The following is a 72089-nucleotide window of genomic DNA, read 5'->3' on the forward strand; positions in this document are numbered from 1 at the left end:
ACTCCCAGTGTGTCACGCTTTTGAAAACACGCTTTATTGAACACGTTTTAGATTTATTAAGCCATCCATTGGCCTCTATATTGCCACAATGGATTTTTGCGTGACACTCCTATATTTTCTATAGTTATGAGGTCCGCTGTCTTTTGCTAATGAAACTTGAGGTATGCTTGGTTAATGTTTCCAGAAATAAAAGTTGTAAATTCATGGCTGTAGACACAGTTTTATTGAAAGGGCCTATACTTTCTTTAGCTTATAGTATACCAACTGTGTAATTCATGCACATTCTTCATTGTGAGATGCTTTGTTTGGCGTTCATTTTCACGAGTTGGCTCAAAACCAGTCACAGGGGAAAAAAGAATTCCAATAGCACCACAGCTGTTTGACTGTCATCCACAATGCAGCACTCTTTATATCCGTTTTTGTAATTAATTTACATCACTATTATATGACTAATGTGAACGAGTTAGTGATTTTTTTTATTGTAAAAGGATATTTAATGTAACCTTTCACTGGATGGAAATGTATTTAATCACGACCGGTCAGAGTTTTTCTTGTTGTTCGTATGTTCATCCCACTTTTTTGCACGCTTTCTGTTGTTTCGATTCCTGCCCCCTAATAGCTTTCCACTAATGACAAATTGTATTTTAAATAAATTATGTAAATATACTTTGGCAGGACGAACATTTTCTATTCCTACAAGGCTATATTAGGCATTGGAAATGAACGGTGATGTTCTAGATTTTTGATTGATAAGATGCATTAAATCCAGGCTACACAAAGGTCATTAGAAACAACTAGGTTGCACGTGCTATAATGAAACTGCTGCCAGCATGTAACAACATTACTAACAAACAATTCCAAATGTGTATTGAATTACAACAACGAAAAATAAAACGTGATTTAATATATGAATACTAATGCGTGGTTTACTTTAACATGCATTACTATATTTTACGTGGTAAGTATCGTATTGCAATGCATTTCACAGTACGTATTAGGCCACACAAAACAACATCTTAATGGCCTCATTCTGAGCGTAATGTTTTGAAACCGAAATATATATTCCATCCGTTTTGTATGGACACAGCAGAGCATCAATACATAAATACATATTTTTTCAAAAACGACGAAGAATTGCCTTAAATCAAAAACGTTCCACCAAAATTGTGAAGCAACGCATCACGTGGGAGGCTCTTTGCTTCATTCGACATACCGATGCGAATAATGACATCTTCTGGTGACATCCGTACACCGCTCTGCTCTTCAGCCAGTGTAAATGTCACATGCTGTGACCGCACAGAACTCTAGGAGTCATTCACCCGCACGGGACTGAACTTAAAGCACACTGTCTCTGGTTGTGGAGGTGTCAGAAAAGCTCAACCAATTTGTATGTGCACGGGTGAATTGAGCATCACGCACACATTTGTACAAATATGCGTACGCTGTAAATCTGCATGCATGTCATGCCAACACACATGCCATGCGATAATTAATGATAACGTGAGATTTGCAGCATCACTGCATAGATAATATAGTATGCATTTACAGGTATTCGTGGACACATTCAGCCAATGTATTATTCATATTTGTAGTGAATATTTTTTATTATGTTTTTGAGGTTTTCGTTGATACACTTGAGGTCTATATTATAATCCGGTCAGGTGGCTCAGTAGGAGAGTGAGCAGATCGCGAATTGGGAAAGTTGCAAGTTCAGATCATCCCTCTGGGATCAATATAATAAGGACCACTTTGTGGGGAAGTCGAAAGTGGTTCTCCTATGGATAGACTCGCCCCCACCATAGGAACGTGGAACTTGCACCACTGGCTCTGCAGGGCTGTAAAGAGAAGATGAGTACACCTCAATGCTAATTTGAGCAAGAAATCACTTCGTTTTACTTGATGTACGTTGATTTAAGAAATGCAGAAACATTATCTTTATTTAAAGTGGACGAATCTTGGGAGCTATGAAGCTCTATTTCACAGATGACACGTTTAACTATGTTCATGTGTTACGTTATTTTAGCTACCATATAACCTTCAGAAGGAAATCCAATCTGTATACAATATTAAGATTGTCTCTTGGGGTGTGTTTTACGTTTCGATTTAAAGCTTTCGTGACTGCAGGGATTCATCTTCTTGGTTACTTTCGGTAAAGTCACGTAGAAGGGAAATAATAAAATAATGAAAATAAAACATAATAAAAAATAATTCTCACGACGTTTCGGCGTCCCAATGAACTTTGGGACGCTGTCTTTCCGACAGCTCTGTTTCTTCACCTGAGGACGGCTGCTTGTGTTGTGGCCGAAACGTCGTGAGATTATTGTTTTATTTTTATTATTTCATTATTTCCCTTCTACGTGACTTTATCGAAAGAATGAAGAAGACGTGTTTAACGTTTCATAATCACACGCAATAAGTTGCAGTGAAGTAGCACATACATACAATTAAACGTGCAGCGTTGGAATTTTTTGGGGGAAATATAAATGCAGTACACGAGTGCTGACTAGCACACTGATGTACACCAGCACACACGAGCACATTAGTGCTGCTGTACTGCCGTGTTGGTGTACTGCAGTGGTAGTGCACTGACGTGCTGGTGTTCTGTGACCTAGTAGCAAAGTGGCATAACATGTGGCATAGTCCAGAGGTGTGCACTCGAGTCATGTGACTTGGACTCGAGTCAGACTCGAGTCATGAATTTGATGACTTCAGACTCGACTTGGACTTGCATAACAATGACTTTGTCCCACCTCTGAGCTGGTGTGGACTCGAGTCATGTGACTTGGACTCGAGTCAGACTCGAGTCATGAATTTGATGACTTCAGACTCGACTTGGACTTGCATAACAATGACTTTGTCCCACCTCTGAGCTGGTGTGGACTCGAGTCATGTGACTTGGACTCGAGTCAGACTCGAGTCATGAATTTGATGACTTCAGACTCGACTTGGACTTGCATAACAATGACTTTGTCCCACCTCTGAGCTGGTGTGGACTCGAGTCATGTGACTTGGACTCGAGTCAGACTCGAGTCATGAATTTGATGACTTCAGACTCGACTTGGACTTGCATAACAATGACTTTGTCCCACCTCTGAGGTGTGGACTCGAGTCATGTGACTTGGACTCGAGTCAGACTCGAGTCATGAATTTGATGACTTCAGACTCGACTTGGACTTGCATAACAATGACTTTGTCCCACCTCTGTGGCATACTATTTATTTAGAGCAGGTACCGTAACTTGACACATAAGAGGAGTGGTACTTCACCTCTCTCTCTGGTCGGGATTGCGTGTCTGTGCAGGCATCTGCGTGGCTGTGTCTTTCTTGAGGCAGCTCTGGGAGTCTGATCCCCATTCACTCGTGGACATGTGTTCAAAGCACAGCGCTGCCTCCTCATTTGCACATTTTAGAAATTGGTTCAGTTTGGCAAATGTCAAGTGCTCTTTGCATGGGCTCATTTTTCTTTCGCGTGCCGAGGGGGTTTCTTACCTGAAGAGAGTCAGAAGCGATGCTTCTTGGCCTTCGCAATGTTTGGATTGTGTAAACACGTGCTTGTTGTAAGCATGGCTAAGCATGCGGCCAGGCCTTTATTACTCGACACGGTCGGATTTTTTAAGCCAAGTAGGATTGAGCGTGTGCTGTACTTGGGGGCCGTCCATAAATGACGTCACGCGATTTCGGACGATTTTTGACCCCCCCCCTCCCTAGTCATACGGCGTCACAAAAAGTCAGCCCCCCCCCCTCAAATATGACGTCACAAAGCTCTGCCCCCCCCCCCCTCAAAAAAATATAAAACATGCTTCAAATCGCTTTAAACTATTGTCATTGTAGCGCGTATTTAATGTGGCGCTGCACTCTGATGTTATAGGAGGAAACATTTATTAAAAAGTCGATTTAATTAAGTAGAAAGTGTTGTCTATATTTATTTAAAGTTGCGCATTTTGATGTGACGTCACATTTCTCAAACCCCCCCCCTCCCCTTCGTCACACATCGTCACAAATGTCTGACCCCCCCCCCCCCCCTAGGTGCGTGACGTCATTTATGGACGGCCCCTTGGTTGGGTGTGAAGAAGAGCTTCTTAGCTCATCGGATTCCTCCTCCTGCAGCCTAAATCAAGATTCTGATTCTGTTGTAGTGGTGGGTCTGTGGGTCAGCCAGGAGATGGCAAGGCTCAATGTTAACTTCTCGTATGAGTGATTTTTTTTTAATGCTTTTCGCTTTCTGGCATAAATACAGGAGGTGTTAAGATGTTCAAACATCGAAAGAGACATTAGAAGGTATGAAGTCTGCTTTAACCACACGTACTTTTGGTAAAAAAAAATGCAAATATGCAAACGACTACGTGTGTTCATATTCTTAGTTTTTTTCGGTAAAGTCACATAGGTAAAAATAAAAATTAATAAAAGTAAAATAAAAAAAATCACGACGTTTCGGAGGCAACACAAGCTTCCGTCTTCAGGTGGAACTGGTGTTGCCTCCGAAACGTCGTGCTTTTAATTTTTATTTTACTTTTATTAATTTAAATTTTTACCTACGTGACTTTACCAAAAAAACCTAATAATATGAATCCTAGCAGTCACGAAAGCTTCAAATCTAGAATCAACTACGTGTGGTTAGTGCAGACTTGACGCAAAGCTCATTGACTTTGGTTCACAGTTTTTTTTTAATGTCTTTAACTTGCGTATGTAATTTTGTGTGTAATGCCATTCTTGCATCTCTCCACATTTTCAGTAATTTGACACTTACCATTTCGCACTTGCCATTTTTTGCAGAAGTTAAATTTTCATCACTAAAGTCCATGTTTTTGATCCATATCACAGCATGTACAGTAAGAGCTCACGTAAAAAAAAATCTAAAACTTCTGAGGCCATATATCGACGAGTATGTATTTGTATCCTTGTTATTGTAAATGGAATTCATATTCTTCATAATATATAATTACAGAATATGCAGTATACAGGGTCTTTCAAAATCATAGACCCAATTTGAAAACAGTATATTTCACGATGGCAACCTGTTACAATTACACAAAAAGTTACAAACGGTTTAATGAGTTATCAAGTTTTACTAACCATTTTATAAATGCTCTATGTGCCCTCTACCTGCTGTACGGACAACATCGAGACGATAGTTGAATTCGTCCCAAACGCCTCTTAAAGTCTCTTCTTCCATTGAAGTCACCGCCGCCGTGATTCTGTTTTTGAGGTCATCCAGATTAGTCACTAATGTTGGAACAAAAACACGGTCTTTGACGCATCCCCACAAGAAAAAGTCGCAGGGTGTGATGATGTCTGGGGATCTTGGGGGCCAAGAGCGTAGCTACAAGTCTTGGGGTCCCGTACGGCCTATCCAACATTGAGGCTGTGCGTCATTTAGAAAACGTCGAACCTGCAGGTGCCAATGTGACGGTGCTCCATCTTGCTGAAAAATGAAGTCATTGGAATCTTCATCAAGTTGTGGAAAGAGCCATTTCTGCAGCATTTCGAGATTCGCTTGCCCCGTAATTGTGTTTCCCTCGAAAAAGAAAGGGCCATAAACCTTTCTTTGAGAAACAGCACAAAACACGTTCACTTTCGGGGAATTACGCTCATGCGCTACAGTTTCGTGTGGATTCTCTAATCCCCATATGCGCACATTGTAACGGTTAACTTTTCCGCTTAGATGAAACGTTGCTTCATCACTAAAAATCAAAAGCAGTAAGAAGCTGTCGTCCTCCATGTTCTGTAACATCGCATCACAAAATTCCACACGCTTTCCTTTGTCACCTGCCCGAAGAGCCTGTACCGTTTGCAACCGGTATGGCCTCATAATTAAACGTCGCCTTAACAGACGCCAGACAGTCGTATGAGGGATCGCAAGTTCTCGGCTGGCACGACGAGTGGCTACGCAGAAAACTCTCTTGAATTCTTCTCACGTTTTCCTCTGAGGTGCGTCGCCCTGTGCTCTTCCCCTTACATAAACAGCCTGTTTCTTCATTGTCGGTTCCAACGACGAATGCTCTTTTACATTGGCGGATCAATGCCAAAACGCAATTGCAACACACACTGCAACGCAATTACGGATTCAGTCTTGCTGAACTGCAGAACGCAAAACGCCCCTTGTGTTGCGGGGTGACCATCTTGCGAATGACTGAGGCTAGGGGCTGTTTGTGCGCTGGGAGAGGCGTCTAGCGGTAATCATTTGAAACTCTATGCCCCGCCCTCTCTATGCCACGCCCTTTCAAGTGGTAAGAGTTTCATTCATGGGCGGTTCGTGGTTGCAAAGATATAGCAATTTCAAATCGGGAGCATTTTTTTTAACGCCCTGTATATTAATTGTTCGGCAAATATATTTTTATATATGGACCCATCTATTCTGAGTGTCGTGTTGTCACATTCGTGGATAGAGAACATCAGTGGTATGTGAATTATTAATTTTCCTCGGGCAGCCTTGCATTGTGCTGGGATTAACTGGAGATGTGAGGATGAAATGCTCTTTAATTAGGCTGCCACTTGCCAACTGCGAGACATATGAGTTCAGACGAGCGTAGTTGTCTGTACACGCGCCATCATATGCAAGAATGGAGATGCACCTTGTGTTCATAATATATTCTGAAGGTTCGTACAACCGATAAAACTGTGCAAGGCATATTGCACCATCGCGTTTAAAATATGTGATCCTTGGGAACTACAGTCTTTGACTGTACGGTATTTAATATGTTTTCGTTAAAAAAAGGCAATAACTTCATTCCGATCGTGGTGTGCTGTAATCAAACACGAATTCACCTATTGATGCGAAAACATGTAAATTCGCACACATATTTGGAGGAAAATGGCCAAAACCGTTAAAGTCTATATTAGTGCTTTTTCACGTAAAATTAAATTACAATTTCAGCCCTTTCTTACTCTGCTGAGGGATAAAGGCTTCCTCACGTCGCCCAATTAATGGGAGGGGTTGACCATACTTCACCACTCTGGCTAGTGAAGAGAGGGGGGGTGCCTAGGACCAGTTCAGATACCACTGTTATTAACCACAGCCAGGAATCAATCCCAGGCTACCGGGTTCACAGCGCAGCGCACTAACCCCAAACTCCTCTGGTGATAATTTGCACACTCACTGCCATCTGCTGAACGACATTAGTTATTACACTTATAGACTTCTGAAGGGCGCTACCATATCGGGCTTTCAAATATCCTAGGCACTTGCCGTGTCACCTTGTATCACGGGCAAGAAGCCCTTGTCATGAGATAAAGCGACTCAGCATTCGAAAGCTCGTAGACGCTGTATGGCCAGGTCGAAAAATATTCCCGTCTATTACCCGATTAGGGGCCGTCCATAAATGACGTCACGAACCTAGGGGGGGGGGGGGTCAGACATTTGTGACGATGTGTGACGAGGGGGGGCGGGTTAAGAAATGTGACGTCCTGTCAAAATGCGCAACTTATATAGACAACACGTTCTACTCAATTAAGTTGACTTTTCAACAAATGTTTTCTCCTACAACATCAGAGTGCAGCGCCACATTAAATACGCACTACAATGACAATAGTTTAAAGCTATTTGAAGCATGTTTTATTTGGGGGGGGGGGCAGAGCTTTGTGACGTCATATTTGAGAGCGGGTATGACTTTTTGTGACGCCGTGTGACGATGGGGGGGGGGGGGGTAAAAATCGTCCAAAATCGCGTGACGTCATTTATGGACGGCCCCAAAGCCGCAGGCCGTCTAAAATGAAATCGCGGTTCAGTCATCTGCCCACGGCTCATCCGTATCCCACAGATCCTCGTCGGTACAAATGGCATAAGGTAAAAATGTGCACATGTAATAATCGGCGCAAGTTAAAAAGTGTGTCGTCTATTATGTGGCCAGAAGATGGCAGTACAGCAGTGGAGTTGGAATGCATCTGTGCAGAGGTTGCTTTGTTAGCCCCGTGATGGCTGGCTTTATAATGAAATCCCCAAAATAAGATCCTCCTAAATTTAGTCTTGTGGCTTGACAAAGATTTTGTGGCTAAATAAAGTGCATTTCAGTATTGTCATATTCTAGGTAATATATCCTCCATGCAAAGCAACCCAGTGGGCGTTTATACCACGAAGGCTAACAACTCCCTGAAACTACACTGTAAAAACCGAGACAGGGGTTAATTAATGTTTAGTAAATATATAAGAGTAGCCTATACATACAAATAATCACTATGTGTAGTTTGGAATCACATTGAGCTGAATTCAACACATTTATATTAGTTATTGTATTTTACTCAGTTTTGTTCGAATAAAATCAGCCATCAATAACTAAGTAGAATTTAATTGTATTTTATCAGGAAAGTCAAAAATGCAAAAAATTGATTAATTTTACTAATCGGGAGGTTTTGGAATTTAATAACGTTACACTTCCGCCCCAACTCGAGGCATTTTTTCGCGCCACGTGCATGAATGAGGGTATACCCTCATTCATATGAGGGTATACCCTCATTCATATATTTTGACCATCACTCCGATGTAATAGTTTATATGAAACGAAATGAGACCAATGCAAATGGGAAGCCATTGGCAGATGTATTTAATTTCTCAGAGCATGGTCTGACCAACAATTCTCAATGTGCCATTAAGATATCATTGACTCCTCATTAACATTAACATATTGAACATTATAATGTATCATATGTGAATCTAGATTTGAAGTTTTCGTAACTGCAGGGATCCATAATCCCCTGTGGGCTGGTGTAACCAGGTTCTTTCGGTAAAGTCACGTAGGTATAAAATGACATAAATTAAATCACGACGTTTCGATTGCAACACAAGTGTCCATCATCAGGTGGGAAACCCACAGCAATAATTTTTTTTGCTGAAGTGGGAGAGTAGAATGTGTCTTCTTGGTTCTTTTGGTAAAGTCACGTAGAAGGGAAATAATAAAAATAAAACATATAATACAATTCTCACGATGTTTCGGCCACAACGCAAGCAGCCGTCCTCAGGTGAAGAACAGGGCTGTCGGAAAGACGTCGTCTGAATGAACACCACCAAGCTTGGCAGCAAATTCCTTTGTCAAGGCTCTCTCCTCTAACCCAGCTTAAATATACGCTGCCAAGCTTGGTGGTGTTCATTCAGACGCTGTCTTTCCGACAGCCCTGTTCTTCATCTGAGGACGGCTGCTTGCGTTGTGGCCGAAACGTCGTAAAAAATTGTATTTTATTATGTTTTATTTTTATTATTTTATTATTTCCCTTTTACGTGACTTTACCGAAAGAACCAAGAAGATGAATCCCTGCAGTCACGAAAGCTTTCAATCGAAATATAATATGTGTTTTACAAACAAGGCAAGGATCCCAATAGTCTCATGCAGGTGGTTTATGAGCTACGGAGAGATACTTCTTTTCGATCCGGTACACAATGAGTTATTAAACTTTTACCTCGTACACAAAAAACGAGCAGCTTGGAATGGGAAAACGGGAAGATGTTTAAATTCCATTTGTGAAGGTCAAGGCAAACACTCGCAGAGCGGATAAGGAATGAAGTGTGTCGATGGCAAAAATGCTTAGAAAATGTAAGTCATTAAATGTAATCTAAAAAATGTTAACGCCTCCTAAATGACGGAGTGCATCTTATTAGCAAACTGGTCCGGTTTAGGAAAACATGCTCCCAGAAGGCTGTGTGCATAGCCAATGCAATCTGTCAAACTACTTTAATTTATTTGGTTTATGTGAAGAGACAAAACATGTGAAGGAGGCGTTATATTTTGTTACTTATCATTTTCCGCATCAACGTTCAGTGATGATTTTGTGTTACAGTATCACAATAAGTGTGAGCGTCTCTATTTCAGCACGAAGGTCACGTGTCAATTTAAACAATCGATACTCGTAAATGATATATGCATGTATACAATGTCCATGCAGGTATCATTCGTAAATTTAAAACAATATAATTAGATGGGTGACGAGCTCGGCCAATAGAACTACGTACATCTACAGGTGGTCGTGTGAAGGTTTCATCTTGTGAATAAAACACATTCCTGTGGAGGGTGCTGGTAAGAACGTTGGGTTTCTCGGTCAATGGCCAGGGTCAACGGCGGCGTGGTGTATTCCGCAAATATGCCCGACTGTGAGGGCGGGCACAAGCCGGCGTGAGTAGGTTAAACGTTGAGTTTTATAAGGGCACCACGGGGTGACCAGCCCCTCCCCACCCAGCCCCACCCCTCCCACCCCCCACCCAGCCCCACCCTCCCCACCCAGCCCCTCCCTGCACGACGGACGGACACAATAATCCCCTGTGGGCTGGTGTAACCAGGAGGTTCCTACCAATATAAACATCTACGACGGCGTTAGCTGTCGACTTATGGACATCACGCATAATGAATACATGCATATTAACAACGCTCACGTAACAATCTCTTGGAAATAATGTCGTTCAAGTATTATCATCGTCGTGATATTCCGACACGACGTATGACTGTGGTTTGGCAAAGATCCATGGATGTGACTGCCAAAGCTTCGCAGAAGCGTGAAGTTTCACACGGGCGATGCCCAATTAGTGTGGTGCGAGGCATCCAGCATCGTCCGTTGTTGTTGGTAGGACGTGGAAAACAACATTGCATGCGATGCATTCATTCACTCTCTCCGCTTTGTAAACCACATTCATCATATTTGACCTCATATGGTCTTTAGCTCCATTTGACGGTAATTGTGTCTCGCCGATGCTCACTCGGCATAGCTAATCCTGTAACATTAATGATACAATTAAACTAATGTGTCACTGTCTGTTCAAATTAAGCTTATTGTGAATCGTTTTTTTACTGCACATAGCGTTTTGCGTAGTGAGTAAAAGTACACTTTTTTTAACGTAACCTTATTGGAACTAATTCAGTGGTGTCTGCAGTAATTAAATATAATTGGAATTAAAGCCGGACGCCATCATATACTTCCGCTGGAATGTAAGGAACAAGACATGTTCCCTAAATAATTCACTATGTAACACGATTTTTGTCCCTGGGTAGTATTATTTTTTCATTGTTTATGCCTAAAAAGTCTAGAAAATGGCTATTATTCCCCACAAACTTTGCTTTTGTGACCAGGACTTTACGTGAAGGAATGACACAAATGCACACCGGGTTTTGTCATTGAAAATAGGTACATTTCAAAATATAATTGTCCTGGTCACAAAAGCAAAGTTTGTGGGGAATGATAGACATTTTTTACGTACTTTTGAGGCATAAGCAATCAAAAAATAACACTTACTACCCAGGGACAAAAATGTGTTTTGTAACACAGTGTAATGTGACAACGCGTGCAAGACGTTGTATATATACACACATACGTGTCGAGAGAGAGAGAGCGGTATTGTGTTGTGGCGTGTTTGAACATTCAAGCCGGTTAGACCAGGATCAGGAATCGCTGTGACCTTAACCAAAGCAAAGTTTAGCCTCATATTGGGCGACTAAGGAAATTTAATATTTTTCATCAAATAAGACTCGAGAATGAAGAAGAAAATGCCACCTCAAGGCATTTCTTCTCTGCCTCATTCCAAACTGAGATGGATGGTGTACCTGCTGTCCAAATAAAATTATATTCTCTTTTTTTTGCAGCACTTTGGAAAGATATGGTGTTGTGCAGCATCGCACACGGAAGATTCATTGTGGCAATTTTATTCCATGGAATAAAATCACGCAGTTGCTGTATTGGAAATTTTTACTTTTTCTTCAAGCAAACTATTGCACGTGTTTCTTTTGGAAATGTTTTTTGTTGTGAGCAATCTTTTATATGAGCATTATAGTCTGCAGATGTACTGAAACAGGTCATTTTTTTTTATTAAGGCAATATATTATATGGTTAAGTATGAGCAGCCGATGTTTAATCACGAAACGCTTAGTCATTCCTTTATATCTGCTTTTTGTGTTTAGTTTGTTGTCCTTCCCCGCACCTCCGATTCACACGGCTACATACGGTGAGAAAGAAGTACAACACACATATGCACAAAATCTATAAGACCGTTCACGTAACATGAATACACGCGAGATGAACATTGTATTGTGCTTGCAAGTTTGTAACTAGATACGTTTCTATATTATTAATCGCTGATAAAAAAAAAGTAATAACACATTTGGCATCAAGACAAACGGTGCTGTTAAATGAAGATGTTGCACCATGGAACACACATTGGAAGAGTTTCTGTTTGAAGCAAGTGAAAATCATTGCACTAAGCTAGAACAGGATCCTCACTTTTGATTCAAAGTTATCAATTAATTATTAAATCATCTAATACTTCAATACAAATGATTCTGGAATGGTTATAATTGCCCACGTGATCTGTTTGTAATACATACCAGTAAATGTCATGAATGTGCACATTATATTCATGTGTATGGCAATATGTTCAGAATCGAAATGGCAATGTTGAGGTCTGCTCGGCACGAGAGGGTTTGAGAGTGTGGCTTTGCTCTTCCTCCATTAAAGGAGCACAGACTGCAGTGGTTTACTATATGGTCTATCGTTTAAAATGCATTGATGTTCATACAATACTGGATGCAGGTGATTCACACTGCCATTTAGTTTGATACGTAGCATATCCTTCAGATTATAAGACACTCTGGAAAATAATACGCAGCCTGACATGTCGCCTTAAAATACAGGGGGGGGGGGGGGGGCGGTAAGGGCATCTTAGAGAATTCAGCGAATGTTTTAATAATTTCAGCAATAACAGCATGCACAGGTGCACATTACCTGTTTGACAGGGGCCCTCTTGCGATTAATAGAAGATATGTTTGGGAATATTTTAGTCAAAAAATGTGTTATGTAATTTAGCAAAATACATTTGCATGCACACAGGAGTATTTGTAAAAAGAAAACGACGTCTATTATATTACTGAACGTCCCATTAAGGTATGATATATTATAACCAGGGGAAACATTTACTGTACTCAATGTTATTTAAATCAATGTCTTATATCTGGATACTTCTACAAAAAAAATATTGTATAGCAGAACAAATTTGCAAATTACCCAGGCTGTTAAATGCTTATGTATAAATGAATGGGATTTTAGGAGTAGAATTTCCCCAATAAATTCTGAGACTAAATGTGTTTTAAAATATCTCCTGTTCAAGCGTGAAGAATAATTTAAACTTCAATACGGCAACTCATTTGACATATATTAATCATTACAAATAAATCCTTATTTTATTTTTCGAATGGGTCTGTTTATCTGGTATAGCACTGCAGTTAATTAAATTTAAAATGTTCTCGCTTATTGATGACACTATGTTAAATTCATATTAGCGTCAGGGGCTTCGCTATTATGGCACGTAATCCGTTAACACATTTCCAAATTCATAATAATGGTGTTAAATACTGTACAGCATCATACTTGTCTAAATTTGCTGGCAATGTGCTCAAGTTACACATCCTTCTTCTTGGTTCTTTCGGTAAAGTCACGTAGAAGGGAAGTAATAAAATAATAAAAATAAAACATAATAAAACAATTCTCACGACGTTTCGGCCACAACGCAAGCAGCCGTCCTCAGGTGAAAACCAGGTCCGTCGAGGCGACAGAGTCTGAATGAAACAGGACACGGGCTTAGAGCATATATATAAGCTGGGCGCATTGACAAAGGAATTTGCATATCAACAGGAATTTAGCATATTTATGGGAAATGCAGGAATGTAATTAGTACTGCATATGCATGTGCAATATGCAGGATTAACAGCATCAAAGGGAGCTGCAGTTACTGCTGCTGCAGCAGTTGCTGCTGCTGCAGTTTCTGCTGCTGCTGCAGTTGCTGCTGCAGTTGCTGCTGCTGCTGCACTTGCTGCTGCTGCTGCACTTGCTGCTGCTGCTGCACTTGCTGCTGCTGCTGCAGTTGCTGCCTTATCCATTTTAATATAACACTATGTATTATTCTACCCACCCTAATGTGTATCATACTGCTATATGTTTACTGTACAATTACGACACCATACATTACTCTGCCGTAATTGTACAGTAAACATATAGCAGTATGATACACATTAGGGTGGGTAGAATAATACATAGTGTTATATTAAAATGGATAAGGCAGCAACTGCAGCAGCAGCAGCAAGTGCAGCAGCAGCAGCAAGTGCAGCAGCAGCAGCAACTGCAGCAGCAACTGCAGCAGCAGCAGCAACTGCTGCAGCAGCAGTAACTGCAGCTCCCTTTGATGCTGTTAATCCTGCATATTACACATGCATATGCAGTACTAATTACATTCCTGCATTTCCCATAAATATGCTAAATTCCTGTTGATATGCAAATTCCTTTGTCAATGCGCCCAGCTTATATATATGCTCTAAGCCCGTGTGCTGTTTCATTCAGACTCTGTCGCCTCGACGGACCTGGTTTTCACCTGAGGACGGCTGCTTGCGTTGTGGTCGAAACGTCGTGAGAATTGTTTTATTATGTTTTATTTTTATTATTTTATTACTTCCCTTCTACGTGACTTTACCGAAAGAACCAAGAAGATGAATCCCTGCAGTCACGAAAGCTTTAAATCGAAATTTACACATCCTTACAAATGTCACCTCCTACTCATTTTGCTCAGTGTCTGCTTCTCAGACACTCATTGATATGTGCTTTTGTACTGGTAGGAACCTCCTGGTTACACCAGCCCACAGAGGATTATTGTGTCCGTCCGTCGTGCAGGGAGGGGCTGGGTGGGGAGGGAGAGGCTGGGTGGGTGGGAAGGGGAGGGTGGGGAGGGGCTGGGTGGGGAGGGTGGGGATGGGTGGGGGGTGGGAGGGGTGGGGCTGGGTGGGGAGGGCCTGGTCACCCCGTGGTGCCCTTATAAAACTCAACGTTTAACCTACTCACGCCGGCTTGTGCCCGCCCTCACAGTCGGGCATATTTGCGGAATACACCACGCCGCCGTTGACCCTGGCCATTGACCGAGCAACCCAACGTTACTACCAGCTCCCTCCGCAGAAATGTGTTCTCGAGATTGCATTTACTTTTAAATGTAACACCGAAGGCCAGAATTAGTGATTTAACACAAACTTCAGTCGAACAATACTACATTGCAGTTTGTCAAGCGTGGTAGGTAATTGGTGTCACAGGAGGATGCTTTGAACGTTATTTAGATCCAGTAACATTGTTCAAAAGTCTGTTCCACCCAGTGCCGGATTATCCTGGTAGCAAAAGTAGCATATGCTAAGGATCCTGCACTTTTAAAGGCCTCGCGCTAAATGCTTTCAAGCTCTCAATTCCGGTTCAGCGATTCTGCACTTGCTCTATTACTATAGCACTATACCGCCTTTAACTTTTATGAACGACTGGGTGTTTAAGGTTAGCGATTTGTCGTATCATCTGGCTGTGTAGCAAATGAAACAATGCAAATACTTTACTTTGCAAGTGAAACATGTATGTGTTTTATTATTTATGTGTTTTTATTTAGGGCCCCTTTATAACATATGCTACAGGCCCCGGACTAGCTTAATCCGAAACTGGGGTTCTGTGATATTCTAGGGCAGCGGTCGGGAACCTATGGCTCGCGAGCCATATATGGCTCTTCCAGTGACGGCATATGGCTCCCAGACAATTTTGAGTTGAAAAAATAAAATAAAATCAGTTTGGAACTGATTTTAAAATACCTGTGATATTGTTTAATACTACGGTGTCATTTTAAAGTGAACAGAAATTAGTTTTGAAGATAAATTTCACGGGTCACGCCTGCATGAAGCTCAACCTCACCACGTATGAACCAGACTACAAGGCCATCAGCAAAACCATGCAGCACCAGAAGTCGCATTAAAAGTAAGACATTTAATTTATTATACGTTAAAAATACTATATGGCTCTCAATGAAATATATTTAGAAATATTTGGCTTTTATGGCTCTCCCAGTCAAAAAGGTTCCCGACCGCTGTTCTAGAGGCAAACATTGGTCACTGATTTTCAGCAGGGAAGCAGTGCCCCCCACTGGATGCCGCTGTGAATACTGGGCTTGTGTATCCCACTATCCGGCTCTTCGCGTTGTTCGCCAACATCTGTGTGCCAATTCAAGATTTGAAGCTTTCGTGACTGCAAGGATTCATACTCTTAGTTATTTCGGTAAAGTCACGTAGGTAAAAAAATGAAATTAAAATTATTGTTTTATTTTTATTAATTTTTATTTCATTTTTTTTACCTACATGACTTTACCGAAAGAACTAAGAGTATATATATGTGTGCCGGTTTAATGCTTATTCCACGGTAACGTATCCTCCTCCACACGTGTCCATGCATATTGAGGGGGGCGGGGGGGGGACAACAGGAGGGGCGGTGCAAATACAATACATTAGACAAAGGGACCGGTTATAATGCATGCTTGTTAAATGGGGGTGAAGAAAATGAATATCTTTGAGTTCTCACAAGTAAATAATTGCTGTTCCCACCATTCTACCATTCTCCCGAGGATGCTGAGATACAAAGTATAAAAAGTAATGGTCTAAAGAACACAGTTTACACAATTGCTGCCCATAGCTTTAACTCTTAACCTCTACGTCCATAATAAATCAGTGATGAGATGGACTGAAGTAGTCTTCCTTGAGCCCACATAAAATTGCGTGTATCGTATCACATACGAAAAAGTGTCACATTCAGTGGAACTGTGGCTCGCGTTGATGCACTACGAACCTGGGCCACCTGAGTTCGATTCCCAGCAACGGCCGACAACAGTGGCGAGTTGTATCTGAAGCGGCCCTATTTTTAAGACCGTAACGGTCTATTTTGATGACCTAAATTGTCATCGAACCTTAGCGGTCATCAAAATAGATTAGCAATGTCTCCTTCATATATCTGCGCAAAGAAAATAATCTTACACAACCCATCAGGACCATGGCCTTCTGTTATCGTTATTTTAAACATATTATAGTAGCTGTTGCTATTTGTCGATGAATAGGTGGTTAACGTGCTTGTAGAGCATTCCAAAAAAAATCGTAATATCACACAAGTACCGGTAGCAGATTCGTCTCTACAAATATCGTGTTAACAATCACAATATTCATAATATAGGTTTTTGGGTCAGATCGCGTTATTTATAAATTAGTCGTAACCCTCCACCACCCGACAGAAGAAGTGAATTATTTTGTCTTTTGAAAAACGTGACACATTTTTTACTGTTTGGCCGTGTCGGGTGGTGGAGGGTTACGACACATTTATAAATAACGCGATCTGACCCAAAAACCTATCTTATGAATAATACTGGTCGCGAAAGCCTACGTGTTAAAATCACAATATGGCGAAAACGATCAGTGTAGTCGCGTATACATTGACATTGTCGTCACATGTCCACTATCTCCCACCGCTCATTGCGTTAGCGGTCAGTTTTAGCGTGCTGCGGCGTTTAAAATCTACCAGTTGTTAGCGATGACTAAGACGCAACAGCAGAGGGCGCTGTTTAAGCCGCAGACAGCTTATTGAAAATGCGTAGAAATAATTCCGTTTTTTTTTCTGTTTGAGGTTGTTCCTTCTTGGCTTCTGCACCTGCCGTCTGGAGTACTCTTACTTCCACTTGAACTTTGTGCAGTTCAATGCAATACTCAAGAGCCATTTGTTTTCATGTGCATCAAGCTAAATAAAATAAAAACCCCGTTGTATTTGTATGTTGTTGAACTTATTTTGCATTGTGCGGGGGGGAGGACAACAGACTAAACACAGAAAGCAGTTCTAAAGAAATTAGTTTCAAATATCTAAAGAAGCTGTTGAAGCTTCTGGAGATGTGATTGCATTTAGACGCGATTTAAATGTAAATCGTATCATATATCAAAATATGTTTTTATATTTCATGTACTACGGCGTAATTGTAATGCCCAAAATAAGGATTCAAGATAATTCTGCAGCATACTGAACCTACATCAGTGAAACATTTGGCAATCATTTCCAAATTTGATAAATCAATACAATGTATGGGTTTTTTTTTTACCTCTTTAAAGTGAATAATTCGTTTTCAGTCACTCTTGATGTAATGTCTTCTCAGCAAAGTTACACTTTAGTTGCAACTTCCTCTGTCTAATAGTATTTAAAAGCACTTGCAGGAGGTAGGTATGGATTGAATATTCAATAGTAATCAGATAATCGGTCCTCATTGCTCACAAAAATCCATCTGTCGTTTGGTACGTATCCTGTCTTGTCATATAAAATTACTTAGATTGAGCCGACGTGAACGTCTATTTTTAAATCATTTATATTAAGTTCACTTGCTTGCTTGCGCGCTTACGACCGTGCAAATCTTTCGGTCGTTTTTTAACCCACTTCCCGTGATCCAATCGAGCTGACATTTTCCACACAGACTCGTTGTCCGTGACAATTAATGTTCGTGAAATTTTTTTTCCAAAATTTTACACTTTTTAGGACAAAAATATTATATTTAATTACCAATTGCTTAATGCTGCCATGCAATCATCTGACCCATAGGTGGCAGCTATCTCAAACCAGAGGACGAGAGGACTCTAGCCGCCACGCATATAAAGGATTTATAGTGAAAAACTTTGTGTTTACGGGTTATACTTTTTATTTATGTCATTCTATTACTTGAGCGTGGCAATTAGTTACATTTGCGTGCCATTCGTTTCATTAATTTGGTTCTATCAACTTCAATTTTATGTTTAGATTTTATCCCCAATTTATTTTTTCCCACATTTTTGTGCGTAGCTGTAGGCAAGTCTACACAAGTCGCGACACAAGCCAGAGCTACCGTGTTTTTACCAAGTCTAACGTACTCAACTTAAGATCAGTTTGTCTACACGCCCACTGCTTGTTTACAAGTCCACCCACAGCCCCATATTTCCTAAAGGTTCACCATATCATACTCTTAGGTTTTTTTTGGTAAAGTCACGTAGGTAAAAATAAAAATAAATAATTATTATTATAGAAATAATAATAGAAATAAAATAATAAATCAAATCTAGAGTTGACCATATCCTTTATATATGTGTACGTACATGTCCGGCCCGTTCTGTAAATCCACTGCAAGATGATAGCCGCCCATGTGATGCAGGCGGTGAGGGTTTTTTTGTTTGTTATAATCATACTTCACCACGCCGGTCAGTGAGGATCGGTCAAGTTGCGGGGTGGTGGGCAAGGGGTAGGGGGGAGGGGATTACAGAACAACAACAACGCATTTTGCTGCAGTGCTAACTGCTGGCCAGGATGCCTACCGCACCCGCCTCTATGTAAGTGTAGTAGGTGTGCAATAGAATACAATACATACGGTGGCGTGATGTTACTTTCCTCGCCGGGTACGCAGGAGGTCTGGAGGTTTTATCCTGAAGCCTGCTGTATGTTAGGAGTTTGCATGTCTCTCTCCCCGTGGATTTTTTTTATCCGGGTCCCCCGGTTTTTATCCCTCCGCATTTAGAAACACGCGTTTAGAGTATTTGGCTGCGGTACATTTACGCGTGACGATAAGCCACTTCGTTGAGCTATCATTTGTGGCCAGGTCGCTTCTCAAAAAGAGTTATGTAGCTCAGCGGGCCTTACCTGGTAAAATAAAAAATTGTAGTCTTTAAAAAAATGCTTCTGAGGTCTAATTCCGGGTGATTTGGTCATAGGCTTCAATTCTATACTCGTCCATTATTGTTGGTCAAGTTTCTGGAACGTTTGTTACTCTAATCGGAGTTTGGTGAAGGAAGGGTTGCTAGAGGAATTGTGAAATAAATATCCTTGCTAATTGTTTTTTTTACCCTTCTATCTGGCAACAAAACTGACACCTTTTTTACAAAGCTCTAAGGAAAGCTGTCTCGGGTGTGGACCAATCAATTTCAAGGACAGTGCACATTATCAGAGTGATGTCTTTTGTTTGTATTTATGACTGCAGGTATTGCGATCTATGCAAACATGACTCCTTGTAAAAAGGTGTCAGTTTTGTTGCCAGATAGAAGGGTAAAAAAACAATTATCATATTTTTACTGGCAAATGAGGTTCCCATAGTATAAATATCCTTGCTAAATGACAATTTGGCAGAATGTTCACAGAAAAATGGACATGTGGGGGCACACGTGTTTTCAATTGCTGTTACGTGTATATGTAAAATCTTAATTGTGTTTTTTTTTTATCCACTTGCATTAATAGTAGTACTAACCAGTTTAAGAGTACATAACATACAGACTATGGTATACTAGTTTATTGTATTGTTTATTCACCTTGCTGAACCACTGTAATATGAGGTCACAAAACTTTATAAAAAATGAAGAGTAGGGAGGTATTCAGTTGCATCTAATTTTAGGTTATTGACTCGGTGATTATTGAGTGCAAAGTGAGTCATTTAATGTACTACGTTTGAGGGAATAACACATTTTCGAATGATTTCATAATGAGGAAGAATTGATCTGGGCCAACGTATAAGTGCATTTTTGGATTTTAAGTCATTTAATGTTTTGGCCAAATTAAATGATACAAAGAAGCCTTTTTTAATACTCTCATGAAATGTAATGTAATAATTTAACAACAACAAAAATGTGACTGAAGCCTCACTGTCTATCAAGATGCTTGTCCAGGCGTCTTCAAATGTTTGGTCATATAGTTGCTGTATTTTTTCACGTGGGAAGATACTGGAATGCCCATAGACTCAAAACGATCAGGAAAATAAGAATGAAAGAATACGTATTTTTCTTGAAAACATTACTGTACTACAGGGTTTACCAGTCACAAACATTATTTGGTGGCGGAAGTAGGTATGAATACCGGACCACTTTTTTCTCTCGCGACCAAATTCTCCGAAGTGTGCGACAGGAGAATACTGCAAATATGGTGTTTTTAGATGGAAAGAAGGCACGCGTTTTCGATTTTGTAAGCACGGATTTGAGGTTACCAAAGCACGCCTGTGCCTCAAGGCCCATTTCATCAGACTCTACCTCAGCGCCATCTCCACAATCATCGAACAAGCCCACTTCCAAGTTGCTGTATGATGTGTACTATGCCACGTGTGCTAGTGGACAATTTATCGGCTTGCATTTTAGTTTGTGCGTATTGTTAATGTCCATTGGTGATTTACCATCCTCTGGTATGCAGGAGGTCGTAGGTTCGATCCCGACCCTGACGTCCGATATATATGGAGTCTGCATGTTCTCCCCACGGCCGCGTGGACTTTTCTCCGGGTTCTCCGGTTTTTCCCTGTGAGAAGAGACAAGACGTCAGAATCATGCGTTTAGAGTATCTGGCTGCTATAAATCTCCACTTGATAAGCCACTTCGCTGAGCTATCATTGGTGGCCAAGTCGTCACTTCTGAAAAAGATCTATATAGCTCAGTGGACCCTACCTGGTAATATAAAAAATATATTTCTAGATTTGAAGCTTTCGTGACTGCAAGGATTCATATTCTTAGGTTTTTTCGGTAAAGTCACGTAGGTAAAACATTAAAATTAATAAAAGTAAAATAAAATAAAAAATAAAAATCACGACGTTTCGGAGGCAACACAAGCTTCCGTCTTCAGGTGTGAACCGTCACAGCCACGACAGCCGACGGTTCCACCTGAAGACGGAAGCTTGTTTTGCCTCCGAAACGTCGTGATTTTTATTTTATTTTACTTTTATTAATTTTAATGTTTTACCTACGTGACTTTACCGAAAAAACCTAAGAATATAAAAAATATAGTTTGAATGGATATATTACTGCCCCTGTAGTGTTAACATTGAGCAAGTCTATGAGCTCATTGCAATATATTGCCAATATTGATCAAAAGTTTCCGAATATATGCCTGTCCATTATTGATGTGCTTTGAACAACGTAATTTTCCTTCCATCCTCATTAGGTGTAAGTGACTGTTTGAGTGCTCGCATTTCTAAATAATCTCATTAAATTTAATTAGATTTGCACAGTCATGCATTACCAAAGTTCCTTTTTTGAGACTTTTAGTTTTATGCAAGCATCCTCAAAAAGGAAATGTAGTAATTAGATTTGGCTCGATTTGACGAGTACCAGGTCATGTACACATGAAGGCTATAATGGTACACTTGAACTGCCTTTAGCCCTCAGGTTAAACGATTAATAACACGTATTTTCCAATACATCAATGGTGGTATTTCATATTTGAAACGATACTTGTTTATTCTTATTCCAATGTTAAAGTAAATGCATACACACATTGTATTATTTTTTCTCACTGCACAATATACATTTCTGACATCAGTGTGAACATACTATTTTCTAATTAACACTTTAAAATGGCCTTGAAATTTAAATCACGACATTAAAATAAAATTAACAATCATGCTGCATAAAGTACTGTTCTTGGGGCTCAGTAAACACGTGTATTTTAAAATGTAAATACAGATCGTGGTCATTTACGTCCATTCCTAAATGCTCTGCTGGATGAACGCCTTGCGAATGCTTCGCTGTTCATTGGATGGAATGGTCATACTTCACCACGCCGGTCAGTGCGGATTGGTAAAGCCTACTAGTGGTTCAGGTTCAAATATCACACTATTTGGCATGGCAGGGAGTCAAACTCAGAATGTTGGGTTAATGGCACAACACAGTGCGCTAACGTCTGCACTCACCAGCATTTATTTATTAATGCCACGTTCATTTATGTCGCTCCACTTAATATTGTGATGATGACATTATGTTAATTCCTTCTTATTTCTTCTCCTGCTTAATTTAGAACTGCAGTAAACAAAGCCTGAGGCCCCGAGTTCCTTTTAATTGTGTTATTTGAGAAGAAGTCAATATTGGACTCGGATTACACCACAGATATAAGCTGCTTAGATGTCCCAAAAAACAGAGGAGTCCATGAACCTTCATATATGCCATGCAAAGTTATCCATTGTGTACCACAACGTTAATTTTTTTTTTACCTAAAATAGTGTTTTGATTTTTAAAAAAATTGCAATCACCATTTGTTTACTTTAAAGTTGCTATATGATCTTCAGTAAAGATTTATTTCACCAAAATGAGGACACATAGGTTGTTGACATTGTCGGTGCTGGTCTTGAGTGGACTGATGTTTTTAAAGCACGGAGGTAAGGTGAATGTTTAAAAACTTAATTACTTAACCGCTGATGTTATATGCCTAAAATTACCTACTCTATACTCGACTTTGCCTATATAAATGTTGACTATAATTAATTGAAATTACAGTCAAATAGAGTTATTGTTTAAATGAAAATTTAACTGGTGTAATTTTCCTGGCGAGTCTTTTCATTTGACAACTCCTGTTGATTTCCCCACAATGTAGTACTGCACATCATTTATCAACCGCGGAGTTATGGGCTGAGTCAATCACCAACTAGGATTTCAGAGCTTCTGGGCTCACGGGGTACTCCAAAATAAACTGAACTGAAGGCACAATCGTCTAAATATGAGCTGCTCACTCTAGCACAGAGCCACCTGGCTGTTTTTTGCTTTATATTTAAGAGGTGTGTGTTTAAAGTTTACTCATTTAGGAGGGTTTCCATTTTTGGTGGAATAAATTTTTCTTTAAATATATATCTACAAATAAGTTAGCAGGATGGAAGTTCGGGAGACAGTGAGCGAGGGAGGATAAAGAGTATAACTACTGCAGGTTAGACGGGAGCCGGACTCGGAGGGGTGTAAACATAAAAATTCTCGCTAAGTCCGGCTCTTGTGTTTTTATTTTCTTTATGTCCGGTGTGTTTTGGTTATCCCTTCCCTCTTACTTAAAACAAAAAAGTTACCATTTCCCCCTTCGTTGGGATCTTGTACGGTTTGGGGCAGCGAGTCCGTTCCCCATCTTCCCATATCCGCTGCTTTTCATAACCGTTTTGGCTTCATGTTCACGGTGGTGTGCACGTGCGTCATAACGTGATGTGTCGTAAGTATACGTTAATTACAATGCAGTGCTATGAATAATTTTTTGAACATGCCGAGTCGGGTGACGCAAAGCACAAGACGTGTAATTTAAAGATAAAATAATAAATTAAATAATTGCATACGACGTTTCGATTGCAACACAAGCAATCATCATCAGGTATAAATGATACCTGATGATGATTGCTTGTGTTGCAATCGAAACGTCGTATGCTAGTATTTAATTTATTATTTTATCATTATACGTGACTTTACCGAAAGAACCAAAGAGTAATTCCTGCAGTCACGAAAGCTCCAAATTAAGATTGTGTAATTTAAAATTCCACCTCTTGGTGGTAAAAGAGCGCGCAGCGCAACGTGTTCTCAGTAACCTCGTCCGAAACGCGTCTTGTTTTGCAGCGCACTCGACGAACGCGCACAAAAAGACGCCGCTGAGGAACTTGTCATCACGCTTATCCTCTGGATACGACAAAGGCGTGAGGCCGGTTAAAAACTGGCGACAGCCCATCATTGTTGCGATCGATGTGATGCTGTACGCGATACTCAATGTGGTAAGTAGCGGCAGACCTCTTCAGTGCAAACAGAACAAATGTCGTGTTTGAACACAGATCAGAGGTCGCAACCGGGTACCCGATACCCGTACCCTATCCGATACCCGGCTACCCGTACCCGTTTGCGACCCTGGTGCGGCCGGGTACGGGTAGGCCGTGAGTCACTGGTGAGTAACTGTTTGTCACTCATTTCCCAACGTCTTGTCTCTTCTCACAATTCAAGTTCCTAGAATCAACCCAGCCGCGCCTGCAACATGGCTTCATCCCAGAGGTCGCAATCAGGTACCCGATACCCGTACTCTACCCGTACCCGGCCGGGTATCGGGTAGGGTACGGGTACGGCCGGGTACGGGTACCCGTTTGCGACCCTGGTGCGGCCGGGTACGGGTACAGGTAAGGAATCAAAACCCGTTTGCGACCTCTGACACAGATGCCGCTTCAATGCAAATGGTGTCAAACTTGCACGCAACGTGGTGCTGTTGCAAGCGCGTCGCAGGATAAAAACGTGCTCATGTGCACACACATTCTAGTGCGGAAAATACTCTACAAACACTGTGGCACAGCATTGCACACTAATCATCGTAATGCCCGATGCTTCTGCAAACACACAAGTGCTTAAAATATTCGTGCCCGTGTTCGCAGTTAATTAAGAGCATTGGCAGCATATGCCAGGGTGGCACCACAAGTGTCAACCCACCCAGCATAATAATGCGCAACATTTTGTGTACGCAATTAAAGCATTGCATTTCTACAGAGGAGCTGCAATTTTCTTTGTGTCAGCAGCTCGGTATTTTTTCATACTAAATCTTGCTGCGAGTACAGCGTGTGGTCTGTTTATATTATTAATAATACTTGCCAAAGTGACGGTTGTGTTTTTTTCCCATCAGGATGAGAAAAACCAAGTGCTTACAGCGTATATCTGGTATCGACAGGTACATTCAGCTATTAAGTGGTATTTTCTTTATTTGGTATTCATAATCATCAACCGTGATCTAGCCCATGGTGAATACCTCCCAAAATCGTTGCAACCGCTGATGGTTCCGCATTTCACAATCCATCTTACTGTCATGCATCAGCTGATTCTGTCGCATCAGCTGATTCTGTCGCTTCATCCTCGTGAGTAGACATCTGTTGGGTGTGTTCCGTCCTTCAGTTGCCATTCCGTCACCAGTCTCATCCACTGGTCCTCATCTGTACTCGCGAAGTGTCCTAACCAAATTATTTGGATCTTTCGGTAAAGTCACGTAGATAGGGAAAAAATAATTAAATAATAAACAAAAAAACGACGACGTTTCGATCGCAACACAAGCGACCGTCATCAGGAGGAAAACAGGGAGGGGGCCCCTAACCAAGTCTACATTTCTAACCAAGTCTACATTTCTTGACAGTCAAGATTCCGTCTTTAACTTTTTATTTGTTCACGGGTTTCCCCTCTCTGTTCCTCTGAATGTAACTCCCAGCATGCATCTGTCTATGCTTAGTTGCATGTTTGTAAAAAAATTATCCATGTTCTTTGCCAGAGTCCATGGTTCCAATCCATGCCATAGCAGCAGATTTGGTCCTCGTAAAATAATAATGAATATATGAAGATCCTGAAATCTGATATATATATTTAAACTTGAATACAAAACTATAGACGTAAACTTGTACGGCATTTGAGTTACAGTTCAGATTTGTGCCGATTCCTGGAAATGGTGTATGGTATTAAGAGTGCTATCCTCTGAAAAAATAACATGAATGACCCTGTGATATAATTCACAACAGTTTATGACAGATCCCCTTGCGTGCCGTTGCGGCCTTCATATGTGATCGCTAACAGCACTTGTCCCAATAGTCTGTTAAGGTTATACGGGGGGGGGGGGGGTCTTTGTATTTTTGTGATTCCACTGGACTGGCAAAAATGATAAATAAACCACTAGAATAAGAAAGTATATTCTTTGAAAATATAAAAGGGTCATTTATTTACTTAAATTATATTATTGATAGATTTTTCTATATTTATTTCTAACCAGTGAAAATATATTGAAGTCATCTCGAATTTATTTATTTTCAGGCTATACGGGGGGTTTTTGTCTATGAATTCACCTGTGGTATTGTTTAACAATGATCACTATTACCAGGCATTTGCATGGGAAAACTTAAGAGCAGATGGTGGGATGCTGTGATGCTGTGAGGGCAGATCTTGGAGGTCACCACGTGTCTGCTGTACAGCAGCAGCAGCTGCCGGATCTGGCAGAGTAAAACCGAGTTGGTAGCGAGGTGCGGTGGCATCAACGGCTTTGTCCACGATGGCGTCCCGTCCTCGATCTATTGTTTGACTCCTATATTTGTTATCCATTGCAGCGGTGGACTGATGAGTTCCTACAATGGGACCCTGTCCAGTATGACGGCATTGAGCAAATATCAATTCCCACGAACAACATCTGGGTTCCTGATATTATGATAAGCGAGTTGTAAGTAGAATTGTGTACACACATTCCACATGGTGAAATCGTGGTACATGCTAAGAGCACTGATTTCATTTCGCGCATTCCAATAAAATGTTTTAATAAAATTGTGCACAGTAGACTCTCGATTATCCACGTGCTGTTTATGCGATTTGTGGATTAATCACGCATCTGAGATTTTGACATCTATTGACAACTCATACAATTTCCCTGAAACCCAAATGAATAATCTAAAAACAGTTCCGCATTGTGATTATTGGAAATGTGTATTACAAGTCACGTGCTTAAACTGAACAAATATGTTGCTCCAGTTCATCCGAAATCCATGTGATCGCCTCTACAGTACAGTAGTTGCATATCTTTACAACAGTGGGCGGAGTTTGATTTTTATTGGCGTGGCTCTGCTTTCCACTTAAGAGGCCGAGTCTTCTGTGTGGGAGCGGGAAAGTGTTATCACTGGGCACACGTTTTTGGCAAAGAGATCCGCGGATAATTTATATTTTTGGATTTTTCTCGATTTTGAATTATCCACGGCCGTCCTCCCGTCGACTGTAGTAACTTTCACTGGTACTTTGTTCAAATGTAAACCGTGTGTTTTTTCGGGTTGGGCTAAGTGTTAATGGCTGAAAAATCTTAATATATATAGGACTGCAGAGCCTGGGCAATGGTTAGCACCAGCTCCCTGCCTTCTAGCCGTGTCTATGTTTCCAAAAAAATTGCTCAAACAACAACGCTACATAACACTAAACTAGACATTGAGCCGTTTGCATTCCATTCTCTATTCCCAAGGATGCCCGCAGCAGTGCGTGCTAAAATCTCAATGAAATATATGCTCAACCGGCTGTCTAACCTGTAACATTAAAGCGGCTATAAAATGTGCGTGTTTCCGTATGCCGTGACCGTTTTTAATGTTGTCTGTGTGTGTGTGATTTTTCAATACAGCGTGGATGTGGGAAAGTCACCTGATATCGGATATGTCTATCTAAGTTACAATGGCACGGTAATGAATTACAAGCCACTGCAGGTGGTGTCCGCGTGCAGCCTGGATATCTACAGCTTCCCTTTTGATGTGCAGAACTGCACTCTGACCTTTACCAGCTGGCTTCACACGTGTAAGCGCTGCTCGCCGGTTTGAAAAAAGTTCCGTGCACCCACTGACTCGCAGATTTGTTAACAAGCCGCTCCACCGGCGCAACTCAACATGATTTCATTCATTTATCTCATTGATTTTGCAGTGTGTATCGAGCAGAAACAAATTACAGGGTGTTATTAGACATTTTTTCTCGTAAAAATGAGCAAACTGCACTGAGATTCGATCAGTGAATCAGTTGATGAGTGTATTTGGCTGCTCATCATGCCTCCGTGGTTGATAAAACAAGTACCACTTTGTGGGTAAGTCAACAACGGTTGTAAACTGTTCTCAAATCACTTAGACTTTTTGAGAAGAACATGTTTTTTTTTAGCACACTATGCACGACCACTTTGAATTCAACACTTAACATTACACTGGTCAACAAAAAAACAAACAAAACTTCTGGCCTGGACTTTTGCAGCTGTTTTAGACTAATTTCAGGGTGCTGATTCCAAATCTGATCTTAGATTTGCTCTATCACATCTCATTTTTATGCTATCGGCATACCCCATTTTCATTGATTTTACCCGAAATTAACTCTGTCACTTATGATTGCAAGTTGTTGCGAGTCAGTGACTGCTTTAGTGTTAAAATATGGTGCTGTATGTTAAGGATAGTGTGTTTATAATATAATTCTATGCAGATATCCACATTTATTTAATATTTTTCTTCTGCAGTTTTTATTGAAAATGCAATATTTGATATCTCAAAAACCTGATGTGATAGACAAAAACTGATGCCAGATTTGGAATCAGCACCCCAAAATTACCTTAAAACCGTTGGAATACCTTATGCCAGAAAAAGTGTGTTGACCAGTGTTATAAAACCGTTGGAATACCTTATGCCAGAAAAAGTGTGTTGACCAGTGTTATAAAACCGTTGGAATACCTTATGCCAGAAAAAGTGTGTTGACCAGTGTTATAAAACCGTTGGAATACCTTATGCCAGAAAAAGTGTGTTGACCAGTGATATATTTGTTTGTGTCCACGCTGAACTTATTTTTCGCGCCGTGCATAACCAATCGCGCTAATCGGAGCTGTGGATGATTTGTATGATTTCATTTCAACTGCTACTTTGTTTTCACCTAGCCAATGACATTAACTTAACCCTGTGGAGGACCCCTGAGGAAATTAAAGAAGACAAGTCCATCTTTTTAAACTTTGGAGAATGGGAGCTGATATCTGTTCCCAATGAGTTACTCCACCCTCTCTATGGTGAAAACCGCTTCTCCGAGTTGAAGATTTACGTGAGTCTTCCCCTTGTGTTTTGTTCCTAGAAAATGAACATCATTTGGATGGGGGGGAGGGGATCCTGTGGTGGTGCAATGGTCAACACACTGAATATGCCATCCAGAGGGTCACCGTGTTCGATTTGGCGCAAGTTTACTAAACTACCTCGTCCCTGCCCCACCTCCACCGCCTCTGTCCACCCGTCAGTAGAAATGTGTGCACCACAGTTCGTAGCCCGGCAAGGTCGAGTGTGGTGGAGTAAAGTGTGGGTGTTTCACGCCTCTTCCAAGACTTCCGGGCATTGTGGGAAAGAAGGACAACTACCGTCTCTACAGGGTCCTCTAGTGGAGGCCCTAAGTGAGCAATTGCCGTGCCTTTCCATCTTACTCATCTTAGCTTCAGCAGTACCAGTCCATACTTAAATAAAAAAAATATCACCTAGCTATTTAATCTTGACTTAAAGCTTTCGTGACTGCAGGAATTCATATTCTTTGGGTTTTTCGGTAAAGTCACGTAGGTTCAAAGAAAATAACAAGAATAACGAAAAACTACGGTCGTCATCTTCCTGATGACGACCGCTTGTGTTGCGATTGAAACGTCGTAGTTTTTTGTTATTTTCTTTGAACCTATCTACGTGACTTTACCGAAAGACCCAAATAATATCTATTTAATATTGCTTTTGTAACTCTAATTTCTTTGTCGATATTGACAACAACAAAACCCTCTTTATTATCCCCCAATGTTGTTTGTACTGTTGCAGGTGGTCATACGCAGACGGCCTCTGTTTTATGTGGTCAACCTGATCATGCCGAGTGCTTTCCTGATGGTGATGGACATCGCTGGCTTCTACCTGCCCCCAGACAGTGGAGAGAGGGTCTCCTTTAAGATTACGCTGCTTCTGGGCTACTCGGTGTTTCTTATCGTAGTCCAAGACACGCTGCCGGCCACTCCGATTGGAACACCACTCATAGGTACCTGCGTGCGTATTATTATCGACGTGTCATCACTTTTGGTGTTTGCCTAGAGCAGGGGTCTGCAACCAAAACAACAAGGGGAGACATTTTTTTCGAATTCGGTTAAATAAAGTATACAATGTTGCACGTGGTGAATGCGAGACAGTGGTCCTTCGTAAAAAAACGTCGCAAAGTCGTCCTTCAAGAGCCCCATGCGGCTCCGGAGCCACGGATTACCGACCCCTGCAGATAATAAACCGGACTTCCATGGTAAACCGGACTTCCATGGTGAACCGGACTGCCATGTTGAACTGGACTTCCATGTTGAACTGGACTTCCATGGTGAACTGGACTTCCATGGTGAACTGGACTTCCATGGTGACCGGACTGCCATGTTGAACTGGACTTCCATGGTGAGCTGGACTTCCATGGTGAACTGGACTTCCATGGTGAACTGGACTTCCATGGTGAACCGAACTACCATGTTGAACCGAACTTCCATGGTGAACTGGACTGCCATGTTGATATGGACTTCCATGGTGAACTGGACTTCCATGGTGAACTGGACTTCCATGGTGAACCGGATTTCCATGGTGAACTGGACTCCCATGGTGAACTGGACTTCCATGGTGAACTGGACTTCCATGGTAAACTGGACTTCCATGGTGAACCGGATTTCCATTGTGAACTGGACTTCCATGGTGAACTGGACTTCCATGGTGAACTGGACTTCAATGGTCAGGGATCGGCAACCAAAATAAGAGCCAGTTTTTTAAGAGCCGCACTGCAGTGCTTAAAGAGCCGCATGCGGGTCTGGGAGCCGACCCCTGACCTAGACGATCAACGGTGGCTTTGCCCCCAATGAGACTCTTTATTCTGAATGTGTCCAACATGTATCGACTCTCCTCATTACAACAGGTGGTTACGGCTGTTGTCACGCTTTTTACATTTGGAATGTTCCTCTCCCCGCTTACATCACGCCATTAGCCACCCTGCTTGTGTGTTGTTTTAGGCACCATTTGGCACCCAGTTCACGTAGTGTTTGCAGGCCTCCATCACTCAGTTTGTGACAGAATAATCCTCCGTTTGTTTATTGTACAACAACAAAAAACAGGTTGCAGTTTCAACCAGGACCTTTGCTCTACTGAGATAGCACATTCCACCGTGCCTCAGTCTGCGTGGTGGAATGAACCAAAGTGCGAAGGGCTGTGACGCAGCTCGGGCAGAACTGATAAATTACGCTATTTCCCCCACAATTCGTAAACCTGAAATTTATACAAACAGGCTGTGGAATTCTGCACCTTTGGGCATGGCCGTAAGCGCGACTGTAAGGCGAACGTTCCACCCTTTTCTCGTCGTAGACACAGATTCCTTCAACGTGTGCCTGAAGTACTCCACCACCCCATTGAGCCTCCTTAGATCTTCCAGCTGGAGGTGGCGTTTCTGGTTTCACGCCTGGCAGCATTTGTCCCAAGGAGTGCTGATGTTTACACAATGCGGTACTCGCTTAAGGCCGAGTCTACTTAGGGGGAGGCCCAGAACCGATTAGCACCTCCGATTAGCACGGTTGGCTCCGTATGGTGCGAAAGAAGTTCAATTTGTTCCGCGACATGGGTCCTTAAGTGTTGTGGTCGTTAAACGAGTATAGGAAACTAGCTTGTTAGCCCGTCCTAGGACGGAAGCTGTAATATGGCAGTGGTTTTTGCACGCAACTACGTCATAAAACACCTGATGTAATGTCACAGTAGCACTGTATTAGTAGTGGGTTAGATTGTGGCGCACACTCGAACTGGAGGCAACACGTTTATTAACTAACACAACAGGTAACTCTTAACGTTAACAGGATAACGACATAGGGTGGTAACCACCGCTCCTAACTTAGCTAACACACGGGGGATACTATATTACCGGACCAGGACAGCTCAACACGCTGCCTGGTCCACTAGCGGAGACCCGAGACCGAGGATCATAGATGATCGGCTTCCTTCCCAGATTTCCATTGCGTTGTGGCCGAAACGTCGTGAGAATTATTTTATTATGTTTTATTTTTATTATTTTATTATTTTCCTTCTACGTGACTTTACCGAAAGAACCAAGAAGACGAGTTCCTTCCCAGAGTTGATCCAGTAGAACAGCCCCGCTCCCTCCTGGGACTTGCTCAAGTTTTGACAGATTTTTGCGTACATACTCAATGGATGGCCCCTAATAATACAGACCCCAAGTGGCTTTTGTAAGCGTATATTCGCTTAAGGCAGGCACCGTACATGTGTTAGGGTGAGTGGTAGTGCCATCATGACACGTGTCCAGACGCCTCCATCTTGAACCTGGCTGACGTCCATGACCGCACCCACCACGACGCCAAATACACATGGAGTCCGCACCACAGAGGAGGGCCTGACTCAAAGCCATGAACTCGGTGTTTAAAGCCGGCCAATCGCCGACTGTGCAACACTTATCATTCGTGTACAAGTCTCGTGGATGTTCACAGTCGTGTAAACACTGCAACCTTATCAGCCCACCACTTTATTGCAGTGTCTCTCAGGGGGCAACAGCTGTCGCCAATTGTTGAGGTCTTATGTAAGCGGTCGGCTTGAAAGGTTTTTTTTATGCTTTTACTAACAGCCTTTCTAACGAGGGGGACAAAACATTTCGGGAAACTAATGAATAATCAAGGTTATTGTTATTTCAGAGTACTGTGTGGGTATTCACGCATTAAGTGGTCATTTTAATATAAATTTCGAATATTGTTTTATCAGCTCGCGTAAGAATTTTAGATGCGTCGACTGTACTGTGCTTTGAAAGAAAAAAATATGCTGCAGAAGTTCCCCTTTTCATGATCAGGGGTGGTTTTTTTGGTTCTCCACGGATTTTTTAAGCAGGGGTCTCTTGTATTGTTTCAACCCTTTGGGGTTGACACGCGTGCTTTCTGGAGCTAGGAGAGACAATGACAAGTCATGGTAGCATTCATGCCAATGACCTTGACGCATTCTTGACACTTTTGCAGCGAGATGCAATTTCATGACTGAAGCTCGGCAGATTGCTTCTTCGTGTTGCTGCTGCTGCTGTCTGCAACCCCTTCCGCAAATTTTAGGAAAGGTGAAGCCACGTAGGAAGCCACGCGTCGCTTCTGCTGCATGGTGGCTCCTTATATGTCGTTGTAGGGGGGGGGGGGTCATCACCGCGTGCTGCTGCTACGTGTGTCCACAAATTCACGATTGTGTCTTGAGTGCGTGGCTCATGTAAATTGTCACGATGTTTTAGAAAGGCACTTAGCATCAATGTAGTCAAGTCCGCTCATAATGTGACTAATCTGAGAAGTCAATATTTTAGATTTTAGACCCCCCAAAATTACTGGCCCGGACATTGATTGGTATTTCTCATTGGGCAAGTCACCCAAAAGTTTTAAATTGTTTGAGGTGTTGTGTTGAATTCTCAACCTATGGCAAGTGGCATTATTCTATTGTGAAAATAACAAAAGTGTTGAGAGCTCGCCTGCACTTTTCCCAGGGGGCACCCTGATGGCAGCTGTCTGCATGTGGGCATTCATCTTCCAGTCGGGGGTCAATATATGTACAGATGTTTTCCTAGTTAAGTACGGTAAATTGCGAGTAAGTTTTCAAGTTTGGAAAAAAAGAAAAGAGCACGGTCATGTGTCTTCATCACGGGATCTCAAAGTCCACTGTGATTTAGATGGCGCGTATTGTACGATTAATAACCCAACAATGTTAATCGAGACCTCTGCAACCAGGAGCAAACGTATTACTGCTCGGCCATATCACCGCCCAAAAATATGCGATCATTAGTGAACAAAGTACCTTAATTTTGCTTCTGTGCAGCATGACACAAAACCCAACCTAATACCGGTGACTATTTTTACGTGTACTGTACAAGTATATTTCACTGGTTATGATATTCAATCTATGATAATGTCTATGTCTCTCCCCCCCCCCTCTCTCTTTCTGGACAGCGGTGTATTTTGTGGTGTGCATGGCTTTGCTTGTGATCAGTTTGATGGAGACCATCTTCATTGTGCGACTGGTCCACAAACAGGATGTTCAGTCACACGTGCCTCCCTGGCTCAAAAAGTGGCTTCTCTCCAGAGGTTCCGTCATTTTATGTAGAAAGCAAATTCCCTACCCTCGCAGTGTCACCTTTCCCAACGATGGAGCCCAGAATGTCGCTGATAATGGTGAGGCCTTCCAAACACACCCTGGCAATAACACGACACGTGATCATTATTACAGTACCAGCAGCAACTACAACAAATTCATGGCTGAGGGCCTCCCCACGATGTATGACCGTGGGTTGCTTAACCATACTTCACCATGCTGGTCAGTGCAAGGTGGGTGAAGGGGACATGCTGTGACGTGCCAAGGACCAGTTCAGATATCATTCCTCGCCACTCGTGTGAACCATGGGCCTGGGATCAATTCATTAATGCTTAAAATGGTGTTCTAAAAGTTATTAGACTGTGACCACATCATCCAGAATGCGCCCAATCTTTTCAGATCACTGAAGTTGAGCAGAGTTTGGGCTTCGATAGTGCTTGGATGCAGGTTGTTAGAGGCAGGCTACATGGTAATCAGCAGCAAAAATCTGTATTTGTATGCACTAGAGTCTATGCGCCCCGCCTTCACCAATCAGAATTGACTAACATGAAGTATGGTCAGGGAATTAAAAAAATATATTTTATAAAAAATGTATTCTGGACAAACGGATGAGGTTATCGCCACAACATGCACGGTGTGGAAACCCTCATCCAGGAGTAGATGAAACATGGCCTCTTCAAGCGCAAGAATCAAACTCCAATTAAGACAGTTTAATATTTATTGTATTTATATATGCTTGTTTACCCAGTGAAGTCTCACCGAGTCCTGTCATGTTGTCGCAGTCGGGGGTAATGTTGCAATGTTTCATCTCAATTGCGTCATTTGCAGATAATGTTTCAGCTTTGGGATATTTGGACAATAGCAGTTACATTGTGTGTGTCTAGCTGTGGTAGGAAACCAGATAACCTGGAGGAAATCCATGCAGGACAGGTGGGGCGTCCATACAAACAAACTCCACACAGAAAGGCTCCCCTGAGTCAGGAATTTAACCGAGGCACAAGTAGTTGTGCCTCAGTTGTCCGACTGAACATCTGCGAAAAAGACCTTAATTGTTCATCAGATGTCTCCAGGCAAAATAAACATTCTGATTCTGTTTCACGACTGTGCCATCCTGCCACCCGTTTGCCCCTCTCGTGTCTGTCAGAGAACCCAAGTCCCTTTTTCCGCTGTGAGGAGAAGGTCTGCGAGCATGGAGGCGAGGGTCAAATTCCGGCCGGCACCATGCGCCGTGTCCTCAGGGAGATTTCGGGCCTCAGGAGGCATCTGGACAAGCAGGAGGAGGAGAAGCAGGTGACTGGGGAGTGGCTGCAAGTAGGGCACGTCTTGGACAGCCTCCTCTTCCGCCTCTACCTGCTTGTGATCGTGATGTACACTCTCACCCTCGGAATTCTCTGGTCCATCTGGAGTTATTCCGAAACATTGTGAATGGTTTGAGTAACTGATGATGTTAGCTACACTTTTGGTCATGATATTACTTTTAAAGCCTCTTTTTTCAACAGCGACAATAGCAAACACCCGTAAGTTATTTAGCCTTGGGGGGGAGGGGGGCCCTGATGGCAGCTGTCTCTGTGCAGAAGAATGTCAACACAGCACTGGCCTGAAAGTGGGCATTAGTCTGCCAGTATGGTGGGATGTTGTAAGCAATTTGACGTTTTAAATATACAATAAATAGAAATACATTTCTGGAAAGGAAACTAATTAGATTCTATAGTCTGTAACATCAGTAATATGTCGGTAATATTTCAATTTTGACTAATTTGCACCTTGGTGCCAGCACAGGAGGCCGACCGTTTTTTTTCTTTCGTAAATCATCAGAGGGATCTTCAACGTCCACTATGATGCAGACGGTGGACATTGTACAGTTTATGCTGTCACAGGTATTAACCTGGGGGTCCAGGTTTCTTGAACCACAAACCTCTGCAATAGGCGGCAAACGCGCTACCGCACAGCCTTGTCACAGTTTACCTTCCATTGCGATCTATCAGGCTAAGCACTGGGCTGGTTTGCAGAGTATTTAAACATGATTAGCGATTTGTCACAGCGCCAGCTTTCATTTAGGAGCTGCAAAGTAAGGCTGCGGAGATTCCATCACTGCTTGTAAGAGCTGGTTGCCTGAGCTCATTCAGCAGGCGAACGAGATTTCATAGAACACAAAGGTGGGGCTGTGGCACGCATGACAGAATAACAAATAAACACATTCCTGCGGAGGGAGCTGGTAGGAACGTTGGGTTGCTCGGTCAATGGCCAGGGTCAATGGCGGCGTGGTGTATTCCGCAAATATGGCCGACTGTGAGGGCGGGCACAAGACGGCGTGAGTAGATTAAACGTTGAGTTTTATAAGGGCACCACGGGGTGACCAGCCCCTCCCCACCCAGCCCCACCCCTCTCACCCCACCCAGCCCCTCCCCACCCTCCCCACTCAGCCCCTCCCCACTCAGCCCCTCCGCACCCAGCCCCACCCTCCTCACCCAGCCCCTCCCCACCCTCCCCATTCAGCCCCTCCCCACCCTCCCCACCAAGCCCCACCCTCCCCACCCAGCACCTCCCACCCTCCCCACCCAGCCCCTCCCTGCACGACGGACGGACAAAATAATCCCCTGTGGGCTGGTGTAACCAGGAGGTTACTACCAGTAACAGCATTGAATTACATTGGTTGCAAATGACCTTTGCGATCCACAAAACACGGTTAAAATTGTAGACTTCTGGAGAGGACAAACATTTTGAAGTTCGTCTCAAGATTATCTCCGTCATTAAGCATAAACAAGTGACCGTGATAATAGGAAGAAAAAACCCATCACATCACTGCGCTGTAACGGTAATCATTCACAAGTAGAATAAACAACATGGTCAAGTAGTTGCACGGCGGTTGGCGAACTGCACTACGATACCAAGGATACATATCAGGCCGTGACTTACATCAGTGGCGAGCTCTTTCTGAGCTGGTCCTGGGGTACCCACCTTACCGGTGGCGAGATGTTAACTACCTCGCTTTGTACACAGGAGGTCGTGGGTTCGATCCCAACCCTGACGCCTGTATATTTGAAGTTTGTATATTCTCCCTGTGGTCACGTGAATTTTTCTCCAGGTTTTCCCCTCCACATTAAAAAAAAAAAACACGTGCGTTTAGAGTATTTGGCTGCGATACATTTACACGTGAGAAACCACTTCGTTGAGCTATCATTTATGACTAGGCTGCTTTTGAAAGCTTAGTGGGCCTTTACTTGGTAAAATAAAAAAATAACCCGTAAAAAACAAAGTTTTTCACTATAAATCCTTTATATGCGTGGCGGCGAGAGTCCTCTCGTCCTCTGGCTTGAGATGACTGCCACCTATGGGTCAGATGATTGCCTGCCACCATTAAGCAATTGGTAATTAAATATAAAAAAAAATTCCTAAAAAGTGTAAAATTTTGGGAAAAAATTTTCACGAAAATAAATTGTCACGCACAACGAGTCTGTGGGCAAAATGTCAGCTCGATTGGATCACGGGAAGTGGGTTAAAAAACGACCGAAAGATTTGCACGGTCGTAAGCGCGCAAGCAAGCAAGCAAGTGAACTTAATATAAAGGATTTAAAAAAATAGTTTCGTTTATCCCTTCACCAACCTGCGCTGGCCAGCGTGTTAAAGTATGGTCAAGCAATCCGCCATATCCAACTCGGCATGGGCAGGCCTTTATCCAGAACGGTAGATTGACTAAGGGCTGTAGATATTGTTTCTTAAGATAACAGACAGCATTGAGAATTTAAAAGTAGATTTTATGCATGCTAATGCTCCTAAAAAATAATTGTGCTTTTGATCGAAATACAGTACCTTGTGAAAAAGTGATTTTTGATTAACTTTAACGAATATAATAACACACCGCAATGTATGCAATGTGAGCATTGCTGAAGGGAAATTTCCCATGACATTCGACATTGTATGACGAGACGAAACAAACTGACTGGGCTGAGATTCAACAAGGAATACATCAAAGTGAAATAAAGGTGTGTGTATATTGTTATAATGTATGGGTGGTCGAAACAAACCGATGTTCTGCTTGAAATAAAATAGCCTACTTAATATCTTTCTGCTATTAGGAATTGTTAATGGTGATAATTATGTGCTTTTCAGCTTGCTCTACTACAAACTTGATTTTTTTAAATTGAAACTGGGCATTATATTTTCTGAAATAAATGAGATACATTCATTGTAGTTAGACTGCAGATTTTCATAAATTAACAGTTTTGTGGGGATTCATGTAATTTTCAAATGACCATGTGTGCTTTGGGAGATTTTTTTAGCAGACCCAAAAAAATGGTCGTGCTGTTACAACTATCCCATTGCAATACAATTGTTTGTCCTTAGCGAACATCTATGCCAGTGGTAAGTGGACATTTACGCAGTGCCGAACGTAATGTTCACTCCGAGAGGGTCAAGTAGTAATCTCGGCTCATATTTGATTTAACAAATAAAAATTTTAAACTCCAAGCTCGTGTTTTTTTCATCAGTGTTTACAGCCTCAAGCCAGGCGTGGAGATTTCTGCAGAGTCTCTCCAAAGGACAACCACTGTTGACTTTCTCACAAAGTGGTACTCATGTTATCGATGCCAGAGAGATGATGGGCTGAATCAACCCCAGATCAGAATTTGAACTCGTAGCCTTTCCGATTGCGAGCTGCTCGCTGTGCCACCTGATCAGATCAAGTTTCAAGTTGCATTTATTAGGTATAGGCCTGTGAGCCATGCGGCTCTTAAGTCGAGTGCAACCGCAACAAACAAAATATGAACACAGAACATTCCAAAGCGACGACGCGCAACAGAAACATCCTGGAATAAACCAGCAAATATAAAAAAAAGGATTAAAACGCTGTGTGCAAAAATCACAAAGTGGTGCAAGCCAACAGCAACAACCATAAGACAATTTAGGTTAACCATATGTTTTCGAATCACCAAAACAAAGCTATAAAAACAATGTAACAACAGTAATCATAGGAACTGTGAATTAACATTTAACAATAAACGATATGCATACCACGTACGACCAAACCTGCAGCCATAGCTGGCAGCACGACACTCCCAGTGTATGATGTGTGAGTGAGTCAGCGGCAGCGTGAGTGAGTGTATAATGTGTGAGTCAACGAATGATAAGTGAGTCAGTAGTAGCTTGAGTGAGTGTATGATGTGAGTCAGCGCACGATGTGCTTTAACGCAGCTGTAATTGATTTGCATTTTAAGCGTGCTCTCTGTCTAAGGGATTATCTTTATTTACGTGTACAAATATGGAGGTAATGCCATACAATTGTCATAGCTTATAAAATATTGATGGATGGATAAATACTGTACACGATGTTGGATTGTGATCATGATTTAAAAAACCTTAATTAAAACGTGTAGCTTCCCATCGACGGAGTCCTTCGTTAGATGCGTTTATTTGAAATGCTATAAAGTTATCAAAGTCATTTCACTGAATCTTAGTTTAGCATGGTGCTTTATTAAATACAACTGCGTTGCTGGACAGCATGTACCCATTGAAAATCTGGCATCTTGTAAAAATGACACCCAACCCTTAGACATTACTGCCACCTATATGTAAGTTGTTGAATGGCAGCAGTTGCTGCCAGCCTGTCTTTGAATTCACAGTCTCTTAAAACTATCTTAAAATTTTATTTTACCAGGTAAGGCTCACTGAGTTTCCAGCTTTTTTTTTCAGAAGCGACCTGGCCACAAATGTGGGAATTTATAGCGGCCAAATACTCTAAACGCGTGTTATAAAATGTGGAGGGAAAACCCGGAGGCCCATGCAACCGCAGCGAGACATACATGCAAACTCCAATTATACAGGTGTCACAGTTGGGGTCAAACCCACGACCTCCTGCATACCAGGCGAGGTAGTTAACATCTCACCACCGTGGTGGCAAACCCCCCACTTCATCTGGCTTTTGTTACTAATTCCGTAGTCCTTTGTATTTCGTCACGTGACCTAATCCTCAACCATCTATTAATATTCATGATATTGGCTGTGAAAAACCCTGGGTGTTCAGTTATAGTCCATGTAATCGTATTCGTATGTGTAATTAAGATAAATAGCATCTGGCTAATATGTATTCACCGTGAGTAGTGCTGTTGAGTGCGAGTTTCTCACGCGTAGTTTATTTAATTCCTCAACGAGTTTCAATAAAAGTGAACATGACAGTTGTTGTTGTATGCATTATATTTTGAATGTTGCGGAGTGCTGTTTTGAATATAGTTGTTGTAATATCCCGGATGACCTTGCAACTTATATGTTTTCTTCTAAAATGATTAGCAACGTGCCTCAAACTCTTGTCTTATTTGACAATATAAATAACCCAAAATGGCATGACAAATAGGCCAAATATAAGGGAACGCAGCCAACTTAATAGTACAAATGAACAAAAATATTACTGATTTCAATATTAATATATTACGGTATTATTATCGTTGCCTTATTGAAGGATATACATATACAGTCTCCTCCAGATTAGAAACGACTTTTTTTACCATGTATTTAAAACAAAGGTTGGAGAGTCATCTTAAAATCAAGTAGGTGTGTGTGTGATCATATTTGTCTTGACAGGGAGCACAAGTTAGGAGTGCATCTTATTTTCTGGACTTTCTTATAATCTGGGGATTACAGTAATTGTATAATGTGTACGTTCTTGCAGTAAGTGCTCAATATATATTTAAAAAATGCTTCCGGCTTGAAGTCAAAAAACACATCATCCTCTTTGCAATATTTTTATGGGCAATTAAATATTTTGGATATTTAAACAGTCCATAGGGTTTATAATTTGTGATTAATTTAAAATTGATACTTTGGACACACAGACACAGAACCCCTTTTTGTCAGAATCACTGACAAGCCAGTGCTATATTTCATGCATGATGTTATTAGCCTCTATATTGTGTTATGCTGGTTTATTGATTTTCTGAAAAAGGGCAAATGTGAAGTGATATGACTTTTGCGTGACATGTTCGTGCAATGATGGGGATTTTTTTTTACTCCAGACTATAATCGCCTTAAAGATGTTCACAATTTATATTTTGCAGCATTTTAAGGTTACCTACGTTATATGTATACACACGTGAATCCGTTTCAATGGCCAATAAAGGCCGAATTCACAAGTATGCGATATCCAACTATTCATAATGTTGCATGTTGATCTTTTTTTCAAGAAAGTTCATCACACTGGAAAAAAGAGCATTCCTCAGCTATGAATCTGTGCGATTACTTGTTGAATTATCATGGTGCGTAGCCTGTAATAAAACTGAACACGTGTCGTGGTGGAAGCCACTGACCTGCCCTGTGTACCATCTTTCATGGGGCAAGATATCTGCTCCAGAATTCCAAATTGCTGTTCTCTTTTTTATTGTTTTATTTCATAGATCATTCACGTGACACCCATTGCAAATTCTCCAGACGGTAATCACACGATTCAGATCTTGGAATTCCAAGAAATGAGAGCAACGCAGGATGTCTCCATGAAATGAAAGAGGCATGTTAGAAAAGCCTTGCGAGATTGGTTCTGGGAATTGCAACTGAGAGACAGAAAGGAGACCGCATGGATTTAAATACCAAGCAAAGATATGAGATTAATTGACTGCTAAGAAGAGTCAGTGGGCTTAGACAGGACACACTGCTCCTAGGGATGATGGCATATACTGTGGATGAGACGTTGGATGAAGATGCAGCCAAAGGAGAGAAACGAGTTAAAAATACACTGAAAAATCAGTTATTGGGCAGGGCTAAGATGGATTTAGGCACCACAGATCCATGAAAAATGGCATCCAAATATGAACACATAATGGCTAATGATGGTTATATGTTGGTTAGTCTATTGAATTCTGCTTCCTTGATTTAAAATAATTTACATTTGTCTATGAGTACTATACGAAGTGTACATATATACACAGTGGTGCCTATTTTGATGATAAATATTGAGAAGGTTTTCAGCGCTCTGAAATACAATTTCCATAAGGAGATTTAGCATGAGAGAATTTGAATAAGCGTATTCAAAATTAATCCCAAAAATCAAACCAATGTTTTATTTTAATGTTCATTTCAAAAGTAACAGCATGGCAGCTATAATTGGAATTTACATGTATAATTTACATGCAAAATATACACGTAAAATATACATGTAAATCATCGTACATGTGTAGTTTACATGTATAATTTACCTTTATAATTTACATATGTAATTCCAGCAGGAATGTATTATCTAAACGGCAGCATCTGACATCATTGGCATTAATTGAATAGCCTTTAGGGAGCCATTGAGTATTATCATGGAAATTCAAATTTTATGCATTAACTGTACTTCAAATTCCTGGCAAAATGCTTTTACATTTTCTAATGAATTTACCTTCATTGGAGCCACCGATGCATGCAAATAATCTTGTACATGTATATTATGAATAGTCAAAATTGACATGCTAATTTCCCACTTGTTCATAAAATATATAAAAAATATATTTTAAAAAAATAGATGGACTGCCCTTTGTCCACTTCCAGCTAGGTTCAGGGCTTCCATGCCATTCGTTCATAGTGACTGCTTGTCCAGACTTCACCACACTGGTCAGTGTAGTTTGGTGAAGGTGAGGGACCAGGAATAGTTCAAATGTTTATTCGTTTACCAGAGTGTCCCACTGTAACATTGCTTTGTCTATATTTGTGATATCGCATGAACCTACAGTAGATCTAACTTCACAATTCGATAGGGTAAAATAAATATAAACGTTAAAAACTTACATTATATTTATTTTCAAAACTAATGTCAGTATAAGAAGAGTGCACTCCTGCCTACGCTGTATGGTTCAGAAACGCTGACATTAACAAATAGAATGCCAGCTGAAGGGTGGCTAAAGAAATGTTGAGAGACACAGGTTATAAGCGAACATACCCAGGTTAATGAAAGCATCAAAACCGTGATAATTGTTTTTTACCCTTTTATCTGGCAACAAAACTGACACCTTTTTTACGAGGAGTCATGTTTGCATAGACCACAATACCTGCAGATATTGCAAACATGACTCCTCGTAAAAAAAGATGTCAGTTTTGTTGCCAGATAAAAGGGTAAAAAAACAATTATCATATTTTTACTGGCAAATGAGGTACCAATGGAGCATCAAAACCATTTTTAAAAATGGCTTGGGCAGCAAACATCACAAGAAGGGATGAAGAACGAAGCTCAAGAATAACATCAAGAGTGGCAGCCGAGGAATGGAGCGTGCCCCCGAGAACACGTGCACTCATGAGATGTAGCGATGAAATCCGTTTGTGTACAGATGCCGGGTGCATTCATGCATCGCACGATTGTGAGAGGTGGTGGCTCATCTTCTTGGTGGTGGCTCGCTTGGGGAAACCCTTCATCCAGCAGTGGATTGACCATCGCTAATGGTGATGACTGTATATGACTACTATTATCACCGCACACACTGTGACCTGGGTAGGTATATAAACAATTACATGTTAAGCCTCTGTCTCATATAGCAGTGGACAGATTAATTAATGACATAGAAACTTGATTAATTTAATGGCATTGAGTAAATAAAATCCATTCCCACCAATGCCATTTGGGTCCCCTATATCATGATCAATTAATTACAAGTTCTTTATTGTCACCATCATCACCACCACGCCAACACTAATCCTACCACCATCAATCCCAACCATTAATCACCTTTCAATCAATACATGGCAGGTTATGCTGTGTAACAATTTATCTGATTCTACGTGTAGTATACCTCTCAATGTGTGTGTGTGCATGTACAGCCCTGTTGTCAATCCATAGCAAGATTAATTGGAAGGCAAATTGAATATGATTGTTGTGGTGCAGTAGTTAGTGATTGGGCTGAGACCACGAACTCGCAACGTTTGAGAACCTGGTTTAATCACTGGAGGTCGTCTGAGTTTAAACCCATCATCTCAGCGGTGCTGGCTTTAGTGCTTTGACTTCTGAACTACATCACTTCCACATAATATGATGTTGTTTTTGTGGTTGCCTTTGCACAACTATCAACGGCGTAACTCTGCATGTTTAATAACACCATTGCAAGTCACGGTGTTGGCACTGTTGTGTCATGAAGCTGATTCGTAGCCTTGAGACTGGTTAGAGCATCAGAGACCATATTTAACATATTCCTGCGGAGGGAGCTGGTAGGAACGTTGGGTTGCTCAGTCAATGGCCAGGGTCAACGGCGGCGTGGTGTATTCCGCAAATATGCCCGACTGTGAGGGCGGGCACAAGCCGGCGTGAGTAGGTTAAACGTTGAGTTTTATAAGGGCACCACGGGGTGACCAGCCCCTCCCCACCCAGCCCCACCCCTCCCACCCCCCACCCAGCCCCACCCTCCCCACCCAGCCCCTCCCCACCCAGTCCCTCCCCACCCTCCCCTCCCCACCCAGCCCCACCCTCCCCACCCAGCCCCTCCCCACCCTCCCCTCCTCACCCAGCCCCTCCATGCACGACGGACACAATAATCCCCTGTGCGCTGGTGTAACCAGGAGGTTCCTATCAGTATTATTCAGCTGATTCACTCTTATAGTCAGCAGTTCCAATGCGGACAAAGCAGTGGGTTTTATCCAAAACCAACAATAAAAAATTTTGAAAGAACATATTCTTCTACAACTCTATATCTAAACCGGGTGCGGACTCAGAACATCCAACACATTATACAATTTAGTTTGACAATATTACGAAGTTTATATCACGACGTTGGGGGGAAAAACCCTGTAAACGATAATGTTGTGGCCTGACTCAAAAACAAACATGGATTATTGAATTGGTTACACAAATCTACATTTAAAGTTTCAAGTTTTCGTTTAATGACTGGAAATTTTACTCATGTGAACATGTGTGTTATTTGTGCCATATTACAATTTTATCATTTGACTTTTAAGAATGTGAAAATGGCTCCACAAAACAGAGAGCGCACGAGATCGGAAAGTTTGCTAATACATTTGACAACCCATCATCCCTTTGGGGTCAATAAAGTGAGTACAACTTTGTAGCGAAGCCAACATTGGTAGTCCCATGGATAGACTCGTACCCATCGCGTGCGTTCAAATGCACTTCTGCGGCCGTCTGGAATGCTCTTCCAATATTAGGGAAGCCACTGGAGCTATGCACTTTTAATTCTAGAATGAAAACTCATTTCTTTAGAACTGCTTTTCGTGTTTAGTTTGCTGTCTTTCCCCCCGCACCTCCGATTAGCACGGTTGGCTACGTACGGTGCGAAAGCAGGTTAAAATGCAGTACATAGGAACGTGGAATTTCCACCATTTGCTAACGGATGTAAAAGAGGACATGATAACGGTCTCAATGCTCATTTGAGAAGAACAAACAAAATCACTTTGGTTGTTCACTTGAACTCGTGAACAAAATCCATCTGAGCCGACAGCTTGGGAAGGGTGGATGAGGTCATCACAACGCAGTGTGTCCTCAAAAAAAATATATCGGGCCTCATGAGGCACGTGAAGCAGACAAACAGGTGGCCTAGGAGCAGCTGTAAGTGGAATATGTCCTGGACATGCTCCTCTCAACCTTTCCAGGCTCATGATTACGACACACGGCCTCGCCATGGGAATTCTCAGGTACATCTGGAGCTATTTCTCAGCAGTGTCAAAAGTGGCCCCTTGGAAGAGCAAGCGGAAATTGTGATTCAGTAACGATGCAATGCGCGTGGTTGACTGCTTTGCTCAATTATACGTGGAGTGCATTCGTGAAGCGGAACGAAATTAATTGTTTTAAAACGAGTGCTCTTGGGTTATTTACATGTCTTCCCTCCTGACTAAGTCCTTTTTTGTCTTTCAAAGCTGAATTAGAATAACATTTCATATGCTCGTGTGTGTGATTTTATTAAAGTTACACCATTTTATTGAGATTTTGAAATGTTTTCAAAACATATGGAAATCTTTTCCCCTTGTGCTTTGGGGAAAAGGTTATTATAATAATAATAATGACAACGATTTTGATTTCAAATGTTCTCAAACAAACACACTCAAGTGTATCAGCATGCTATGTGTGAATACCCAGGGTGTTACCACCCGTTCAGTTTCTCATCGAATTTTACCTAATCTTAGTCTCAGTCATGTGGATCGGTTTGGATGATTGTACAGACACAAACAGCATTCATACTATTTGGTATTTTCGGTAAAGTCACGGAGGTAAAAAAATCAAATGAAATAAATGAAAACGAAATTAAATCACGACGTTTCGGGCACAACACAAGCGTCCGTCATCGGGTGGGGACAACCACAGCGAGAGAACTATTGCTCTTCTTGGTTCTTTCGGTAAAGTCACGTAAAATGGAAATAATAAAATAATAAAAAGAAAACATCATAAAATAATTCTCACGACGTTTCGGCCACAACGCAAGCAGCCGTCCTCAGGTGAAGAACAGGTCTGTCGAGAAGACATTATGTTTTTTATTTTTTTATTTCCATTCTACGTGACTTTACCGAAAGAACCAAGAAAATGAATCCCTGCAGTCACGAAAGCTTTAAATAGATTCTGAGATCTGACAAGATCGGGCAAGATTCGGGGTGATTTGATTGGAAGCCAAGTTCCAACCATGTTAAAGTTATCTACTCTTTACCACTCTTTAACACGTCCCACTCTCTGCATCTCGTGTTCCCCCCCAACATAATACCTTCTCCATAATAGAGATGTTTCTGGGTTAGATCGCGAAAATATAAATGTGTCGTTAAACCCGCCACAACCTGACACGGCTAATTAGTGAGGTTTGTCATGTAATACAAAACATGCCAATTAGTTATGTGTTCAGCACACCGGTGTGTTGGAAAGTTCTGGCTGTCGCCTGATGATGCTGGTTGTAATTATTGGCGAAACGTCATACTCGAATTGTAAATGCTGTGGGTCTACTCTCCAACACACTGGTGTGCTGAACTAATAACGAATTCATATTCTTAGGTTTTTTTCGGTAAAGTCACGTAGGTAAAAAATTCAAATTAATAAAAGTAAAATAAAAATCACGACGTTTCGGAGGCAACACAAGCTTCTGTCTCCACCTGAAGACGGAAGCTTGTGTTGCCTCCAAAACGTCGTGATTTTTTTTACTTTTATTAATCTTAATTTTTTACCTACGTGACTTTACCGAAAAAACCTAAGAATATGAATCCTTGCAGTCACGAAAGCTTCAAATCTAGAATTAATAACGAATTAGCACGTTTTGTATTACATGACAAACCTTACTAATTGGCTGCATCGGGTGGTGGCGGGTTTAACGACACATTTATATGAACGCAATCTAACCAAAAACACCCTCTATTATGGATAATATTTGTTGTGAAAGCCTACGTGTTAAAATTATACCTTCTGCCAGTTGTTTTAGATTGTTTTAGGGCCATTTACAACTGACAAGGGGTCACTAATGAGCGCCCATGACATTGCATGCTTCATTGACGTAATTTAATGTAACATGAAAGAAGATGAACGTTGTTTTGGTGATTTATTTACATCATCCTGAATATTTCACTTTTGCTAGCTTATTGTCAATGTTAACATAATGGTCCTCATCCATAAATTTTCTGCGTAGACATTTAAACCAGTTTATATTTAAAAAATATTATTTTTCACCGTTGTCAGTTTGGCAATTCTTCATATTTCTGACAATTGTGCATAATTCTGTTCGATTTAAACTTTGACCTGACTCATTTCATTTACCAGTATACTGACCATTAAATTAATCAGCGTCTACCTCTTTTTCAAGACTGAAACCCAATACCCCACTGACGTCCACTTGATTTTAATCTCACTTCAACTAAATTTAGGCTGCAAACAGAGTGGACAGACAGCAGATGGAAGTGTTGCGATCCAGACTCAGAGGGCTCTAGGAAAAAAAATGTTTTCAAAAATGTGGTTTGCACAGCCTTAGTCACGTTCGCAAGAGATCATTGTTTGGCAAATCAATACAATAAAATCCACTGCTTTGTTTTAACCACATCTTGCTTTTTAGGAATGAGTACTTGCCTCGCCTCTCGATGCTGCAATCGTGACGAATTCGTGCAGGGCCTTCCCAGAAATACACTGCCCATCCTTCTAGGATGATCGATATCCATCGATCGGCGAAAGTGGATAACCCACACTGCACTCACCTGTTGATTGGCCGACTCACAAGATGGAATATGCACGGGAATTATACGTCACTGATGTGCGGCATGTTAGTGGCCGTCCATAAATAACGTCAAGCGATTTGGGACGATTTTTGACCCCCCCCCCCCCTCGTCACACGGCGTCACAAAAAGTCAGACCCCCTCAAATATGACGTCACAAAGCTCTGCCCCCCCCCCCCCAAAAACCATGCTTCAAATCGCTTTAAACTATTGTAATTGTAGTGCGTATTTAATGTGGCGCTGCACTCTAATGTTAGGGGGAGAAAATTTTATTAAAAAGTATATTTAATTAAGTAGAACGTGTTGTCTATATTTATTTAAAGTTGCGCATTTTGATGTGACGTCACATTTCTCAAACCCCCCCCCTCGTCACACATCGTCACAAATGTCTGACCCCCCCCCCCCAGGTGCGTGACGTCATTTATGGACGGCCCCTAAACGCGTAGTATGTTTTTTGGGTGAGGTTAGGGGTTGTGTTTATTTTTGTTCACGTTTACAATGGCTAAGTAGTCCATTACAATCGCGTGACGGGAACAGTGTTTCATCCTCCAAGCAACATCATTTACGTATTTAACAAACCCGTACCGCAATATGTCCAGATAAATATGCCATTGAGATCAGGCGTTGCTACGTACTGAATCTTATTTCAAAATAAGCCAATGTGAGACACATTCACATCTTCACTTGATATAAAACACCCACTCTTAAATGTAAAAGTACATTTATGTATGTCCTATTGTGAATCCAGCACTGGATAAATGGCACGTCCCCCATGTCATCTCACTCGTGGGGTTTATTTGACGATACTTCACTCTGGTCAACACGTGTTGGTGAAGGATATCACTTGCCACTGATGTTCACCATGGCCTGGAATTGAACTATGTGGTTCCTGGTTTTGTATACTTTGCACTTTGTCAGCACTCCACTCAAGCAATGTTGCAGAATATTAATTTATAGAGACTTGGACTTAAACATTTCCCGAACATTAATATCGTGTAAAGTAGAATCTTTCTTCAGAGTCTCATCTTGAATGTGTCCGTCACCAGCCAAACGTATTTACCATTCTGCTAAGATCCATTTTAGGTGATGTAATTTAGTCTCTATGTATCCTTGTCGATTATGTCTAAAACAAACATTAATTCGCAATTCTAGATTTGAAGCTTTCGTGACTGCAATGATTCATATTCTTAGGTTTTTTCTGGTAAAGTCACGTAGGTAAAAACATTAAAAAGTAAAATAAAATAAAAATAAAATAAAATATTATAATATCTTTTATTTTATTTTTAAATAAAATAAAATTAAAATAAAATATTATAATATATTTTATTTTTATTTTATTTTACTTTTTAATGTTTTTACCTACGTGACTTTACCGAAAAAACCTAAGAATATTAATTCGCAACCTTTACACCGCAGCAAAGCATTTCCAACTGGCGGTAGCGGGGTGGTGGGCGAAGGACAGATGTGTAATTTCCGTATTGTTGGCATGCGCTTCCCTTTATAAGTCGAAGCCCCACGTTGTCTTTTGTCAATGACTGAAGAGGACAGTGTTTGAGCAAGGAGGGGTTTGAGTGGCCTTCAACGGGGGTAGGGATGAAGGGAGGGGAGAGAGGATGGAGGGCAACACAGCGCACCACACCTCGAGTGAGATTTTTTTTTAGCTCTCAGGAGGCATCTTGCACGGGGGTGAACCAAGGGGGCAAACAGGTGGCTGGAGAGAGGCTTGCGAGGATGAGTGGGATGACACGCTCTGGATGCCATCCTCCCTCCTTCACGTCCCCCCCACCCTCGCTCATGATCCTCACGTGCGGATTCTCTAGTGGCATTCCACGGTGTGTCCATCTGGGGGGTTCGTCTGTATTGTCACTCACGTTACATAACACTGGTCAACACACTTTTTCTGGCATAAGGTATTCCAACGGCTCTAATGTAATTTTGGGGTGCTGATTCCAAATCTGGCATCAGTTTTTGTCTATCACATCAGGTTTTTGAGATATCAAATATTGCATTTTCAATAAAAACTTCAGAAGAAAAATATTAAATAAATGCGGATATCTACATAAAATGATATTATAAACACACTATCCTAAAAATACAGCACCATATTTTAACACTAAAGCAGTCACTGACTCGCAACAACTTGCAATCATAAGTGACAGAGTTAATTTCGGGTAAAATCAATGAAAATGGGGTATGCCGATTGCATAAAAATGAGCTGTGATAGAGCAAATCTGAGATCAGATTTGGAATCAGCATCCTGAAATTATTCTAAAACAGCTGCAAAAGTCCAGGCCAGAAAAAAAAAATTGTTGACCAGTGTAGTTATTGTTGCGCCATGCTTGGACGTGTCCACGTGTGTTTGTGTGAACACGTGGGGAGCGGTTGGGGTTCTAGTCCCCCTCCCTGGCCAATACCCAGTGACGATTATCTGAACCGGTGCTGGGCCTCCTCTGGGTCGACTCGGCCTCAAATGAGTACCTGGTGCGGTGTGTAAACATCGCCACTGGGGAGACAAAGGCGGTCATGCGTGGTGCCGGCCATCCACCCCCTCATGTACCGTGCCGGCCTTCATAGGTGCTCGCTAACAGCACTTGCCCCTACAGTCCGACAAGGCTAATGGGGGATTCTTTGTTCTTAGTTTTTGTTGTGCTGGCCACCCGATCCCTCGTGTGCCGTGCCGGCAATCCACAGGGCGCTCACAAACAGCACTTGCCCCAAACAGTCCGACGAGGCAACAGAGGGGTGGATCCGCTGTGGGGCAGCTCAGACGTGCAAAGCGCGGTCTGAACAGGCGGTGGGAGCAAGTGCTGGGGGAGCGAGAAGAACGCAACAGCCCCCCCTCCTCCTGCCTGCAAAACCAACATTGACGTCTCACCCGTGACCTCTTGTCAGTCTGCCTTCACCACTCGTAACGTCTCTTGCCAGTGCAGCAAATCTGTCAAAGCCGCCTTGGCAATAATGCATCTTTACTCTTTGGGTTTTTCGGTAAAGTCACGTAGGTGAAAAAATATATATTAAAAAAATTAAAACAACTAAATTAAACCACGAAGTTTCGGAAGCAACACAAGCCTCCGTCATCAGGTGTAACTGCCACAGCGAAATTACTCGAGTCACGAAAACTTCAAATCTAGAAATAATGTATTTTTGTTATGAAGTTAGACCACTTTTATACTCTTTGGGTCTATCGGGCAAGTCGCGTAGATGGGTTCAAATGAATCAAAATAAAAGAAACAAAAAACTACGATGTTTCGATCACATCATACCACTTTTATGATGCCGACGACAATTAATGACGATAGTCTCATGAACCGTGTACGCGGTAGTGTTTTATTCTTGCGAATGGCAATATTGTTCATGGAAAAGTATAATACACCATTACACGTATGTGTATCTCTTCATACGGAATTTATTCATGCGAAATGTTATTTATGTATGTATTTACTTCACTGTTTAAATATGTATTTGCCCATTGGTTTATTTATATCTTAATTATTCACGTCAAAAACAAAACAATACAATAGAATATGAACACTAATACATCACGATCACTTGGGATAAATATAACTACCAATTGACACAAGAAGCGATTATGTAGCTTAACAGATAGGGAAGACAACAAGGATGAATAACTGGAATCTAAAATTTCAATATGTTAACATTGGTGTAACTGCATATGGAAATTACTCTTTCTTAAAATGTGCTGTATTGTCATAATAAATACGACGGTCTGCATGGACATCGTAACATTGGGTGTGAGGCAGGCCCTTTTGTAGTTAAGTAATGTTTTATTTAGATGCAAGCCATGTGTGTCTAGTCCAATAGAAAAACATAAATTAGATTCTACCGGTGTACATGATTTCAGCTCACCAGTTTCAACCGCATTCATTTAGAGCCGGTAAAATGATCTCGGGGAAATGCGCATGTGTTGTGCATAAATAAAATATTATGATTTATTAATGTACGGGGGGGACATTGTTTATTATTTATTATGGCTTTGTGGGAGATAAACATAGAATTATATTTTCAACTAACTTGACTCCGAAAGAGACTATCACTTTAAAATGTATTGCACATTAAAGCTGCAAACGGATTGTGTTTGATGTCTCTATGGCATGACGTGCATGGATAGTGTGGATGTGAATAATTTGCGTCGTGACAAATTCTAATTGAAAACAACGTGTCAAATTGTGTATCATTACATACAACAGTATTGTATCATTAAAGCACATTACTGGCATGACCAGTTTTGCGAATACAAAATAATGTCACATTTTTAAAATAAATTCACATTTTCCAAATTATCAAAACGCTTGAAATATTTAATGTAAAAAAAATTAATGGTACCAGTAAATGACAATTATACGTCATTGACTTGTCAATGAGCGATTCTGTTTTTTTAAGAAACAGTATTAAGGTCTTCACCAGTTCCTAAACATATAACGACTTGACTATGTTAATATAAATTGTTGTCCTTTATCAAACACGCTTCTTAATCCTACACCCATTTTAAGTGTATTGAAAACAGCCAATTAATTAACATTAAATAATGTGTTATCAGTCTCTACACTTCCGACGCGCAACAGAAACATCCTGGAATAAACCAGCAAATATAAAAAAAAGGATTAAAACGCTGTGTGCAAAAATCACAAAGTGGTGCAAGCCAACAGCAACAACCATAAGACAATTTAGGTTAACCATATGTTTTCGAATCACCAAAACAAAGCTATAAAAACAATGTAACAACAGTAATCATAGGAACTGTGAATTAACATTTAACAATAAACGATATGCATACCACGTACGACCAAACCTGCAGCCATAGCTGGCAGCACGACACTCCCAGTGTATGATGTGTGAGTGAGTCAGCGGCAGCGTGAGTGAGTGTATAATGTGTGAGTCAACGAATGATAAGTGAGTCAGTAGTAGCTTGAGTGAGTGTATGATGTGAGTCAGCGCACGATGTGCTTTAACGCAGCTGTAATTGATTTGCATTTTAAGCGTGCTCTCTGTCTAAGGGATTATCTTTATTTACGTGTACAAATATGGAGGTAATGCCATACAATTGTCATAGCTTATAAAATATTGATGGATGGATAAATACTGTACACGATGTTGGATTGTGATCATGATTTAAAAAACCTTAATTAAAACGTGTAGCTTCCCATCGACGGAGTCCTTCGTTAGATGCGTTTATTTGAAATGCTATAAAGTTATCAAAGTCATTTCACTGAATCTTAGTTTAGCATGGTGCTTTATTAAATACAACTGCGTTGCTGGACAGCATGTACCCATTGAAAATCTGGCATCTTGTAAAAATGACACCCAACTCTTAGACATTACTGCCACCTATATGTAAGTTGTTGAATGGCAGCAGTTGCTGCCAGCCTGTCTTTGAATTCACAGTCTCTTAAAACTATCTTAAAATTTTATTTTACCAGGTAAGGCTCACTGAGTTTCCAGCTTTTTTTTTCAGAAGCGACCTGGCCACAAATGTGGGAATTTATAGCGGCCAAATACTCTAAACGCGTGTTATAAAATGTGGAGGGAAAACCCGGAGGCCCATGCAACCGCAGCGAGACATACATGCAAACTCCAATTATACAGGTGTCACAGTTGGGGTCAAACCCACGACCTCCTGCATACCAGGCGAGGTAGTTAACATCTCACCACCGTGGTGGCAAACCCCCCACTTCATCTGGCTTTTGTTACTAATTCCGTAGTCCTTTGTATTTCGTCACGTGACCTAATCCTCAACCATCTATTAATATTCATGATATTGGCTGTGAAAAACCCTGGGTGTTCAGTTATAGTCCATGTAATCGTATTCGTATGTGTAATTAAGATAAATAGCATCTGGCTAATATGTATTCACCGTGAGTAGTGCTGTTGAGTGCGAGTTTCTCACGCGTAGTTTATTTAATTCCTCAACGAGTTTCAATAAAAGTGAACATGACAGTTGTTGTTGTATGCATTATATTTTGAATGTTGCGGAGTGCTGTTTTGAATATAGTTGTTGTAATATCCCGGATGACCTTGCAACTTATATGTTTTCTTCTAAAATGATTAGCAACGTGCCTCAAACTCTTGTCTTATTTGACAATATAAATAACCCAAAATGGCATGACAAATAGGCCAAATATAAGGGAACGCAGCCAACTTAATAGTACAAATGAACAAAAATATTACTGATTTCAATATTAATATATTACGGTATTATTATCGTTGCCTTATTGAAGGATATACATATACAGTCTCCTCCAGATTAGAAACGACTTTTTTTACCATGTATTTAAAACAAAGGTTGGAGAGTCATCTTAAAATCAAGTAGGTGTGTGTGTGATCATATTTGTCTTGACAGGGAGCACAAGTTAGGAGTGCATCTTATTTTCTGGACTTTCTTATAATCTGGGGATTACAGTAATTGTATAATGTGTACGTTCTTGCAGTAAGTGCTCAATATATATTTAAAAAAATGCTTCCGGCTTGAAGTCAAAAAACACATCATCCTCTTTGCAATATTTTTATGGGCAATTAAATATTTTGGATATTTAAACAGTCCATAGGGTTTATAATTTGTGATTAATTTAAAATTGATACTTTGGACACACAGACACAGAACCCCTTTTTGTCAGAATCACTGACAAGCCAGTGCTATATTTCATGCATGATGTTATTAGCCTCTATATTGTGTTATGCTGGTTTATTGATTTTCTGAAAAAGGGCAAATGTGAAGTGATATGACTTTTGCGTGACATGTTCGTGCAATGATGGGGATTTTTTTTTACTCCAGACTATAATCGCCTTAAAGATGTTCACAATTTATATTTTGCAGCATTTTAAGGTTACCTACGTTATATGTATACACACGTGAATCCGTTTCAATGGCCAATAAAGGCCGAATTCACAAGTATGCGATATCCAACTATTCATAATGTTGCATGTTGATCTTTTTTTCAAGAAAGTTCATCACACTGGAAAAAAGAGCATTCCTCAGCTATGAATCTGTGCGATTACTTGTTGAATTATCATGGTGCGTAGCCTGTAATAAAACTGAACACGTGTCGTGGTGGAAGCCACTGACCTGCCCTGTGTACCATCTTTCATGGGGCAAGATATCTGCTCCAGAATTCCAAATTGCTGTTCTCTTTTTTATTGTTTTATTTCATAGATCATTCACGTGACACCCATTGCAAATTCTCCAGACGGTAATCACACGATTCAGATCTTGGAATTCCAAGAAATGAGAGCAACGCAGGATGTCTCCATGAAATGAAAGAGGCATGTTAGAAAAGCCTTGCGAGATTGGTTCTGGGAATTGCAACTGAGAGACAGAAAGGAGACCGCATGGATTTAAATACCAAGCAAAGATATGAGATTAATTGACTGCTAAGAAGAGTCAGTGGGCTTAGACAGGACACACTGCTCCTAGGGATGATGGCATATACTGTGGATGAGACGTTGGATGAAGATGCAGCCAAAGGAGAGAAACGAGTTAAAAATACACTGAAAAATCAGTTATTGGGCAGGGCTAAGATGGATTTAGGCACCACAGATCCATGAAAAATGGCATCCAAATATGAACACATAATGGCTAATGATGGTTATATGTTGGTTAGTCTATTGAATTCTGCTTCCTTGATTTAAAATAATTTACATTTGTCTATGAGTACTATACGAAGTGTACATATATACACAGTGGTGCCTATTTTGATGATAAATATTGAGAAGGTTTTCAGCGCTCTGAAATACAATTTCCATAAGGAGATTTAGCATGAGAGAATTTGAATAAGCGTATTCAAAATTAATCCCAAAAATCAAACCAATGTTTTATTTTAATGTTCATTTCAAAAGTAACAGCATGGCAGCTATAATTGGAATTTACATGTATAATTTACATGCAAAATATACACGTAAAATATACATGTAAATCATCGTACATGTGTAGTTTACATGTATAATTTACCTTTATAATTTACATATGTAATTCCAGCAGGAATGTATTATCTAAACGGCAGCATCTGACATCATTGGCATTAATTGAATAGCCTTTAGGGAGCCATTGAGTATTATCATGGAAATTCAAATTTTATGCATTAACTGTACTTCAAATTCCTGGCAAAATGCTTTTACATTTTCTAATGAATTTACCTTCATTGGAGCCACCGATGCATGCAAATAATCTTGTACATGTATATTATGAATAGTCAAAATTGACATGCTAATTTCCCACTTGTTCATAAAATATATAAAAAATATATTTTAAAAAATAGATGGACTGCCCTTTGTCCACTTCCAGCTAGGTTCAGGGCTTCCATGCCATTCGTTCATAGTGACTGCTTGTCCAGACTTCACCACACTGGTCAGTGTAGTTTGGTGAAGGTGAGGGACCAGGAATAGTTCAAATGTTTATTCGTTTACCAGAGTGTCCCACTGTAACATTGCTTTGTCTATATTTGTGATATCGCATGAACCTACAGTAGATCTAACTTCACAATTCGATAGGGTAAAATAAATATAAACGTTAAAAACTTACATTATATTTATTTTCAAAACTAATGTCAGTATAAGAAGAGTGCACTCCTGCCTACGCTGTATGGTTCAGAAACGCTGACATTAACAAATAGAATGCCAGCTGAAGGGTGGCTAAAGAAATGTTGAGAGACACAGGTTATAAGCGAACATACCCAGGTTAATGAAAGCATCAAAACCGTGATAATTGTTTTTTACCCTTTTATCTGGCAACAAAACTGACACCTTTTTTACGAGGAGTCATGTTTGCATAGACCACAATACCTGCAGATATTGCAAACATGACTCCTCGTAAAAAAAGATGTCAGTTTTGTTGCCAGATAAAAGGGTAAAAAAACAATTATCATATTTTTACTGGCAAATGAGGTACCAATGGAGCATCAAAACCATTTTTAAAAATGGCTTGGGCAGCAAACATCACAAGAAGGGATGAAGAACGAAGCTCAAGAATAACATCAAGAGTGGCAGCCGAGGAATGGAGCGTGCCCCCGAGAACACGTGCACTCATGAGATGTAGCGATGAAATCCGTTTGTGTACAGATGCCGGGTGCATTCATGCATCGCACGATTGTGAGAGGTGGTGGCTCATCTTCTTGGTGGTGGCTCGCTTGGGGAAACCCTTCATCCAGCAGTGGATTGACCATCGCTAATGGTGATGACTGTATATGACTACTATTATCACCGCACACACTGTGACCTGGGTAGGTATATAAACAATTACATGTTAAGCCTCTGTCTCATATAGCAGTGGACAGATTAATTAATGACATAGAAACTTGATTAATTTAATGGCATTGAGTAAATAAAATCCATTCCCACCAATGCCATTTGGGTCCCCTATATCATGATCAATTAATTACAAGTTCTTTATTGTCACCATCATCACCACCACGCCAACACTAATCCTACCACCATCAATCCCAACCATTAATCACCTTTCAATCAATACATGGCAGGTTATGCTGTGTAACAATTTATCTGATTCTACGTGTAGTATACCTCTCAATGTGTGTGTGTGCATGTACAGCCCTGTTGTCAATCCATAGCAAGATTAATTGGAAGGCAAATTGAATATGATTGTTGTGGTGCAGTAGTTAGTGATTGGGCTGAGACCACGAACTCGCAACGTTTGAGAACCTGGTTTAATCACTGGAGGTCGTCTGAGTTTAAACCCATCATCTCAGCGGTGCTGGCTTTAGTGCTTTGACTTCTGAACTACATCACTTCCACATAATATGATGTTGTTTTTGTGGTTGCCTTTGCACAACTATCAACGGCGTAACTCTGCATGTTTAATAACACCATTGCAAGTCACGGTGTTGGCACTGTTGTGTCATGAAGCTGATTCGTAGCCTTGAGACTGGTTAGAGCATCAGAGACCATATTTAACATATTCCTGCGGAGGGAGCTGGTAGGAACGTTGGGTTGCTCAGTCAATGGCCAGGGTCAACGGCGGCGTGGTGTATTCCGCAAATATGCCCGACTGTGAGGGCGGGCACAAGCCGGCGTGAGTAGGTTAAACGTTGAGTTTTATAAGGGCACCACGGGGTGACCAGCCCCTCCCCACCCAGCCCCACCCCTCCCACCCCCCACCCAGCCCCACCCTCCCCACCCAGCCCCTCCCCACCCAGTCCCTCCCCACCCTCCCCTCCCCACCCAGCCCCACCCTCCCCACCCAGCCCCTCCCCACCCTCCCCTCCTCACCCAGCCCCTCCATGCACGACGGACACAATAATCCCCTGTGCGCTGGTGTAACCAGGAGGTTCCTATCAGTATTATTCAGCTGATTCACTCTTATAGTCAGCAGTTCCAATGCGGACAAAGCAGTGGGTTTTATCCAAAACCAACAATAAAAAATTTTGAAAGAACATATTCTTCTACAACTCTATATCTAAACCGGGTGCGGACTCAGAACATCCAACACATTATACAATTTAGTTTGACAATATTACGAAGTTTATATCACGACGTTGGGGGGAAAAACCCTGTAAACGATAATGTTGTGGCCTGACTCAAAAACAAACATGGATTATTGAATTGGTTACACAAATCTACATTTAAAGTTTCAAGTTTTCGTTTAATGACTGGAAATTTTACTCATGTGAACATGTGTGTTATTTGTGCCATATTACAATTTTATCATTTGACTTTTAAGAATGTGAAAATGGCTCCACAAAACAGAGAGCGCACGAGATCGGAAAGTTTGCTAATACATTTGACAACCCATCATCCCTTTGGGGTCAATAAAGTGAGTACAACTTTGTAGCGAAGCCAACATTGGTAGTCCCATGGATAGACTCGTACCCATCGCGTGCGTTCAAATGCACTTCTGCGGCCGTCTGGAATGCTCTTCCAATATTAGGGAAGCCACTGGAGCTATGCACTTTTAATTCTAGAATGAAAACTCATTTCTTTAGAACTGCTTTTCGTGTTTAGTTTGCTGTCTTTCCCCCCGCACCTCCGATTAGCACGGTTGGCTACGTACGGTGCGAAAGCAGGTTAAAATGCAGTACATAGGAACGTGGAATTTCCACCATTTGCTAACGGATGTAAAAGAGGACATGATAACGGTCTCAATGCTCATTTGAGAAGAACAAACAAAATCACTTTGGTTGTTCACTTGAACTCGTGAACAAAATCCATCTGAGCCGACAGCTTGGGAAGGGTGGATGAGGTCATCACAACGCAGTGTGTCCTCAAAAAAAATATATCGGGCCTCATGAGGCACGTGAAGCAGACAAACAGGTGGCCTAGGAGCAGCTGTAAGTGGAATATGTCCTGGACATGCTCCTCTCAACCTTTCCAGGCTCATGATTACGACACACGGCCTCGCCATGGGAATTCTCAGGTACATCTGGAGCTATTTCTCAGCAGTGTCAAAAGTGGCCCCTTGGAAGAGCAAGCGGAAATTGTGATTCAGTAACGATGCAATGCGCGTGGTTGACTGCTTTGCTCAATTATACGTGGAGTGCATTCGTGAAGCGGAACGAAATTAATTGTTTTAAAACGAGTGCTCTTGGGTTATTTACATGTCTTCCCTCCTGACTAAGTCCTTTTTTGTCTTTCAAAGCTGAATTAGAATAACATTTCATATGCTCGTGTGTGTGATTTTATTAAAGTTACACCATTTTATTGAGATTTTGAAATGTTTTCAAAACATATGGAAATCTTTTCCCCTTGTGCTTTGGGGAAAAGGTTATTATAATAATAATAATGACAACGATTTTGATTTCAAATGTTCTCAAACAAACACACTCAAGTGTATCAGCATGCTATGTGTGAATACCCAGGGTGTTACCACCCGTTCAGTTTCTCATCGAATTTTACCTAATCTTAGTCTCAGTCATGTGGATCGGTTTGGATGATTGTACAGACACAAACAGCATTCATACTATTTGGTATTTTCGGTAAAGTCACGGAGGTAAAAAAATCAAATGAAATAAATGAAAACGAAATTAAATCACGACGTTTCGGGCACAACACAAGCGTCCGTCATCGGGTGGGGACAACCACAGCGAGAGAACTATTGCTCTTCTTGGTTCTTTCGGTAAAGTCACGTAAAATGGAAATAATAAAATAATAAAAAGAAAACATCATAAAATAATTCTCACGACGTTTCGGCCACAACGCAAGCAGCCGTCCTCAGGTGAAGAACAGGTCTGTCGAGAAGACATTATGTTTTTTATTTTTTTATTTCCATTCTACGTGACTTTACCGAAAGAACCAAGAAAATGAATCCCTGCAGTCACGAAAGCTTTAAATAGATTCTGAGATCTGACAAGATCGGGCAAGATTCGGGGTGATTTGATTGGAAGCCAAGTTCCAACCATGTTAAAGTTATCTACTCTTTACCACTCTTTAACACGTCCCACTCTCTGCATCTCGTGTTCCCCCCCAACATAATACCTTCTCCATAATAGAGATGTTTCTGGGTTAGATCGCGAAAATATAAATGTGTCGTTAAACCCGCCACAACCTGACACGGCTAATTAGTGAGGTTTGTCATGTAATACAAAACATGCCAATTAGTTATGTGTTCAGCACACCGGTGTGTTGGAAAGTTCTGGCTGTCGCCTGATGATGCTGGTTGTAATTATTGGCGAAACGTCATACTCGAATTGTAAATGCTGTGGGTCTACTCTCCAACACACTGGTGTGCTGAACTAATAACGAATTCATATTCTTAGGTTTTTTTCGGTAAAGTCACGTAGGTAAAAAATTCAAATTAATAAAAGTAAAATAAAAATCACGACGTTTCGGAGGCAACACAAGCTTCTGTCTCCACCTGAAGACGGAAGCTTGTGTTGCCTCCAAAACGTCGTGATTTTTTTTACTTTTATTAATCTTAATTTTTTACCTACGTGACTTTACCGAAAAAACCTAAGAATATGAATCCTTGCAGTCACGAAAGCTTCAAATCTAGAATTAATAACGAATTAGCACGTTTTGTATTACATGACAAACCTTACTAATTGGCTGCATCGGGTGGTGGCGGGTTTAACGACACATTTATATGAACGCAATCTAACCAAAAACACCCTCTATTATGGATAATATTTGTTGTGAAAGCCTACGTGTTAAAATTATACCTTCTGCCAGTTGTTTTAGATTGTTTTAGGGCCATTTACAACTGACAAGGGGTCACTAATGAGCGCCCATGACATTGCATGCTTCATTGACGTAATTTAATGTAACATGAAAGAAGATGAACGTTGTTTTGGTGATTTATTTACATCATCCTGAATATTTCACTTTTGCTAGCTTATTGTCAATGTTAACATAATGGTCCTCATCCATAAATTTTCTGCGTAGACATTTAAACCAGTTTATATTTAAAAAATATTATTTTTCACCGTTGTCAGTTTGGCAATTCTTCATATTTCTGACAATTGTGCATAATTCTGTTCGATTTAAACTTTGACCTGACTCATTTCATTTACCAGTATACTGACCATTAAATTAATCAGCGTCTACCTCTTTTTCAAGACTGAAACCCAATACCCCACTGACGTCCACTTGATTTTAATCTCACTTCAACTAAATTTAGGCTGCAAACAGAGTGGACAGACAGCAGATGGAAGTGTTGCGATCCAGACTCAGAGGGCTCTAGGAAAAAAAATGTTTTCAAAAATGTGGTTTGCACAGCCTTAGTCACGTTCGCAAGAGATCATTGTTTGGCAAATCAATACAATAAAATCCACTGCTTTGTTTTAACCACATCTTGCTTTTTAGGAATGAGTACTTGCCTCGCCTCTCGATGCTGCAATCGTGACGAATTCGTGCAGGGCCTTCCCAGAAATACACTGCCCATCCTTCTAGGATGATCGATATCCATCGATCGGCGAAAGTGGATAACCCACACTGCACTCACCTGTTGATTGGCCGACTCACAAGATGGAATATGCACGGGAATTATACGTCACTGATGTGCGGCATGTTAGTGGCCGTCCATAAATAACGTCAAGCGATTTGGGACGATTTTTGACCCCCCCCCCCCCCCTCGTCACACGGCGTCACAAAAAGTCAGACCCCCTCAAATATGACGTCACAAAGCTCTGCCCCCCCCCCCCCAAAAACCATGCTTCAAATCGCTTTAAACTATTGTAATTGTAGTGCGTATTTAATGTGGCGCTGCACTCTAATGTTAGGGGGAGAAAATTTTATTAAAAAGTATATTTAATTAAGTAGAACGTGTTGTCTATATTTATTTAAAGTTGCGCATTTTGATGTGACGTCACATTTCTCAAACCCCCCCCCTCGTCACACATCGTCACAAATGTCTGACCCCCCCCCCCCAGGTGCGTGACGTCATTTATGGACGGCCCCTAAACGCTTAGTATGTTTTTTGGGTGAGGTTAGGGGTTGTGTTTATTTTTGTTCACGTTTACAATGGCTAAGTAGTCCATTACAATCGCGTGACGGGAACAGTGTTTCATCCTCCAAGCAACATCATTTACGTATTTAACAAACCCGTACCGCAATATGTCCAGATAAATATGCCATTGAGATCAGGCGTTGCTACGTACTGAATCTTATTTCAAAATAAGCCAATGTGAGACACATTCACATCTTCACTTGATATAAAACACCCACTCTTAAATGTAAAAGTACATTTATGTATGTCCTATTGTGAATCCAGCACTGGATAAATGGCACGTCCCCCATGTCATCTCACTCGTGGGGTTTATTTGACGATACTTCACTCTGGTCAACACGTGTTGGTGAAGGATATCACTTGCCACTGATGTTCACCATGGCCTGGAATTGAACTATGTGGTTCCTGGTTTTGTATACTTTGCACTTTGTCAGCACTCCACTCAAGCAATGTTGCAGAATATTAATTTATAGAGACTTGGACTTAAACATTTCCCGAACATTAATATCGTGTAAAGTAGAATCTTTCTTCAGAGTCTCATCTTGAATGTGTCCGTCACCAGCCAAACGTATTTACCATTCTGCTAAGATCCATTTTAGGTGATGTAATTTAGTCTCTATGTATCCTTGTCGATTATGTCTAAAACAAACATTAATTCGCAATTCTAGATTTGAAGCTTTCGTGACTGCAATGATTCATATTCTTAGGTTTTTTCTGGTAAAGTCACGTAGGTAAAAACATTAAAAAGTAAAATAAAATAAAAATAAAATAAAATATTATAATATCTTTTATTTTATTTTTAAATAAAATAAAATTAAAATAAAATATTATAATATATTTTATTTTTATTTTATTTTACTTTTTAATGTTTTTACCTACGTGACTTTACCGAAAAAACCTAAGAATATTAATTCGCAACCTTTACACCGCAGCAAAGCATTTCCAACTGGCGGTAGCGGGGTGGTGGGCGAAGGACAGATGTGTAATTTCCGTATTGTTGGCATGCGCTTCCCTTTATAAGTCGAAGCCCCACGTTGTCTTTTGTCAATGACTGAAGAGGACAGTGTTTGAGCAAGGAGGGGTTTGAGTGGCCTTCAACGGGGGTAGGGATGAAGGGAGGGGAGAGAGGATGGAGGGCAACACAGCGCACCACACCTCGAGTGAGATTTTTTTTTAGCTCTCAGGAGGCATCTTGCACGGGGGTGAACCAAGGGGGCAAACAGGTGGCTGGAGAGAGGCTTGCGAGGATGAGTGGGATGACACGCTCTGGATGCCATCCTCCCTCCTTCACGTCCCCCCCACCCTCGCTCATGATCCTCACGTGCGGATTCTCTAGTGGCATTCCACGGTGTGTCCATCTGGGGGGTTCGTCTGTATTGTCACTCACGTTACATAACACTGGTCAACACACTTTTTCTGGCATAAGGTATTCCAACGGCTCTAATGTAATTTTGGGGTGCTGATTCCAAATCTGGCATCAGTTTTTGTCTATCACATCAGGTTTTTGAGATATCAAATATTGCATTTTCAATAAAAACTTCAGAAGAAAAATATTAAATAAATGCGGATATCTACATAAAATGATATTATAAACACACTATCCTAAAAATACAGCACCATATTTTAACACTAAAGCAGTCACTGACTCGCAACAACTTGCAATCATAAGTGACAGAGTTAATTTCGGGTAAAATCAATGAAAATGGGGTATGCCGATTGCATAAAAATGAGCTGTGATAGAGCAAATCTGAGATCAGATTTGGAATCAGCATCCTGAAATTATTCTAAAACAGCTGCAAAAGTCCAGGCCAGAAAAAAAAAATTGTTGACCAGTGTAGTTATTGTTGCGCCATGCTTGGACGTGTCCACGTGTGTTTGTGTGAACACGTGGGGAGCGGTTGGGGTTCTAGTCCCCCTCCCTGGCCAATACCCAGTGACGATTATCTGAACCGGTGCTGGGCCTCCTCTGGGTCGACTCGGCCTCAAATGAGTACCTGGTGCGGTGTGTAAACATCGCCACTGGGGAGACAAAGGCGGTCATGCGTGGTGCCGGCCATCCACCCCCTCATGTACCGTGCCGGCCTTCATAGGTGCTCGCTAACAGCACTTGCCCCTACAGTCCGACAAGGCTAATGGGGGATTCTTTGTTCTTAGTTTTTGTTGTGCTGGCCACCCGATCCCTCGTGTGCCGTGCCGGCAATCCACAGGGCGCTCACAAACAGCACTTGCCCCAAACAGTCCGACGAGGCAACAGAGGGGTGGATCCGCTGTGGGGCAGCTCAGACGTGCAAAGCGCGGTCTGAACAGGCGGTGGGAGCAAGTGCTGGGGGAGCGAGAAGAACGCAACAGCCCCCCCTCCTCCTGCCTGCAAAACCAACATTGACGTCTCACCCGTGACCTCTTGTCAGTCTGCCTTCACCACTCGTAACGTCTCTTGCCAGTGCAGCAAATCTGTCAAAGCCGCCTTGGCAATAATGCATCTTTACTCTTTGGGTTTTTCGGTAAAGTCACGTAGGTGAAAAAATATATATTAAAAAAATTAAAACAACTAAATTAAACCACGAAGTTTCGGAAGCAACACAAGCCTCCGTCATCAGGTGTAACTGCCACAGCGAAATTACTCGAGTCACGAAAACTTCAAATCTAGAAATAATGTATTTTTGTTATGAAGTTAGACCACTTTTATACTCTTTGGGTCTATCGGGCAAGTCGCGTAGATGGGTTCAAATGAATCAAAATAAAAGAAACAAAAAACTACGATGTTTCGATCACATCATACCACTTTTATGATGCCGACGACAATTAATGACGATAGTCTCATGAACCGTGTACGCGGTAGTGTTTTATTCTTGCGAATGGCAATATTGTTCATGGAAAAGTATAATACACCATTACACGTATGTGTATCTCTTCATACGGAATTTATTCATGCGAAATGTTATTTATGTATGTATTTACTTCACTGTTTAAATATGTATTTGCCCATTGGTTTATTTATATCTTAATTATTCACGTCAAAAACAAAACAATACAATAGAATATGAACACTAATACATCACGATCACTTGGGATAAATATAACTACCAATTGACACAAGAAGCGATTATGTAGCTTAACAGATAGGGAAGACAACAAGGATGAATAACTGGAATCTAAAATTTCAATATGTTAACATTGGTGTAACTGCATATGGAAATTACTCTTTCTTAAAATGTGCTGTATTGTCATAATAAATACGACGGTCTGCATGGACATCGTAACATTGGGTGTGAGGCAGGCCCTTTTGTAGTTAAGTAATGTTTTATTTAGATGCAAGCCATGTGTGTCTAGTCCAATAGAAAAACATAAATTAGATTCTACCGGTGTACATGATTTCAGCTCACCAGTTTCAACCGCATTCATTTAGAGCCGGTAAAATGATCTCGGGGAAATGCGCATGTGTTGTGCATAAATAAAATATTATGATTTATTAATGTACGGGGGGGACATTGTTTATTATTTATTATGGCTTTGTGGGAGATAAACATAGAATTATATTTTCAACTAACTTGACTCCGAAAGAGACTATCACTTTAAAATGTATTGCACATTAAAGCTGCAAACGGATTGTGTTTGATGTCTCTATGGCATGACGTGCATGGATAGTGTGGATGTGAATAATTTGCGTCGTGACAAATTCTAATTGAAAACAACGTGTCAAATTGTGTATCATTACATACAACAGTATTGTATCATTAAAGCACATTACTGGCATGACCAGTTTTGCGAATACAAAATAATGTCACATTTTTAAAATAAATTCACATTTTCCAAATTATCAAAACGCTTGAAATATTTAATGTAAAAAAAATTAATGGTACCAGTAAATGACAATTATACGTCATTGACTTGTCAATGAGCGATTCTGTTTTTTTAAGAAACAGTATTAAGGTCTTCACCAGTTCCTAAACATATAACGACTTGACTATGTTAATATAAATTGTTGTCCTTTATCAAACACGCTTCTTAATCCTACACCCATTTTAAGTGTATTGAAAACAGCCAATTAATTAACATACAAATGTGTTATCAGTCTCTACACTTCCTAGTGATATATATTTAAGAAAATAACGTCAGTAAAGTCCGACAAAGTGGGACTTTAACGCCCGGTGTGACATTATTACCATTAATAATTCAGTAGAGGGCAGCACGAAACAACATTGCAATTTGAGGCAATGGAATTGTAATTTCTATTCCTACCTGTAGGGTTTCATCCCCGTGGCAGTGAACATAACGAGATGTTAAAGTATCGCCGTTGTTAACATTGTTGAACACTGCTATTACTGTGCTGCATATGTCCACTTTACATTGTGCCGTAATTTTAATGAGTGCCTATTGAAGTTAAAAAAATTAACCCGTAAAAACAAAGTTTTTCACTATAACTCCTTTATATGCGTGGCATCGGTTTTATTTTATTATTCATTTCTGTTTTTCTTGAGTAAGAGTTTCATTTTGATCACATTGGTATTTTAAATTAAATATGAAAAAACATTTCCTAAAAAGTGGAAAATTTTGGAAAAAAATTTTCACGAAAATAAATTGTCACGCACAACGAGTCTGTGTGCAAAATGTCAGATCGATTGGATCACGGGAAGTGGGTTAAAAAACGACCGAAAGATTTGCGCGCAAGCAAGCAAGCAAGTGAATTTAATATAAAGGATTTAAAAAGCCCTTCAAAATGTCGTCTATGTCCTGTATACAAAGCAAAGAATTACCCACAATTGTAGATTTGTAATATTAGCAACGACACTAGATAACAATACGTTTTTTTAGCATCCACTATCACTTGTTGTGCTTTTGTAATGTCCACAGTGTCATTAGCTGTGGGCGGAATCCACAACGTGAATTATTGCAAAGTAGCTCAACAGGAAGAAACCTCACCAAGAGGATATCCAGCTTACATTGTCTTTACTTTAGCTGTGAATGGTAAGCACATCCCCTACTAAATCTCAGTTAAATATACCGCGTAGACTTGTTTGACATTGTGCGGAAGCATACGCGCACCGAATGAGCTGTAAATATTGGGAGTATTTGTTAATGGGATGCAAAACACAACACCATTTACAGGCTTCGTCAATTTATTTTGGGATGATCTCCCTGTGTCGTTGCAGTCATGGGGGTTGTTTGACCATACTTCACCACGCTGGTCGGTACAGGTGAGTGAAGTGAGGTAACGGGACTTGTTCAATATCACCAATTATGCTCGCCGTGGCAGGGAATCTGAACGCAAGCGGCCATCATGCAAAACACATTTAAAGTGGAAATAATTTCTATAATCAAAATAAATATAAATTAGAAACAGTTATCCATGCCAATAATATGTAAAACTCTCTCTTGCTAGGCTACTAGCTTTTCTGTGTGTACCTTTTATGCATCATTTACAATAACGGTGTGATCGCAGAATTATAATGATAACAGTTGGCAAATTATTCCCATTATCTTGCATGGGTTTTGTTTCAAAATGTGCAACGGTATGAAATCCATCAAAAGCAACTGTGAAAAGTTGAAAGTATTCGTGTGAAATAGACATATTGTGTGAACGTTAAGAAAAATGTCCCTCCAAAAGTATTTTCAGAAAAGTTTTGCATATTGTCTTCACTTGTGTAATACATGCCTATGCAGTACTGTGTATAAAAGTAAAGGTGCATTCCCGCAACTGCTTGCTCATACCACCGCTGACAGAAGGTCTTCCCCAAGAAGCTCATCTAGAGAGCTCCACCCTAATATGGTAGTTTGACCCACTTCTCCACACTGGTCGAACGTACTGGAAGAGTGGGCAGATACCCACACTTTACCATACCACATTCGGCCTGCGAATCGACTAACTAATTACCGGGCATCTGTGAAAGAGAGCTCAACAGCGCATGGTGATTCCTCCAGTATAAATAAATATTCAAATTTTAACGGTGGTGTACACATTTATACTTTTGTTTGCACAGAGGTAGTGGGTGGGTTAAGAAACCCATTATTACAACTGCCAAGCAGGGAGATCGAACCGTCCAAAACACCGTATACCGTGTTTATATATACATGTACAACAGATTACGTAGAAGGAAACCCACCCAATACATCATGGCCTGCCCTCACAGAATGTGGTATGGTTCCAATCAGGATGGCTGTTGACCTTTTGTGTTCGTTTTTTTGTGGTGGTGGAAAGGCCACTGCGAGTGGTAGCTCGAAATCACACGGCAATGCAAGCAGCCCCCCTCCCAGTTACAACATCTCAAAGGGAGATGGTTAACAGGGTCCACGGTGTCCTTTTACATCCTGGTGAGCACCACTGGAGCGTTTACATCAGAGCTGTGGCCAGATGTGTCTGGTTTCCGGCGTGCAGTTGTGAACTGGCTGTTCCTCTGTAGTGAGAGAGGGCATCGCCGTACAACAGATAAGGAGCACATAAACTGAACAACAACTACTGCACAATTGGCTCAGCTCCAGCAAAGTGTTTGCTAAATGTGGATTGGTGTTATGGGAAGTAACGAGTAAAATTGGGTGGCACACAATTGAATTTGTGCACTGTGTGGCCCTGATGTATTATATTTTGTCATTTTTATAATTAAAACAAAGATGTTGCAAACACGTATGTATAGCGTGCATATCTTAATTAAAATAAATATAAATAAAAAGCATGTGTCCATTTAATTGTAATAAACATACTGTCGACACATGCTTTTTTAGTTTTGGTTTTAAATGCAGGAAGAAGTCTAGAGAGCCCCTTCTTGAGGGTTAAACTAAACTAGACTATTTTGTTTATTTTACCATGTAAGGCCCACTGAGCTATGTAGCTCTTTTTCAGAAGTGACCTGGCCACAAATGATAGCTCACCAAAGTGGCTTATTACGTGTACATTTTACAGCAGCCAGATCATCTTAACGCATGTGGAGGGGAAAACCGGAGGACCTGGAGAAAAAACCATGCAACCACAGAAAGATCATCGAAACTCCAAATATACAGGCGTCAGCATCGGGATTGAGCTCACATACTCCTGTATACCAGGCGAGGTAGTTAACATCTCTCCACCGTGGCATACTCTTTCACACTGGCCAGATATCTTGGGAGAGGCATGAGATCCCATACTTTAACCCACCACAAACGCCACCTACCAATCTACAAACTGGTGTTCCCATTTATACTGTATGTATTTTGAACTTCTTTTGCACCTTACATAGCCAACCGTGTTAAACGTAGGTGCAGGGGAAGGACAACAAACTAAATACAAAAAGCAGTTCTAAAGAAATTACTTTTCAATCTAGATTTAAAAGTACATAGGTCCAGTGGCTTCCTAATATTGGAAGGAAGCATGTTCCAGAAAGCCGCAGAAGTGCATCTGAAAGCGCGCAATCCAGTGACCGTCTTTGTTCGATGGCGAGCCAAAAGGAGCTGCGAGGATGAGCGGAGTTTGCATGACGATTTATGCTCATTCACGAGACCAGTAAGGTGTTTGTGGCAAATACTTTTGGTGAATACTGCTGGCAGGAGAGAGGTGGGGGGAAGGATTTAAGGAACATTTGTTTCAACTGTCTTGGCCGGACAACTCTGGATTGCAAGTCCAGTGTGCTAACTGTTACACCACAGGAGGATCCCATCATTAACTTGTAAACTACAGCGTTCGTCAATGGAACACGAGCAATATGTTGTTGTTGTTTAAAGATACTAATTAACTACAGTTACAATATCTACTGCCGCCTTGGATTGTTTGAAGGACCTTAACATTCAACTATGACATCTATACAAACTGTTGCTTACATGCCATACAAAAGAAGAATTAAGTACAGGAAGCTTTGTGAGCTATTAATAACACGAAATCATTTGTGCAGTGCACGGATGAAATCTATTTCTTCGTCAGGTTATCAATGCTACTTGCCATTATGTTGCAGAAAAATAATATAACACACATTTCCGAGGAAATTCAGATTTTTAAAGAAGCTGGCATATTGGTGTTTCCCTTCACCAAAAACTACGTGCTGTATTATACAACCATTTTACAAAAGATGCTTTTACAGAGCTCGTAAACAACTGCATGTGTCAGGCAAACTTGAAAAGAGGAACTCCATATAAAGAAGTGTACTATATTCAGATGGCCCACTTTAACAGTTATCTGTCACATATGGAATGTTTCCTGAATGGCAGTTTGTTTAGGAATTTTGGGAATGTATTTATGTGTGTGTGTGCGGTAGTAAGCACGCAAAGGGCTTGTCCATGATGTTGATGTCGATTGCAACATGACAGAGGTTATTTCTGGTAAGATCGGTTCAGTATTATGTTGAATCGAGCTTCGTTTTAAACGTTTTATATTTTGCATAGTTGAGTACGTACTATATACCGCTCCCTAAATGTGTAAACCTAATTGCAATTTAATGCTATAAAGCATAAATAAAATTTGTTCGATACTTATACGTGTTCAACAACATCATTTTCGCAGACACTTGTTAAAAAATTAAATCGATTCTATACATTGCTTTCATTATACTGTAGTTTAAAAAAATATACACATTTGCACAATGTATCCACGCGCGGAGATGTACGGCACTTAGTGGTGTTGTGAAATCCATAAGCAGAAGGGAACCAGATTGTATTTTAACCTTTGATCCCCCAGCCCCATGCAAGCACACACGCTATGAAGTTACTCTCCCTGCTGTCTCATTGAACCAAAATGGTCATAATCAATATTTATTAAGAAATCAGTTAACCCTTTTAGATAAGATGTAGTTTAAATTACACCATATTCAGTTACTGCGGGTATGCCGGACTCGACCTGCTCTCGAGTATTTTTATAAATCCTTTATATTAAGTTCACTTGCTTGCTTGCTTGCGCGCTTACGACCGTGCAAATCTTTCGGTCGTTTTTTTAAAATCCTTTATATTAAGTTCACTTGCTTGTGCGCTTACGATCGTGCAAATCTTTCAGTCGTTTTTTAACCCACTTCCCGTGATCCAATCGAGCTGACATTTTGCACACATACTCGTTGTGCGTGACAATTAATTTTCGTGAACATTTTTTTCCAAAATTTTACACGTTTTAGGAATTTTTTTTTATATTTAATTACCAATTGCTTAATGGTGGCAGGCAATCATCTGACCCATAAGTGGCAACCATCTCAAGCCAGAGGACGAGAGGACTCTAGCTGCCACGCATATAAAGGATTTATAGTGAAAAACTTTGTTTTTACGGGTTAATTTTTCCCACTTAAGATGCCGCGTAACATTGTTGAAGGCAATGCATTCTCAGCAAATGTAATTTACATTGCAAAGTATAACAGACAGATAGGTGGGTAATCCTGTATTTTTTTTTATTTAGCTTAAATTTCCTGAATAATATTCCAACCACTTTGCTGTGCATCTCAAGCCAAATAAATAACATTTTATA

The 72089-nt window shown here is 40.9% G+C and overlaps 1 protein-coding gene across 1 annotated transcript; it reads left to right on the forward strand.

The window, feature by feature from the left end:
• Nucleotides 1-22721: 22721 nt before the first annotated feature.
• On the forward strand, nucleotides 22722-36454 carry HTR3A (5-hydroxytryptamine receptor 3A). The gene is made up of 9 exons (XM_061550800.1): nucleotides 22722-22917; nucleotides 24125-24276; nucleotides 25164-25208; nucleotides 26620-26729; nucleotides 27666-27835; nucleotides 28944-29101; nucleotides 29845-30055; nucleotides 34005-34226; nucleotides 35291-36454. The coding sequence occupies exons 1-9, from the start codon at nucleotides 22848-22850 to the stop codon at nucleotides 35569-35571; spliced, it is 1419 nt and encodes a 472-aa protein (XP_061406784.1). The 5' UTR covers nucleotides 22722-22847; the 3' UTR covers nucleotides 35572-36454.
• The last annotated feature ends 35635 nt before the right edge of the window (nucleotides 36455-72089 follow it).

This window comes from Lethenteron reissneri, chromosome 13, assembly GCF_015708825.2.
Source record: "Lethenteron reissneri isolate LAM-NWPU_2019-01 chromosome 13, ASM1570882v1, whole genome shotgun sequence".
NCBI lineage: Eukaryota > Metazoa > Chordata > Hyperoartia > Petromyzontiformes > Petromyzontidae > Lethenteron > Lethenteron reissneri.

What these genes read in the sequence shown, in the direction of transcription:
- HTR3A (XM_061550800.1), top strand. Translation starts at nt 22,848, where the DNA reads ATGAGGACACATAGGTTGTTGACATTGTCGGTGCTGGTCTTGAGTGGA. An exon ending in TGTACGCGATACTCAATGTG is followed by an intron (nt 24,277 to 25,163) that starts GTAAGTAGCGGC and finishes TTTTCCCATCAG; the next exon opens with GATGAGAAAAACCAAGTGCT. An exon ending in GATTGGAACACCACTCATAG is followed by an intron (nt 30,056 to 34,004) that starts GTACCTGCGTGC and finishes CTTTCTGGACAG; the next exon opens with CGGTGTATTTTGTGGTGTGC.